Source organism: Camellia sinensis, chromosome 9 (assembly GCF_055761805.1).
Source record: "Camellia sinensis isolate YWXY chromosome 9, ASM5576180v1, whole genome shotgun sequence".
NCBI classification, from domain to species: Eukaryota; Viridiplantae; Streptophyta; class Magnoliopsida; order Ericales; family Theaceae; genus Camellia; species Camellia sinensis.
This window is the reverse complement of record NC_138969.1, coordinates 63,152,332-63,216,772: the sequence shown is the minus strand read 5'-3', so window position 1 is coordinate 63,216,772 and position 64,441 is coordinate 63,152,332. Positions and strand designations below refer to the sequence as shown.

The 64,441-nt window shown below is 35.5% G+C and overlaps 2 protein-coding genes across 5 annotated transcripts; one reads left to right on the top strand and one right to left on the bottom strand.

The window, feature by feature from the left end:
• Positions 1-11,236: 11,236 nt before the first annotated feature.
• Positions 11,237-24,075, top strand: LOC114283214 (derlin-2.2). Its single transcript, XM_028226044.2, has 6 exons — positions 11,237-11,886; positions 12,200-12,299; positions 17,652-17,866; positions 17,970-18,053; positions 22,583-22,636; positions 23,579-24,075. The coding sequence occupies exons 1-6, from the start codon at positions 11,788-11,790 to the stop codon at positions 23,762-23,764; spliced, it is 738 nt and encodes a 245-aa protein (XP_028081845.1). The 5' UTR covers positions 11,237-11,787; the 3' UTR covers positions 23,765-24,075.
• A 1,263-nt stretch (positions 24,076-25,338) lies between these two features.
• LOC114283213 (tobamovirus multiplication protein 1) lies at positions 25,339-34,217 on the bottom strand. 4 transcript variants are annotated; one of them, XM_028226040.2, is made up of 12 exons: positions 34,131-34,217; positions 33,815-34,003; positions 30,462-30,552; positions 30,332-30,384; positions 29,865-29,957; positions 29,640-29,711; positions 27,906-27,978; positions 27,713-27,758; positions 27,516-27,579; positions 26,874-26,927; positions 26,014-26,091; positions 25,339-25,928 (listed from the first exon to the last, which is right to left on the bottom strand). In XM_028226040.2, exons 2-12 carry the CDS (start codon positions 33,962-33,964, stop codon positions 25,836-25,838), a joined length of 867 nt encoding a protein of 288 aa, XP_028081841.1. In that variant the 5' UTR covers positions 33,965-34,003; positions 34,131-34,217; the 3' UTR covers positions 25,339-25,835. The 4 variants fall into 4 exon arrangements, with proteins under 4 accessions (XP_028081841.1, XP_028081840.1, XP_028081843.1 ...); XM_028226039.2 differs by having other exon boundaries at positions 33,815-34,028; positions 34,131-34,211; XM_028226042.2 differs by having other exon boundaries at positions 30,462-30,572; positions 34,131-34,208.
• Positions 34,218-64,441: the final 30,224 nt, after the last annotated feature.

Sequence of the window (64,441 nt, the reverse complement as noted above, 5' to 3'; positions counted from 1 at the left end):
AATTGACTTGAATTTTAATAGAATTGAAGAGCATTTGCAAAATTGAGCTTCCTTACTTGGAATTCAAGACCTAAGGTAGAGATTCCATCCTCTCATTTGTACATTTGAGTTGTTCTTGCATGGTTCATGGGATTATTGGAGGTTAGAGTCAAATTATGGTTTAAAGTGTTGAATTGAGGCTTAATCCATGCATGCATGTACATATTCTTGAATTTTGAGGTTGTTCTTCATGAATTTCCACATGCATGTCCATTTTCTAGTTGTAGTTCATGAATTCATCATGTTTTTTGAAGGATTGACTCATTTGATCATGTGTTTGAAGCTTTGAATTCAATTAAATACATGCATGTTAAATGTACATCTTGTTCTTGAAGTTTATTTGAAATTGGTGTTCAATTGACTCACCCTTGGGCTTTGATTTTACAAATTGATCTTCAAAACATGTTATATTGCTGGTTTCTAAGTGTTTTCTAGAAAATTGGCCTAAACAGTTGAGTTTTGAGGTGTTGAATGCTTGGTTTGAGCTTGGGAGGCAAATCTGGAAATTCCAGATTTTGGCTTCCACGCTCGAGTGAAAGATTCCACACTCAAGCGACCGTATTTTGTTCAGAGCTCCATTCAAGCGAAAGAATGCTCGCTCGAGCGTAGATTGCAAGCTCTCAGATTTTTGGTGCGCGCAGACGCACGCTCGAGTGAGCATCGAGCGGGGATTTTCAACATCCAGCACATTTTGCATTTTTACAGGCCGCTCGAGCGAGGAAGTCCACGCACGAGCGACCCCTTTGTTTTGGAAAGCTCGCTTGGGCGTAGAAAGCCACGCTCGAGCGAGACCCCTGTTTTCTGAAAATTCTGAAAAGTGTTTTAAAGTGCATCTTTACATCCTTATTCCATCCTAGGCATTCCTAGGCCTAGTTTAAGGCATCTTAATGAGGATATTGATATAGAACCACACCGAGTCATGATAGGGACTAAGTTGTTGATTTCCAAGTGTGTAACTTAGTGTGTGTTCGTTCTGTAACTATGTAGGGTTGGCATCCGAGGACGCTCATTAGCTGCTTATAACCCAGTGCTCTGTGAGTAACAATGTTGTAAAGATATGTTCAATGATGATTATTTCCTGAACAATTAACTGTACTGTTTTCTGAAGTGATACTGTTTACTGAATGAATGATGTCCTACTTATAAACTGTATTCGTGGCATCCATAGCAATTTACTGTACTGTTACTGTATTGCTATTGTCACAGAGATCTCTATCGGTTCCAATACTTGGAACCAATACTGTATGCTGTTATGATGGCCATCAACTGACTGCTTGGTCTGTTAAGACCTACTGTACTGTTTGTTATTGGATGTACCACATATGACTGATATGACTGCTTAATGACTGAAAGGACATTCATTATTAACCTCTTTACGCATTTGTTATTCACTGGGCTTTAGCTTACTGTTTATATTTATATGTAGGTGTTCAGGCACCGGATCGCTGCTAGGAGCGTCGGGTTAGCTCTCGTTTTGTCAAGCCAACCATTGTGCCTCACTGCGAGGTTCCAAGTCGTCTCAAGCTAAGGCTGTTTTGGGGTGTCCCAGTTTCACCCTTCTGTCTCTGTTTGTAATAAACGTTGTGGACTTGTACTGTACAGTTATGGTGAAGGGATTAGCTCCCTAACCTGAAGGTTTTTATGTATCTGATTGTATATATGTTTTCGATTATGAATGTGGCTTGTTTATGAAAGTCTTTTCGCATTCAGATTGTTACAGCTCATTGGACGTCTTTTATTTACTGTTTTGGCTTCCGCCAGCCGCTTACTCTGTATTTCTGTCATTACTGTTAAGCAGGCCTTTGGTAATCACGGATTACTGGCCGGTTGTGATGCTTAAACCCATAAGGGCGGGTTTGGGTCGTGACATTAACATAACCCAAGGTTACATTCACCCATATAACCATTTCTAAGATATCCATTTGAAAACCCCTCTTTGGAATTTAAACCCCAAACCCTAGGTTTGTTAAAACCACATCAACACCCAATGTTTTTCACACATCAAGGAATAGACAAGTTAAAACTCATAGAGAGTGAAGAAAATCCATACCTCAAGCTTAGATGACCAAGGCAACAATAGAGGAACTTCAAAGATTCTGAAACCAACTTCTACTCGGATCAAAACGGAGCTCTAGAAGGTAGGTTTTAGAGAGAAAAGGTCCTGATCTAGTGTTTTGAGAGACAAAGAGATAAAAAAGTGATATAAAAGGAGGTTACTACGAACTGATATACGCACAGTCCACTCGAGCGCAAGAGTTGACACTCAAGCATTAGACACAATAAGTTGTTCCGCTCGAGCGCAAGAAATGACGCTCGAGCTCAGAATGTACACTCCCAGTAGTTTTATAGACAACAGGCCAACGCTTGAGCGCAACAAAGGCCGCTCGAGCGCCTATCCGTTTGAGCGTAGAAAACGCCGCTCGAGCGTAGAAAACACTTTCCTAGTAGTTTTGCAGACCTGCAAAAATATTGAGAGTTTGCAAAGCCCGCTCGAGCACAAGAAGTGCCGCTTGAGCGGAAGACCAAAAATCTGGGCAATAAGAGTTTGGAAACTAAGCAACCAACCTGTCCTAAATGCAACAACAATAATCCAAAAGCCAAACTTAAAGAGGTACAAGGAAAACAAGATGTAAACAATAATATGAAACCATCAAATCCGAGTCCGGGATACAACAAGGGTCAGGTCAAAACCAGAATCACTATATTTAGTTTTGCTCTTCTTTGACACACGAACCTTTTAGAATAGAGAAGATGAATCGGTGGGTATGTACAAAAAGGTGAGAGCTCTGGACTGGAAGCAGTTTTGCTAAACATGAAACAGAAGTGTGTTTTGAAAATTGTGGTGGAATCAATTTTCTAACACGTTATCCAAACAGACGGTTCAGGTGAAGGAGTGGAATCAACTTTCGAAAGCTGCACCAAATAGAGCCTTAGCTCCAACCTACTTTACTTAAGAGGAGAATGATAATATGTTTAAACCTCTCAGTAACTCTGAGATTCTGGGAGATGTGAAAGGAATTGGGGCTTTTAAAGCTCCTGGTAAAGATGGCATTCAGGCTATCTTTTATGAAAATTATTGGAGTTCTGTGGGCCATTATGTGTGTGATTTTGTTAAAACTTGTTTCCTGAACAAAAGAGTTCCCCCTGAAGTTAAGGAAACCCTTATTGTTTTGATACCCAAAGTGGAGAACCTTGAAAATATTAAGCAATTAGACTCGTTAGCTTATGCAATGTTACTTATAAAATCATAACTAAGCTCATAGTGGGTAGAATTAGACCCCTCTTGGACAACCTGGTAAGCCCCAATCAAAGTAGTTTCATACCTAGGAGAAACACCACGGATAATATTATCATTACCCAAGAAGTTCTGCATACCTTAAGGTACAAAAAAGGCAAAAGAGATGGCATGATATTCAAGATTGATTTAGAGAAAGCTTATGATAGAATATCATAGGACTTTATTAGAGATACTCTCATTGAATTCAAGCTTAATGATAATTGGATTAAGTTAATCATGAGTTGTGTCTCCAATAGTCAATCTTTCATCATTTGGAATGGTGAAATTATTGATGGAATTTATAATAAGAGGGGCCTTAGACAAGGAGACCCTTTTTCACCCTACCTTTTTGAGCTTTGTATGGAAAGAATGTCCAACATGATCAATTTTAAAGTTCAAAAAGGAGATTGGAAAGATATCAAGGCCTCCAAAAATAGCCCTTTCTTATCTCACTTATTTTTTTGCTAATGACCTTACTTTGCACGTGCTGACCAACCCAACTGTGATACCATTATGGAGGTTCTCTCTTAGTTTTGTGAAGTCTTTGGCCAAAAAGTTGACCATACCAAGTCCAAACTTTTTGTCTCTCCCAATATCCCTAGAATTTTTGCTAAGTCTCTTAGCTTTCAATGTGATATTCCTCTAACCCAGGATCTTAGTAAGTATTTAGGCTCCCCTACTTCACCAAAGAGTAACTAAGAATATTTTCAATGAAATTCTTGCCAAGATGAAAACTAGATTGTCAGGTTAGTAAGCTAGGTCCTTCAATTTGGTTGGTAGAACTACTCCTATACAGTCAATCACCTCTGTCATCCCCACTTATAACATGTAATCCATGGAACTTCCTAGGAAAATCTGTGATGAAATTAATAAAATTAACCGCAATTTCCTTTGGGATGGTACTGTGACCCATAAGAAAGTCCATTTGGTCAATTGGGATAGTGTGTATAGAAGCAAAGCTAAGGGAGGGCTGGGCATTAGAAAGGCTAGAGACCAAAATGCTACTCTGCTAACCAAACTTGGGTGGAAATTTTTGAGTGATTAGAATAGACTTTGGCGTAGAGTGCTTCATTCCAAATACTTGAAACATAACAACTTCTATTCTTGGCCAATGAAGAAGAGGTCCTCACATATCTGGAGAAGCATGTGTACATATAGAGAAGTCCTCAGAAAGGGAGTCAAATGGACTGTGGGTAATGAGAAGGATATCTCTCTCTGAAAAGATTGATGGTGTGGTAACCATCCTCTTTACCAGGTTAATAACACCTATCCTATTAATGATTTTGATAAGGTCTAACTTAATTCTGGATGAAGATGTTAATTGGGATATAGATAAGATTCTCACCCTGGTTAACCAGCAAGATCTTCATGAAATTCTCAATATATATAAGCCTAGATTTGTAAATTGCACTGATACTCCTACCTAGATTGGTTCTTCTTGTGGTATCTTAACTACTGTCTCTGCTTATAACCTCATTACTAATTCTAATTCTCATATGGATGGCAAGAATTGGAAGTGGGTTTGGAAAATTAAAATTCCCCCAAAATTGAAATGCTTCCTTTGGCTTGTTTTAAAAGGGTCGAGTTTTTCTCATGTTCAAATCTTAATATGTGAAAACTTAAAGGGTTTGTAGATTCCATCAGGAGTTCCGTTTTAATGATTCAAACCATTCATTTTGTAGGTCCCTTAATATATATAATTCATAAAAAAATTATGTTTATCTGATAATCGTAACTTTTTTATTTTATTGTGTTTTAAAAAAAAAATAGATAATCTATTTTTAAAAATGTATTTGTTAATCATTTTTTGAGACAAATATAACAAAATGAAAATATTACAATTATTAAATCGCATTTCTTTTTATGAATGATATACACTAAAAATTTTACAAATTGAATGGTTTGAATTATAAAAGAGAGAAAGTGTCACAATCCCTCAAATTCTTTTACATGAAGATGAGAAAAAAGCAAAACCTTTAATAATGTTAAAAGTCTAACCACGTAGGGGTGACTTTTAGAGTAGACTTGTTAGGAATTAACTCTTCGTAAGCAGGATCAATGACACACAAAATAGCAAACAAGAAAGTAATTGAATCAAAGAAATCATATACACAAAAGCATAAAAATTTACGTGGTTCACTATAAAATAGGATTACATCTATGCGATAAATTATAAACTTACACTAGAGATGGCAATCTGAAACCGGCCCGACGGTGACCCGACCCCCCGACCCCGAATTCAGCGGTTATTCACCGAAAAATATCCCCTGTGGTCCGGGGATGGTATTCAAAAATTCACCCCCGAAGATATCCGGGCCGGGGACGGGGATATGTGTTTCAGAACCGGACCCGGCCCGGCCCCCCGGCCCCTGCCCCGGCCCCGCCCCGCATGGTCCCCGAGGTAAAATGACCCTTTGGTCCCTGGATATATATATATGCATCTGCTTGTTTTGTTAGGGTTTGACAGACACTCAATTTCAAAGGAAGCCTCTCACTCTCACACTCACACAACACACGCCGCTCCTCTCTCTCTCTCTCTCTCTCTCGTCTGTCCCTCTCTGTTTCGTTTGTCACCGCCGCGCCTCCCTCCGTCACCGGCGATTCTTCCTCCGTCACCGACGATCCTCCCTCCGTCACCACCGCGCCTCCCATCTCTGTTTAGGTATCTCTCTCTCTCTCTCTCTCTCTCTCTCTCTCTCTAGGGATTTCGATCTAGGTTTACATATATGTATATTATATATATATATATATATATATGTATCTGAGTGTTTAGATCTAAGTATAGATCTGTAAAAAATACAATATAGTTCTGTTTTTTTTTTTTGTCTCTAAATTTATTTGTTTTATATTGATAATCAGTTGTATTTTTTATGCAGATCTACCTCCAGACCCTGATAATCGGTGCTTGTGAATTATTGATAATCTGTTGATCATTATCTTTCACATCAGGTTTGATCTGTTGATAATCTGTCTATATTATTGATAATCTGTCTATTAAGATGATGATCTTATAATCTGTCTATTAATCTGTCTATAATCTGTCTATTTAAATAAAGCCTTTTGAAAGAAACATAGACTTTAGAACTTGTTAATTTTAATAGTAATATTAATTATAGATTCCTTCATGAGGTAAAGGAGGCTATGACTATGAGGAAGATTAAAGTAAGAAAAGCTATAGAACCAGATGGAATTGTCATTGAAGTTTGGGAGTGTTTGGGTGATGATGGAACATTTTGGTTGACCAATTTGCTTAATAAGATCTTGAATTCTAAGAAAATGGTTGATGAATGGATAAAAATACATTAGTTCCAACTGATAAGAACAAAGGTGATATTCAAAGTTGCATCAATTTTGTTGTATTAAATTTAGCAGAAGTAGAAATAGACAGGGATGAAAGTAGAGTATAACTTGATGAGCATGAAAGTAAAGTATAACTCTGAAGCACCAGTTAACTCTGAAGCACCCGTTAACATGACACCGAAATAATTCAAAATGAATAGGAGTAATGAGAAAAATCTGTAGGGATTTTGATGAAAAGAGTTTAATTTAGGGTTAACTTTGGCATTATAAAGGGTGTAATGAGAATTTTAATTTTTTCTTAATAGTGTAATAAGAAAATAAGTGTAAAGAGATAAAATTGTAATGTAAGTAGAAATTTTCAAGTATTAATTAGGTTGTTGATAGTAGCACTCATATATATCATTGCTCTAAATCATCTCTTTATTATTGAAACAAACATTAAAATGTTGCCGACTAATAATAAATAAAATTACGTAATATATTGCACCTAATATTTACTCTTAGAAATAACAACAAAACTTAGCAAACAAAATGCAAAATGAGAGTTGGGTGGAGTGATAGTGACTGATCTCAATATCCAACATAATTTTCAATCATGCTATAATATGCAAAAGGCCCTAACACATTGTAGGTATTGCCTAACTTTGTATTTTAATTCCTCTATTGTGTTGTTGTCAAATTAATCCTTTCAATCAATTTACTATATGCATGCTTTTGGTTTTTTTTATAAAAACTTTACATGAATTATTTTTATAAACTTCCTTTTGCAATCACCAAAGTTGATTTGGAATTCCTTATTATATCATAAATCTTCTGTAATGCATCTTCTAATTGTTTCAATCATGCAATAATTTTTTTAAAAGATCATGAGTACTTAATTTATTTATATTAATTCAATCCATATTATTTTTATAAAGGTTAAAAATGTCAGATGTTAACTCTGAAGCACCAGTTAACTCTGAAGCACCCGTTAACTCTCAAGTACCATTTGAAAGTGACGCGTCACAACATTCATCGCAAGCTACGAACACACCGTCTCCCCTCTCTAATCAACATGTTATTGATTTAGAAGAATCTAATACTACTTGTGGAGGAACTAAAAGAAAACCTAGTATTGTGTGGGAACATTTTAAAAAACAACAAGTCAATGGGGTGTGGAAGGCAATATGTAATTATTGTAATAAGCATCTTGGAGGTGATTCAAAAAATGGAACTAGGCATTTGCATGATCACCATAAGAGTTGTACTAGGAAAAAAGTGATGGACATGAGGCAAAAAGTGTTAACTAACAACTTTAGTAGAGAGATTCCAAAAATGAATTCTTATATCTTTGATCAAGATTTTGCTAGGAAAGAGTTGTCACATGCCATAATCTTGCATGAATATCCCCTCTCTATCGTAGACCATGTTGGTTTTAAACGATATTCAGCAGCACTTCAACCACTGTTTAAAGTGCCTTCTCGAAATATGATAAAGAGTGATATTTTAAAGATTTATGATTATGAGAGGGTGAAGACATTGAGTTTGGTGGAGCATAATAAAAGTAGGGTAGCAATCACAACTGATATGTGGACTGCTAGCAATCAAAAGAAAGGATTCATAGCTGTCACTGCACACTTTATTGATGATTCATGGACATTGCAAAGTCGCATTTTGAGGTATATTTTTGTAAATTTGCAAATCATTTAAAAATTCAATCTTATTCAGTTCAATTTGCATGTTATTAATACTTGTTTATGAATATCATATTTTAGGTTTATTTATGTTCCATGTCCACACACAAAAGACGTTCTTTGTGATACTTTGCTTGAGTGTATGATGGATTAGAATATTGATAGAAAAATCTCGACTGTTACTGTTGATAATTGCTCCACAAATGATGCCATGATTACCATGTTGATGGATAAGTTAAGTAATTCATCGCTTTTGTTGGGTGGTACTTTGTTTCATATGCGTTGCTGTGCGCATATTTTGAATTTGATAGTGAAAGATGGATTGGATGTCATACGAGTTGGTGTGGAGAAAATTCGAGAGAGTGTAGCTTATTGGACAGCAACACCAAAAAGAGTAGAAAAATTTGAAGAAACAGTCAACCAATTGCGTATTCCACATACCAAGAAATTAGGACTTGATTGTGCAACTAGGTGGAATTCAACGTACTTGATGCTTCAGACAGCCTTATTGTATAAGGATGTCTTTTCTAGGTTGAAAATTAGAGAGCCCCAATATAAGACTGTGCCAACTGAGCAAGAATGGGAGTTTGCTAGAGAGATTAGTGGGAGGTTTAAGATTTTTTTTTCTATTACTGAGTTATTTTCTGGTACAAAGTATCCCACAGCCAATGTTTGTTTCCCAGCTTTATGTGAGATTAGGATGACACTGTCTCAATGGCTCTCTTGTGAAATTGAAGTGATCAGAACAATGGCATCAAAAATGGTGGAAAATTTTGATAAATATTGGTTAGTGATACATGGTGTTATTGGGGTTGCAGTTGTACTTGATCCTAGGTATAAGATGAGTGTATTGGAGTTTTATTTTGAAAAACTTTATGGAGACAAAGCTGAAGATGAAGTTGATAGGGTTCGTCATATTTGTTATGATTTGTTGCAAGAGTATCAGCACCGAGTTGGTATGGAGACCGATGTTGGTGGTGACTCTTCTGCTCATCCAAAAATTGTTACAGAGACCCTTTCAGAATTTGATTTGTTTGTTAGTAGAAAGAGAAGTAAAAAAATGAAGAATGTAAGATCAGAGTTGGACTATTATCTAGAAGATGATGTTTTGCCAAGAACTTCAGGTTTTGATGTTTTGAATTGGTGGAAAGCTAGTGGACCAAAATATCCGACCTTACAGGCAATAGCTAGGGACATTTTAGCTATTCCTGTATCCAATGTTGCTTCTGAGTCAGCATTTAGTACTAGTGGAAGGTTGGTGAGTCCACATCGTAGTAGACTTCATCCAAACATATTAGAAGCATTAATGTGTGCACAAAGTTGGTTGTGGGGTGAAGAGATAAAATGTATTATTTCATCCAATTTACATATTATTATTTCACTTTTTATTATTTAAATTATCATGGAATAATTTCACTATTGAATTTATATTCTTTACTTTTTAGGAAATTCAACATTGGAATCGATGGGCTATGCAACTATATATGATGATGATGAGATCGATTCAAATCAGTCATGTGCCACTTTTATATTAGTTGTCATCTTTTTTGTTTTAATTAACATTTTTTACATTTTATTATTAATATTAATTATTTGTTTTTTTTTCTTTTGTTATTTAACAAGAATTCAAGTTGAAGGAGATGATGGAAGTTGTGTGGTTTGTATGGGTTTGAAGAAACAATGGATTTGCTTTTTTATGTTGTAATGGATATTTTTTTTTTTATTTTTAATTTCAATTTTTGGATAACCTATCCTTTGCGGGTTGTGCTTGAGATTAATTATTCTCTTTGCTACTTGTTGAATTTTCTTGTGTGTGGGTTGCTGGATAGATATTTTGTTTATGGGCTGTTGGATTTTTGCTACAGGATGTTCTCAATCAGTGATTAGGTAGTTGTGATTCACAGGATGTACACCCAATCTTTACATTTTTAGTTTACAATCAGTGATTAACTATTTTTGCTACAAGATGTTCTCAATTAGTTATGGATGTTCTCAATCTTTACAATCACAGGATGTTTTGCTACAGAATGTTTATCAATAATTATTCTCTTTCTTTTTTTTGTTTTGTTTTGTTGTGGCTGAGTTTTAATTAATTAAAAAAATGAAGCTATTAAGGGTTGATATTCCAACTGAAAAATTCCAAAATTTATACCTCCAGTAGTGAAGGGTGATTGAGAATGTTTATTAATGTTTACAGATTTTTACAAAAAAAAAAAAAAAAAACTGAGGATTTTCCGGGGCCGGGGATGGGGCCGGGCTATGGGTCCCCGTCGGGGAGCGGGGACGGGGACGAGGACGGGGGGTGTATTATTTTCGGGGAACGGGGACGGGGGGTAGTCCCTGGCCCCGCCCCGCCCCGTTGCCATTCGTAACTTACACGTATACAGAAATTCAAATCTACAATTCGTCAAGACTTAAAAAATTTGTCCTACCAATTATCTGTATTATTATCCAAATAATTAATCTCCAAATAAAACCTAACACTTCAAAATTTATACCTCAAGGCCCGTTTTTTGGGGGTGTAGAAGGTGGGATGAGATTAGTATGGAGGTGAGACCCATTTAGTATTGTGTTTATTTGTAGAGTTGAGGAAGTGATTGAGATGGAGAAGGGGATTAGGATGGAAGTTGGAAGGGGAATTGAAATGGAGGAAGTAGAGGTGGTATTAGAAAAATAGTCCGTCGGACTAGAAATTTTTTATTTTTTACATGTTAGGCTTTTTTTAAAAAATATTAGTGTTTAATTTTTTATATTTTTTTATTTATTTTATTATTTTATATAAAAATAATTTAATAATTCTTACACTAATAACTATTATTAAAATAAATACAATTTTATTTAATCTACTTACTATCACTCCCCTCACTATGAATCCCTATCGAAAAACAAACGGGCCGAGGCTTATCAAGTTTCCAACGTTATATAGTGTATTTGCAACAAAACGCGCAGGTTAATCCTTTGCTCTTCTCATGATTAGCTGACATCGATAATCCTCTTTCGTAGCAGATGATTGGTTATTTACTCGTCACTAAGATCATGTGATTGGTTCGTGTAAGCCACGCGATATTAATTCGCGTCTCTGCAGTAACATAATCTATTGTATTATTATTATAATCATCCTTTGACAACTTCCATAAACTCAGCTTATAAACGATAATGCTACGTAGTTCAAATTTTGTGGCTCAAAAGTGACTTAAATGACTAAAACGACGTCGTTTTGAGTACAGAACAATATAAAAATGGTCAAAACGACATCGTTTTGACCATTTAAACCACTTTTAAGTCACAAAATTTGAGTTACGAGACATTTTTCGCTTATAAAAATGTCTGCCTTTTAGTTTTACTTCTCTGACTTCACCTCTTTCCTGACCTATTCCAGTTCTCCCTCTCTCTCTCTCTCTCTCTCTCACTCACTCTACATAGCTATATATATCAATTCATCAAAGTTGTGTTTTTTAGGGTTTTTGCTTGAGGGTTTGATTCAGAAATTGAAGAGCAATGGCTCAAGCTGTTGAAGAATGGTACAAGCAGATGCCCATCATCACCCGTTCTTATCTCACTGCTGCCATTGTCACCACCATCGGTTGCTCTCTCGATGTATCCTCTCTCTCTCTCTCTCTCTCTCTCTCTCTCTCTCTCTCTCTCTATATATATATATATATATGTATATATTTGAATGTTTGTGTATAATTTGGGGCTATTGGCTAATACTTGGTAGTTCTTGTTATATGCAGTTTGGTATTATTGAATTAGGTTTATTTTCAACTGGATTTTTGTTTTGTTTTTTTTTTTTTTTGTGTTTTAATGCTATGATTGATGGGTTAATTGGGAGTTGATTGATAAGAAAGTATTGGTTTCACATTGTTCAATCAGTGGTGATAGTTTTAACTTGGGGAAATTTTGTTTGCAGATAATCTCTCCTCATAACTTGTACTTGCACCCTAAGCTCGTGATTAAGCATTACCAGTTTTGGCGCCTCGTCACCAATTTCCTTTACTTCCGGAAAATGGGTAAATTTGTTTAGCTATATGATCCATAGAGAATGAAATGACTTTTTTAACTGTTTATTCCGATTCGGTGACCTTAAAGTTTTATTATATGTGTTGGTTGAATCTTAATTTGACTAGTAGGGTTGTACTTAATAGAGATATGGTTTTTGTCGTAGTTTTATGCGCCTGTTATCATTATGACCTATAAGATTATTAAGTTTTATGAAATTTATAAGGAATAAAATGCTTGGAACTGAATGTGGCAAAAGAGAAAGATGTAGGTGTTTTTGAGTCTAATTACATGTCACTAGATGGTGTGCACACCCGATCGCTGTGGGTGTGCAATGAAAATCAACCATTTGAATGTACAAGCAGAAAGAAAAAAAATGAAAAGTTATCATAATTTGAAATTCAAAATCAAAATCTAAGATAGTTGTATTAAGGTAATTATTCCTGGGCAATTTGGGAATAGAGAAAAGTGGCTGTTTCTAGGATTGTTCACTGGTCAAATGGTTCGGGTTTACAGGTGAAACCGTGACTCAAACCGCCTCTTTCACAGTAGAGATTTCACCAACCGGCGTCGCTGAGGTTCTATTCACAGCCGACCGTCTCTTTCACTCAGTTGGCGGACATGTTTCGGATGGTTTCAAAATTGTTGGTTATTCTTTTCCCTTCTAATTTAAACCCTACCAAATACATACAACATTTTTAGCTATACATATAAATATACATATATATATACATATACATACATAGATCTGTGATGGAGGAGAATAGGGGGAAAAAAATAAGAGAGAAATTTATTTTTGAAAGCTACCGTAGTTGCCACTGAGACCCCTCGATCCATCTTACAACAATTGTTACCATTACCATATCCTTCTCCATCTTGCTGTAGCCACTGCGACGGTCGCGACCCCTCCTTTGCAACAACCTCGTTCTTTGCTTGAGTTAATCGCCATGGATTAGATTTGTGATCTCCGTCTGTGTGAGAATAGAGAGACGAAAAGAGTGATAGATTTAGGGTTTTGGAGTTTCGCAAATCGTGGTGGCCTGGATGTCTTTTAGGGTTTCTATGTGGGAAAGAGAGAAAATTTGAGTCTCTGATGTGTTATTTAATTACTGAGTTAAATGAGTTCTGTTGGTAAAGGTGAAGTCTCTGTAATTGGGAAGTGGTGCTTTAGGATTTCTAGAAGAGAGAGAGAGAAAAGATGAGTCGTATTGTTGGGAAAGCTTTGGAGTTTCTAGAAAAGAGAGAGAAGTTGAGTGGGTGATGTAATAATTACAAAGACAAAGGAGGTTGGGTCTCTGTATCAGGAAGATAAGAGGTTGGAATTGGATGCTAAATATAATATATATAATATTCGGTCGGATCAGGTTTATGGATTTTCTTATGGTCAAATCCACCACTCGACTGAAACATTGAAAAAATTCACAGATTCAAACTGCAGCCGACCATAGAGAAGATCAAAACTGTCTGTGATGAGTTCGGGTCGGGTATGTCGCGTATTTGGTTGTTTGAACACCCCTACTGCTTACACCAGCAGTGTTGTGTGCTTTATATAAAAGTATATATAAGTGTTCGAGTGCACTTTCTGAGATGGTTTCTCGTTCCACCTTATTTATGTTCAAAAATTGACAAAGAAAACATCATGGATCATTTATCCGAATATATGAGATCCTCAAATAAATTTACTTTCATATTCCACATTTCCACATATTCTCAAATTATTTAAGCAGTCTGGTGGAAAGGGATTTGAAAGGTTACCATATATTTATCAATCCATTTGTTTTGTTTGATAGTCGATTATGATTGCTTTTCAGATGCTGCAATTTTCACCTCTGAACTTTAATGAATTCTCCTTCATTTTCTAGATTTGACCTAAATCTAATTCAATTAATTTATATCTTGAAATTATGTAGCCTTTCTTGGATTGCATAATCATGAAGTACACTATTTTAAACAATATATCCACCTGAATTGTTTCCGGGAACTCTAGTATTGGATGGTTGCTCAAATTCCTTTACTTTTCCATTAAAAGACCCTTGATTGAATTGTTAAAATTATCCAAAGTTGATCATCCATCCAAAAATATATATATATATATATATATTTTAAATCTTTTGCCTCTCTTATTTAGTGCTTTTGTGAAAAATATTGTTGGATGTTGAATGGTTTTTCCTTCTCGTCTTAGTTCTTGTTATCGTTTATTATGACTTTTTTGTAAATGGATGATCTATTAATTTGTTTAATGTAATGGTTATGTTTATTCAATTAATGTTACTCTCCCGCGTCTCTCTCTTCCTTTGAAAACCGCGTTTGACACGCGGCCTTGCTTTTGCATCGGCTGGCCGACAAAAGCAGACCTCCTTGATTGCCGATTGCCTCGGCTCTCTTTCCTTCTTTGTCTTTTTCTCTTCTGCCTTCTTCTGAATCAGTATCTTCCATCTTCTACTTAATCACTCACTTCTCCTTCTTCTTCCTCATTCTCTTCCATCTCCTTTTTCTTCATCACTCTCTTCTCCTTCTTTTTCCTAGTCTGTTCTCTGCTATTTCTCTGTGACTCTTTTTCTTTCTTTTACATCTCTCACCTCTAACATATGGCCTCCTCATCTCGTCCCCTTACTCTGTTTCCGGACCTGAACGATCCCATAAGTTCTGCTGGACCGAGTATCCTTGCTCCTACTTTTACTCCTCTTAACTTTCCTATGCTATCAATCGAGCAAATAATGACAGCTCAATTTGACATTGAGGCCAACCATAATACGCTGAAGTCCTGCATGGAGACAATGATTGCGGTCTCCAAGTTGTCTCACCGGCTGCAAAATAGGACAAGTGAGGTACAACAGTTGAACTCCTAACTCTCTTTACTCCAATGCATGTACAAAGATGAGCGAGCGGGGATTTGCGCACTGAAGGCGGAGAACAAAGAGTTGAAACGGAAGGCCACCGTCATGGCCCGATTTGGAGCACTTTCGTACTTTGCTTTTGACGACCAATAGGGAGTCAACCCTCTGGGTGGTCCTGTAAGCACTAGGGCAGGGCCTTCAAGGGTTGACGACAAAAAAAGGAAGAGTTTGGCGGAAGAGTCGAGTAAGTGAAGTCGGCATGTAGCCATCACCGGAAACAAAACAAGAGATCTCTTTCTTTTTTTCTTTGTTTTTCTTTTGTTTTTCTGGGCTGCTTGTTTTCTTTTTTTCTTCTTTTTTTTTTTTGTATTTCTGGGTTTGTTGTTTTTTTTTTTTTTTTTTTTTTTGTCTCTGTATTCTGGGATGTCCTCCCTTGACTTCAATAAAATCAGTTTCTTTTTTGCTCATCAATGGCGTGACTGGCATATCACTTTGAGTTTGAAAACAATTTTGTTTGATTGAATTTGAGAATGATTGAATTTTGAACCCTGAATTGGACATTGATTCCATACTGACATGACTCAAAGAATAACTTAACGAAAGAAAAACGAAGCAAAATAATCTAAACACACTTATATACACTAACTGGTATGAATGTAATATGAATCTACATAACACATAAAAATATATAAAATAAATAAAATAAAATTCGCCATGTCCCCCGCTGTGTCCATGTCCCCATTTTTTGAAAATTGCCGTGTCCCGTGTCCGTGTCCGTGCTTCATAGCTCATTGCATCTTGAAATCTATCATTTCTCCTTGTTGGAAACTTGCCCAAATCTTTTACTCAATTGGTTCATCTCTTAGATTTTCAAGAATGTCTAGTTTCTTGTACTACCTCTTCAATTGTTGCTATTTACTTGCTCCTCCGCATTGTGTTGCAGCTGTGCTCATTTTCGTAGACTAGTTTTTTTTAATGCCCAAAATTAGATCTTATAAATTTTCTTCTTCAATTTTACAATTATACAAACTCTTAGAATTTTCAACATTATCCATTTCATTGTTTTTTTGGGGTAGGGGACCCCTTCGTCAGTTTGAGAGTAGATTGAAAATTTGTTGACTTGAGGTGAGTTTGCTCAATGGTTGCTAAAGTTTTGTGGTTTGCTCAGAAATATAAACAAGCCACCATGTCATATATGAGCTCTTACATGTATCCCAATATATTAAGCCAGTGCTAGGCAAAGTTGTGACTCATGTAGGTAACTGACAAAAGATTGGAGTGCATGCCTAATATGCCCCTTCAAATATGTTATCACTATGAAGTACAAAAGCCATTTCTTTTTTTCCCTACATTTTTCAGCCAAATGTTTTTTGACTTGTGCTATTGCATCCTTGGCTTCACTTTTTTACTCTTGATTTTACAAAGCCAAGAGTTTGTCTATATTCACTAGTTTTCCAATATGAGGCAAGGAATTGCATTATTAGTTTACATTTCCTCGAACATCATATATACTACATAGTTTTGATAATTGCCAACTTTGTGATATATGGTGTCAGATGTCAAGGCTGGGCTTAAAATAGTAAACGTTTATGAGTTGCAGCTGTTCAAAACCTTTTATCCCTTATATAGTTAATTTAACAGACATTTGTTTTTCACTTGGTTGGTTACAAGAATTCATTTCTCTTAAAACTTAAAGCCACGCTCGTTTGGGAAGTGGTTATTTTAGTTGGCTTTTTGGCTTTTTATGAATGATGTGCAGAAAAGTAGAGAGGGTGATGTGACAACTTATGGTGATTTTTTGGCTATATTAGCTTAATGCCAAACAACAGTTAAGTCTGAGGCAATCATGCCCTTTCTTATTGTCTCAATACATGTCTTCATTGGCCTTACCTTATTTTTTAGTACCCTCAGTGTGAATCAATCACTCATGGTAGGTCAATATTTATTGGGCATGACTATAAGTTTCACATGGATACATATGGGAGAGCTTTTGAACCTAACAATGCCAATGATATAAAGTAGCCACATAAGCAGGGTAGCGTGGGGTAGGCTCCTCCTAGTTTTGACCCCGGCCTGAATGCCAGTGTGTTTGAATATTTTCCCCAAGTCTGCCATTACCCCTTTTGATTGCTCAAGAAACATGTCCTGTTGAGGCTGGGGCTAATCGTGTAATTTCATCCCTTCCGCCCCCTCATTTCTTATTTATTATAAAAGGCAACTAAAACATGCAGTACAAAAAATAAATGTTTCTATATTCTATAGCTCAATGACAAATTATTTTACGGTTCTATTGGTCAAACAGTTCATCTATGGGTCATAAATAAGTAGTTAGTCAATGAATTCCAATTTTTGTATTTGTTGAAGTTCTTGCTTTAACTAAGTCTATTCTTCTTGTTGAAAACTTTGCATGTTTATTCAGAGATGCATGCACATATGTTTATTCTTGCTGATATGTGGAAATCTAATCTAAATTTGTCTGCACTGGATGGTATTTGTCCTAACATTGTCGGATCTTGAAAATGCCAGACTTGGACTTCCTGTTCCACATGTTCTTTCTTGCTCGATACTGCAAGCTTCTTGAAGAAAATTCTTTCAGGGGAAGGACGGCAGATTTCTTCTATATGCTCTTATTTGGTGCGACTCTTTTGACTGGGATCGTTCTTATTGGGGGGATGATACCTTATGTGTCAGAGTCACTTGCAAAGATAATATTTCTGAGCAATTCATTGACATTCATGATGGTTAGTGTTCCTCTGTTTATGTGAAAAATATATCTGGTTCATACCTTGTTATGCAACAACTGTTTTGGAAGGCTTAATACCTATTCCCTCCCACATTTTGCAGGTTTATGTGTGGAGCAAGCAAAATCCTTATATCCACATGAGTTTCTTGGGTCTATTTACTTTTACAGCAGCTTACCTTCCATGGGTGAGTGATTTTAGTGTGTTCTTGTTATGCTTTATTGAAGTATTAGTTCAGTAGATGACTAAAATCTTTCTGTTCGTAGTACTTCTTATTTTTATCTGCTAGTGCTCTTTAAGTCCTTTAAATATACTACTTAAGTGATCATCTGAAAGTAGTATAATTTTTGGCCCTTTTGTTTCTTAATTTTCGATTCTACATTTTGGTTTCTTCTTAGCTCTACCAACTCTGTTAAATATCCTACTTTTACTGTACTTCTTTAAAACCCTTACTCTGATAGTGTTTCTCTAGAACATTACTTTGGAAAATGCAGCCATCAAATTTGCATTTAGAAGATTTTGTTCTGGTTTTTGATCTAGTGGTGTTAACAACCAACTTTTCTAAAAACTGAAGCTATTTGAGACATGTAACTTTAATTGTTTATATACACAAGAAGGCCCCTAATGTTAGGCAAGGCTCCCATTATAAGCAGGCCAAACATGTGCAAATATTGTAATTATTGTGTAGGATATTTGCCTATTCTGGCAACATGTTAAAAATCAATTTTTTTAAAAGCTTAATCTATATTAGAGAGGGTATAATTTAATTATTTATAACCTCAACAAATGGAGTCTTCTCTGTTCATTTCTAGTAGGTCAATTTTTTGTTGCTAGTTGAGGCTTTTTAGATTGTGAGGATACAGATGCTTGTATGCTATGAATAATGAAGCACAAATACAGACGAGGACACGGATACAGACATGGATACGGGACATGGCGATTTCAAAAAAATGGGGACAAGCACACGGCGGGGGACACAGCAAATTTTAAAAAAATATATTTGTATTTACAATGTAAATTAATATTATGTTACCAAACAATCAGAATTAATAAAACTAATATTAATTCAATGCATATATAAAAGTCACTACATTTAAATAAATAAATAGAAAAAAAGAAATAGATTTAAAGAGAAATATATAATATATTTATCATAGATAGACAGATGATATATACTTATTATAGATAGGCGGCAAATGATAGAAACGAGAGAGAGAGAGAGAGAGAGAGAGAGAGAGAGAGAGAGAGAGAGAGAGAGAGAGAGAGAGAGAGAGAGAGAGAGAGAGAGAGAGAGAGAGAGAGAGAGAGGGAGAGAGAGAGAGAGGGAGGGAGGGAGGGAGGGAGGGAGGGAGGGAGGGAGACTTACCAGACTGCAGATGAAGCTAGATGGAGATAGAGCATGATGGAGAAATCAATCGAATGGGGCACATTTTGATGATTTGGATGCTCTGTTTTTGTTACTATGTCAACAATTGAACTTTGGTTGGCTCCATTATTTGTGTTTTCATCTATGGCAAGTTTGTCAAACTTACCTACCTACCCTCAAAATTTTTATCCTTTCTAGTACAATTTTCAGTTATCATTGAGCTAGCTGATACTACAGGGAAAGTTTTTGGTTTCACTTTCCACTGTCATTTTTTAGTGGGCAATGATAATGCAAAAGAACATATATTTTTTTTTAGAGATTTGAAAGGTAAAGAAAGAGAGCTGTGGAAGCATAAAAAATCAACTGGGGTACGATTGGACTTTTCAACAAATTTCTCCAATTTTGAAGCATCTGAATGTGTTACTTTTGGGACATCAGATGAATTTAGAACATTCAAAGTAATACTTTCTTTCATAATAAATTCTGGAATTCTAGGCTATCGATTGTGAATAGAAACCAAGATGAGATTTATGGTTATGGTCATCAAGTTTCTCGGGTCGTCTTCCTCTTGGTTTCTTAGCTATTGGTTGCGAATGAACAACACTTGAAGAAGATTGATTGCTGTGACATGTTATGATAGGATAGCTCTACTCTAACTAGAATTTCAAATTTAATTCAAATATTTGATATAACCAGAAAATATTTGGTGCTTCAATAAGGTTGCCTTGTATTACTTAAAATAATGAATTGTAGCTAATTACAATCAATGAATATCATATATGGAAACCCACATTAATCATCCGAATCAGGAATGTCTTTAAAAAAAATTGGTAAATTAGCATAATCTAATGCTATTTCAAGGATGTTATGAGGAATAGGTCCTGGAATCTCAAACAAGCATGATTGACTTGAACGATTTTCTAATGCAAGAAGGGGATTTAATTCTTCGCTTCCTTTTCTGTCTTTCCTTTTCCTTTTGTCGTTCCAACAAGGAAATTTTCCTAATTTTTCGTTGTCTGAAGGCAAAGGCATTGCGTCAGGGACATCGAATGAACTTGGGACATTCAACACCATCTTAGTTTTGGGTTTCTGAGTTATCGATTGCGAATGAAACCTAGATGAGGTGTTTAATGGTTATGGTCGATAGGTTTCTTCGATGGTCTTCCTCTCGGTTTCTTAGCTATTGGTTGCGAAATGACACTTGAAAGAGATTCGTTGCTAGGGTTGTCCAGCTTCTTCGGTGGTCTTCCTCGACCACAATGCATGATTGATCCACTCTAACTACAACTTGAATGGTATAACTAACTAGAAAGGGTTTGAGGCTGAGAGAGAGAGAGAGAGAGAGAGAGAGAGAGAGAGACAGAGAGAGGACTTTCAAAGAAGAGAGTAAGAATTCAAAATTCTACATGGAATCGATTTCCTTTCTTTCTAGTCAAACAAGACTTTGAAATCCATATAATCCTGGGATTTCCAAAAAAGAGAGACATAAATTAAACCGACACTTGAAGCAATTTGACTTCCAAATTTGATGATGTGTTGTGTAGTCGTCAGTGGATTGCAAATGAACAGAGCCGTTCTTGAACATATTGGAGCTTGGCTCGGTAAGGGCTCGTTCGAATTCGGATCATTAAATTTTTATTGTGTTCGAGCTCGAGCTCGTTAAAATTTTAATAAACATGCCCAAACATACTAAAGCTCAGCTCACTAGTTCGGCTTGTTAGCTAGCTCCTTCAACATTTATTTAAATAATAGAATAAATATATTATTTATATATTAAATAATGTAAAAATATGTGTAAAAAATAGGATAAATATGTGATTTATATATTTAAATAATATAAATGTAAATAATAGCTAAATTTATTTATATGTAAATAATAACTAACTATAGATAATACATTTATATAATAGTAGTGGTAGATATTATTATTTTGGTAAGATATTCATTTTTTTTTAGTATGTTTATATATATTGTATATATAATTGTATAATCAAAGTTTCAATTGTAACTAGTCTCATATGCAAGTATAAATTTATAATTTCTTTGGTCTGTTAAGGCTCGTGAATAGGCTCGAGCTCGAGTCAAGTCTAAGCCAACTTGGCTCGAGCTCGGTTTGTTAAATTTTTATTGAATTTGGGCTCAAGTTCGAGCTCATTAAAATCTTAATAAACAAACCCAAACATAATAAAGCTCGGCTCGGCTCGGCTCAGCTTGTCTACAGCCCTAGTTTGTCAGGGTTGTTTGGGGCTTATATTTTTTATAGTTTTTTTGTTACATTATTTTTTATTTAGTAAATTTTTTTCCTTGACAGGTTCTTTGTTTCTCTTCTCTCTTTTTTTCTTTTGATTTTGGATTAGGTCTCTTCTTCTCTTTCTTTGAATTAGGGATTCGATTTAGGGCTTTCCGTGTCCCCTCCTGTGCCCCGCCGTGTCCCTTGTTGTGTCCCATACCCAAAAAAAAAAAATGGAACACGCCATACATGTCCATAGCGTGTCCCTGTGTCTGATATCGCTACGGCACAAGTTCTGCCGTGTCCGTGCTTCATAGCTTGTATAGCATCTTATCACCAACCATCTGTGCTCTCAACATAATTTTGTTGATACTTTGGAGTTCATTATTTTTTAGTTTTGAATAGGGCAAATTACATCGTCAGTTTTTATTTTTTGCCCTTTATGTCATTTTGGTCTCTGCAACTCCATTTGACTCGGTTTTGACCCTAAAATTGGATTTTGTGTTAATTTGGTACAACAAAAAATGGGCCGTTAGTAATTTTAACAGAAAATAGGCATGTGGACTCCTAAATGGTGCCATCTTCGTTCCCCTACCCCAACCCCTAATGCCATCCCTCCCCCAACCTTGCTCAACCCTGCTTTATTATGGAACTGAATAGGAAAGCTTGGCATTATTTTGGGAAAATTACAAAAAAACTTTAAGGTTTGAACTTTGTAACAAAATAAACTCTGAATTTTTAATTTATCAATTTAAACCCTAATTTTTTGATTTGTTATCAATCTAAATCATATGCCTATTTTTGTTAAGTAAAATTGACAAAAAAATGGTATTTTAGTCATTGAACTCACTGTAGATGTATGAAAAATGTCTAAAATGCCCATCTCCATTGAGTTTAATAACTAAAATAAATCAAAAAGTTAGGATTTAAATTGACGAAATTAAAAACTCAAAGTTGTTACAAGGCTCAAACCTTGGACCTTTTTTCTTTTTGTGTGTGTGTGTGTGTGTGTGCGTGTGTATAATTTCCCCTGTTATTTTTGTTTGTTTTAAATAGTTTTGCCATCATTTGTGTGGTGTTAGTTCTATATCACTCACTATAGCAACTATGTCTCCTGCAGGTTCTTTTGGGATTCTCTGTCCTTGTTGGAGCTAGCGCCTGGGTGGATCTACTGGTGCGTTTAAAGTTTAATTTCCCCTTCTAGTCATCTGACTTGAGTATTCTTGCATGGTGAATATGGTCTGCATTCTTGAGCTTTATGAGTGTTAAATTTCACATTGGGAAGAATGTAGAAAATAGTTTGGCGCTTGTCCTTAGCACTGGTTTATTATTTTGTGCGGTATAAGTCAGAGGGAGATTACAATGTTTTGGTGAATGGTAAATGGCCTGGAAGGAACCTCCCTGCAGAACATAATTTCCCAAGTTCCTTGTTGAAAAGGTCATAAAAACCTAAGCACACTTCACTGCATTCTGTTGTCTAGCTAGCACAACATGAAAAATGTCACAATCTTCGAATGGGTGGATCAAGAGGGATTCCTCTTTCCAAATGCTCTTTTAACATTCTCAATCTGAATCTAAAGCAACCTTATGATCCTTTTTTTCTTTTTCATTTTTCAAAAAATCTCAAATATGGAGGTTGGGGGCTAAATTTGGGATGAAGCAAGATATTTTAGGTCAAGAGACCATTGATGTAAAACTTGTTTTTGTACGAGTTGCCTTTGTTTAATGAGATGCCACTCCTGAGTGAGAGTGAATAATTTATATGCATTTTTATGCGAGACAGTAGGTGTGCATTTAGACATGTAACATGAATATGCATCCTACAAACATATGGACTTTGGGGCAAATCTTGCTCCTGGTCATTGCCTGAACTTCCTACTATGGATTTGCAATGGGGAACACATGGTTCTTGAAGACTCCATATCCTTTAGCTCAGACAATGATCACATGGCTCTTCAACACTTTTTCTTCCAGCTCAGAAAGCAATCAGTAGCATGTTGAGTTTACAATTGACCAGTCTCTTCGTTTTAGCACCCCCTTTGTTCACTCATTTTGTTGGTTGCTTTTCTATGATATTTTTTCCTTCTCAAACCTAAATTATATTTTGTGAATTCAGGGAATGATAGCTGGTCATGCCTACTATTTTCTTGAAGATGTGTATCCGCGGATGACAGGCCGTAGACCCCTTAAAACTCCATCATTTATTAGATCACTGTTTGCAGAGGAACCAGTAGTGGTGGCACGACCTGCAAATGTGAGATTTGCTCCCCCACCTGTGGAGGAAGAAGCTCAACAGAATTAATAAGCTCTTGGGGAAGACTGGACAAATGTTGCTGGACTTGACAGTGTTAATCTGCTTGTAGAATTAGTCAGAAGGGCATAAGGGAAGTATGATCGGTCCTTAATTTATGACAACGCTTTTGAATGACATGGTAATTATGGTCATTTTGTCATAATTCCTTATATCAGGTGGTTTAACGCTTGTATGTTGTTCATGTTCAGTCTGGAATTTCATACTTACTAGTTGGTATATATAGAGCACTCCTTGTTCTGTGTTATAACTGAAACTTTTTGCCAGAATACAAAAGAAGTATTTTGTCCGAGTTCAAGATATTTATCATCTCATTTCATGGTTAGTGATTTGGTTTATGAACTTTTTTTATTTATGTGTGCGCATGTGTTTTTGTTCTTTCCCTTGTTGAGTTTTGACTGATGGAAATAGATGTTATCATTAGCGACAATCAGGCCACATTGTATTTTTGAAACATTTGGGTCAATAAGTTCAAATTTTAATCTTTTGGGACCGAAAGGAGATATATTTGTACAAGAGAACATTTTTCTAGTCAAAAAATATCCTTATCACCAATTTTTTTTTAGTCCTTGAACCTAATGTCGTATTCTCCATAAAAATGGACTTTTCACCAATAAATTCATTGTTATTTTATAGGTAGAATTTAAGCAGTGTTTATCCTTTATTTTATAGGTAGAATGTAAGGAGAGTTACCATTTAGTTGTATTTTCAGAGGTAGAGTTTAGGGTGAATTATCATTCGGTGGTATTTTCAAAAAAATATTAAAGATTCGTGAAAAAATTTAAGACTTTAATTATTAATATTTACAAAGTTTACCATTGATTTGTAAATTTAAAAAAAAAAAAAAATAAACTTACAATGAACTGTTAATTTTCCTAGAATTTATTGATGCAATATCCCTTCTATTAACCCGTCGGGGGTCATCGGATTCAGCACACAAGTACAGTTGCCCAAGTCGGATATGGCTATAGTTGGCCATAAACTAGGGACTCTTTGTCAAAGTGTACAGTTTGAAGCATAGTTTGCTTCTTCACATATAGCAAATTGGAAAGCTCTAGAATTTTTTTTTTTTTTTTAAAGAAAATTCTAAACATACAAAAAAATTGACAAGAATAATCAGATAATATCATGATTGTAAATAAATTTATTTTTAATTATATTTTGTTTTCAAGTGAAATTCACAATGAGCCAATTATTATGTATGAAAATTATATAAGTTTTTTGTTTATATTAGCGTTACTTTGTGTTTTTTTTTTTCCCCTTTATTTTCCTTTCTCAGGAAAATGGGAATAGGAGGTTTCTTTTCCTTTTTTTAGGAAAATGGAAATATAAGGTGGCTTAGGACAAAGGGAAAATAATTAGATAAATGGAAATGAAAAAAGGTAATTACAAATTAATTGAGTAATAGTGAGACATGCGACTACAAGTGAGCACATTTGTAAACATCTTGTATAAGTAAATTGAAAAATAAAAATAAAAGAAAAGAAAAGAACTTTGCCTACCATACCATCAGTCTGGCACAAGTTTTAGGAGTACAGTTTTGTTCTCAACATTAAACTATAAAATGGTAACAACCAAATTGAACAAATTACCATTGATTTTGAGTACGGTACAATGACCTATAAAATATTTACTAAGATGTGAAACAAATAAATAGTACAATACACATGAATATAATGTTAAAAACCCTAACGAAAACGATGCACTACCAAAAAAAAAAAAAAAAAGAAGACTAAGAAGCAGCACTCTATCAAGTTTTAAAAAAAATTTCCTCTCAGCAAACCAACCCAAGAAAGCTGCATGAAACGCATACAACACCCAAACTTCCAAGCCACAGAATCCATGAAATAAATTGACTACATCTGCAACAGCTTGTTACAGAGAGCTCCGCGTATTATCCATGGGGAAAAAGAATGCTGACATCAAGAGCCATACCAGGATAATACATCTGGATTGATTTTCTGGCTCGGATTCTCTTCCTTGACTCCACTAGCATCTAATGCCGCAACTAATTTTCAAGGAGAAAATAAATACTAATGCTGATACAGATTATGCACCGTTGCTATCGTATGGGATGATATTGAGCTGATATTCTCTTTGGCGGCAACTTACGCAAGATGTAGAGGACAAGAGCCGAAGGTAGGATCTCAACCAACTGTTTTTTGGGAGCAATTGAAGGTCAGAAAACATGCTCGAAGAAAATGCATGAATCACCTAAAATTACAAGGTTAATATTGTACCATGTAATAGATCAAGTTTAAAACTGGATGGTACAATACGTCGAGTGATGCATCTGAATCAAAAGCAGACAGAACAACCTGCATTTGGAGAATTGGGTTAGAAGGTAGGAAATTGAATTTAAATTTGAGAAAACAACAATAACCAAGAAAACAAATGAAGAAAGCAGCACTTTTAACTAACTAGAAGTCTTTTTAGTTCAAATATTGAGTTCGGTCTGAATATTGAAAATATTAGCAAATGCAAAACCTTTCATGTCAGATACAGAGGATAGGCTCTGAAGAAAGAGGCAAAGAAACTACTACGAGTTACAAATGTTCCAAACAACAAGGTGCCAAACAGATGTTCTCTTGGCTGAAGTATCAAGTATCTCAATTACAGTTGAAATTTAAATATAGTCGAACAGCTTTGGGAAATCTTCAATTTTGATTGTACTTTCCACCTACAAAACTTATTTGAATTTTCATTTTCATTTTTGTTTTATTTTATTTTATTTTTATATCCTTTATCAAAACTCAAGCTCGATAAAAGACTCCATGATTCTCTCAGACTAACCAACTGAATAATGACTAAATTCCAACTATAAGGAGGTTAATGGTTATCTCATCTATATAATGTTTCACTTCTTTTACAATTTCCTCCTTTTGGGGTTTTTGTTTGTTTGTTTGTTTTTTTTGTTTTAAAGTCTCTTTCTTTTTGCTTGTCACAGAGATTAGCCTGCATGAAACAATTCTTCAAAGCCGCATCCTAAAAATATTACTCTAGGGAGTAGTCAAGAAAACACTACTTGAAATAACTAGTTCATAGAATAGTCTGAACCTTTATTTTTTATTATGATAAGTAAGAAAAGTGTGAACCTTACCACAAAGCATCGTATAAGAAAGCAGGTGAAGCATATGGCAGTCACAGATCCAACCTGCAACAATTAGCACGTGTTACCACCAAGTTACTTGGACCAAATTAACCTACTATTTCTGTGAAATAGTTTTTAGAAAAAGAAAAGGATATTTGTCACCAGATGAATTTCACATCCTATGTTGATCCACACAACAAACGCCGTACACATGTAAAACCCACCATATCCAGAAAATGGAGGGTGAAAAAAAACAGTGAAAGAGGTGAAAGAAAAGGTGAACTATTTAACAACCCCGTTCAGATGAGTTTCCACCAAATAGGCGGCGTGCATACTCAAGCAAGTTTCAAAAAGCAGTTACAAGGAAGACTTCACAGTGCATCCCAACCATAAATTTGAGAAACTATTTATACGAAGAAAGAGCAACATCAATGTGTATTAATAGAAATTGCTCTCAGATCCACTGGCATCAAAGACAATTCAGATCATCTATGCAATTACCAATAACCCTAGATTTCCAAATGTATTACAACTGTAAAGCACAATAAACCAAAAAACATTATTCAAAATTTCAGGAAAAATGCTCCACAACAAATTCTAGCAATTATGGTTTGTAATCCAGTAAACAAATAGTCATTGGAAAGCACAAACCTCATGAAGCTTCTTCCTTCTCCCTTTAGATTCAATAGGGAAACGTCTCAGCATGAAAAATAATCTGGAGCATTAGATACAGCATCGCATTGGAAAATGATTAAGATAACAAACATCAAGTCTATGGATTGTCAGAACAAAGATTGCTTCAGATGCGTAATTAACATAAGCCAATAGATGTGACTCAGAAGATTTACCTTCCGCCATACAGCAAGAAACCTAATGCGGCTAGAAATGATACAGCTGGGAAATAAAAAAATAAAAAAATAAAATTAAGCATGCTACAAAGAAATACTTGTATCAGATTGTAGGGAATACTAATACACAAGAATTTTCAATCTACACAAATGAAGCTCATGAAACACAGAATGGTTAGATAAGATGCCTAACCTGCAATGAATATTTTTCCAACGAATTCCACAACACTGCTGTCATCTATCCAGAGGGATATCCAGATACAAACCTGAGACAAAAATCTAAACTTTTAAAATGGATTACTTAAAAGGGCAAAGAAACATCGGAACTATCTATTTTTTTGCTTGCACCAAAGTGCTTGCTCAAGGCTGTTTATGCTACCAAGTTGAAGCATTGAATTACACCCTAGCAACTACATTTTCCACAAACTGTGGCAAGGAGTGGAATAAAACCTCTTGCTTCCCCACACAGAAGGGGAACTCATGCTCGCTTCATAAGTTCGTGAATTTAGAGCTGTGTACTAGTCAAACTAAACACTCCACAACAAAAATTGCTAATTAATTGTATTAATCAGAAGTAAGTTTTGATGTGTACTAGTCGAACTAAAACACTCCACACCAAAAATTGCAAATTAATTGTATTAATGTAAGTTTTGCAAAGCAAGATGGTTAAAGTGAGTCAAGCCTTAGTTGCATGATGTGGGAGCGGGAGTGGGGAATATAGAAGTGTCTAAGGTTGGAAACGCCTAGGAGAGGTCAACGTATTTTTATATTAGTATATGGTAAGAAATATTTTGTTGCCTATTAAATGTTTTCATTACATTACTACCTAAACTGGTAAAGATAAGCATAGTAAATTCCCATTACAAAAATAACAATTCATCTCCAATAACATATATTTTTACTCCTCAATCCTTACAGGTCACAAATTGAGAGATCCATAAAATTATCGTCATCCTTAGATTGCTAAGAGAAAAGCCAAAATCTAGGATAAATATTTGTTCTCTACATTTTATTGCATTGCCAGTTTTTCTTTTATTTCTTTCGGGCATATGTTTGAGTGGTCCCATCCCAGTTGAAATCGCAATTCAATCTTGACAGAAACGTGGTTAACAAGATTCATACTCTGAACCACCAAATTGCAGTTTTAGAGTGGAAACGTCACACCCAGTAGGAAATTCCTGCAACTAAGAACTAAGCTATGCTAGCCAAAAAGCACAATGAAAGCTGTCAGTTAAATAGTTGGCTAAATTGAAAATTATATCAAGTAGAATACACTGTGAAAACATTCATTTCAAACAAGCAACTGGACACCAAAATACATTAAGGATTTGCCTCCTATTTAATGTGGCCCGGCATGTGCAAAAATCGGCTATGAAATCCACCTACAGATAGCTCCAACATTAAAAGTTTAGCATTTAAACTCTCTTTCCTGTACTTTTCTTTGGGTTCAAACCCCATGAAAAATCAGGCACAGATTGCTGAATCAAGAATTATCAACGCAAGGAGATAAAGAATCTGTCATGGTATCTTCATTCTTTAAGAGAAAGGAGACCCAGGGTGCCCATGGATATCATATTATATCCAGAAGAAGGAATAAGAGGTATTTGTTCAATCCTTACAGTGCATAAAGAATCTGTCATGGTATCTTCATTCTTTAGAGAAATCCAACAGTGTTAGAGAAGGTCCACAAATTGAAACAAATAATAGTCGTCACTGGGTTCCTAAAAATAGATAATTAAATTACAAATGATGCAGAAGCCACCAATATTTGAAGCAAATGTCTAAATGCTACAGGATCAAACAATCTGTGCGCATTTGTGTGATTATTGTTAATGCTGGAGATCCCTTACAATGCACCAGCCAACAATGACATCTTATATACTGCATACTGGTGGTGCAGTACAAACAAAAGAGAGATAGATCATACCTGTATAAAGTAAATCCCACCATTTACTGAGAGATAGATAATCCTGAGCTTATCTGTTGGTAGACTTCTTGCCTGCCCATTGATAAGCATGAAAAAAATCAAAAGCATGCCCATATTATATAGACAAACTGCAATTGATAGCACAAATCCCCACTTAGTGAGGGATTAGCCTTAGAATCATAGATCACTACTTCGGGTGCAAAATAATATAGAACTTCAACTTGCCTGATGATATATCTCTGCCCAAAAGAGGACAAGAAGCGTGAAAGTTGAGAAAAAGAGAAGTCCAGGCAGATCCAATAGTACCAAAATTAGTACCTGGTCCAAGACACAACCAGCCAATGTCAGCATAAAGCCGTTGAGCGTTATTGCTTAATATTGGAATGTGTAAAAAGTGTTTTGGAAAAGAAAAAAAGGTTAAAAAAGTTTTGAAAACAATGAAAAGTGTTTTGAAATAAGTGAAAAATGCCTTGTATTCTTCACTCTTTTTTTTTGTCTATTTCTTGTGCCTTAGATTAGATGCACTTGCCAATCTTGTCCTTCGAACTGACATATAGTCTAATAAAAGGGCAAGGTAAAAAAAATCTACCCCAAAAAAAAAAAAAAAATGAATGCCAAAACATGTAATACACACAGAAGGTATGTATGTCTAAATCCAAGATAAACAAATTCTGGAACAACAAAAAACTTACCTTGGGATTCAAATAAAACACTTGCTTGTGAAATCCAAACACAATTGCTCGTACTGAAATAAATAGAATACAGTTAAGCCCATAAATAACATACAAATGACAAAACAATAACCAAAACTCTAATCGCTACCTCCATTTACAATGAAGTTCATCAGATGGAAAACCTTTTGCGTTGTCCAACCATACTCTGGCACTCTCAGTTCAATCCTTATCAATTGAATCTGCATACGACCATCATCATCTATACAAAGTTCAAAAATATAACTTCCCAACTAAAAATTTCTTGATTAGTTTTAGACCAACACCTTACAAGTAGGAGTTCAAAGCATGGGTAGATGTGTGCATAGACACATTATGATGATGGAAATTTAACAGCAAACCATTTTAGTTAAAAAATAATGCCTCAAAGTAAAAATTGATGAATGGCATCAAAATAATTCAAAATTTGGGAATATTTAGATTATTAAGTCAAAAGTAACTACAAGAAAACCTAAGAATGAGTTTGAGAATTCTAAATCATGTAGAATAAGATAACATAAAGGCTGTGTCGATCCATTGTTATGTAGAACAATCTAGGATTTCCCAAAAATCCAAGAATTATTTCTAGAATACAAGTTCAAGTTAATCATTCACTGTGCTGTGCCAGTATCCATTATGATGTCAGGTACATAAAATACAAGGAAAAAAAAAATACCACCAATTTAAATATAAAGAATCCAATTATTGTTTCTTTATTCAAAGAATATATGGGCTAAGGGTCAGCTCATTTGGTTGTCCCAAAATCTGCATTGGCCATTTCTAGAATTAACCTATTTACAAATTTTAGTACGATTGCCATAGCTTCTGCTGATTGGAAGTCCTTAGGAAGGACTATGCAAGAAGTCCTTCATGAGAATGAATACTAACAAAAGATGTTTGGCAAAGGGCAATGAATTAAAACAAAATAATACTAGATAATAAACAAAAAAACAAATACATGAAATAGACAGTTGTGTAATAGTGAACTTTTTAACAATATGAAGTCCTTATTGAAGCTTAGAATTTAAGGCGAATTATATTAACAGTCCCTATAATTTGAGACTTGTGTTACTTTGATCCTTAACCTTTCAATTGTACTACATTTGATTCTGAATTTTGAATATCATTTCAAATAAGGACAATTGAAGACATTATTTCCTATGCAAAAGGAAAATGCTTCATTTCAAGAGCAAAGTCGTTAATTTAATAAAATATAAACTAATTTGACAAAAATAAATGTCAAAAAATTATTTTTGAATTTTTAAAAATTATTTATACCCACTAAAGATAAAATTATATAAAAATGATAAATTTTTTACATTTTTATTTTATTTTATTTTTTTACCAAATTAATTTTTAATATATGTTTAGATGATGATCATGTAATGGAAGGTTGTTTTTGGATGGTTATCATCAACGGATGGTTGTTTTTGTTGTTAACATATATTTTTGGATGGTTATTATGTAATGGGTTATTAGGCTTTTAATATGTAATCGATATATTTAATATATGAAATGTTTTTAGTTTTAAATTTTTTGATCTCATGGATTTGTTTAATAATGACATCAAAGTTGTCGCCATGTTTGACTTTTGAAAAAATAAAAACTAATTTAACGAAAATAAATATAAAAAAAATTAATTTTAAAAAATTATTTCTACCCTTTCAAAAGGTAAAATTATATAAAAATAATGTGTTTTAAATTTTTTTTCACCAATTTAATTTTTAATTTTTTAGAAATTTTTTTTGAAAATAGATTCTGAAAACCAAACCAAACAAAATTTTATAACCGAGAAAGTGCCAACATTATTTATTAAAAAAAAGGCCATTACATTTCAAATAACATACAAGTTAACCAATACAAAATAAGTTATATGACGACTTTGCCCTTGAGATGGTCCGTTTGCAAAGGAAGCATCTTTGATTGTCCTTATTTGAAATAAGATTCAAAATTCAAAGTTAAATGTATCCCAATTAAAAAGTCAAGAACCAAAGTGACACAAACCCCAAACTATAGGGACGGTTAGTGTAATTCGCCCTAGAATTTAGAAATCAATTAATAAAAAAAACAAATACAATGAGATAGAAGAAACCTAACCATAAAAGATCAAGAAATCCAGGCAAAAGATGAGTTGGTTTAGAATCTGCAGCTTAAAAGATAACATGGCAGATTGCAAAAACTTATTTTTGTATATCATAGATGCAATGGGTTGATATTGTTGATAATAACAGATACAATGCCATTGCCAAATATATATATATATATATAATGGTTTGGTTTGAAAATATGATATAGGCCCAATTTCAAGGTATGCAGAGACAAAATTGAGCTCTGACGTTTTGTCACTAAAGTAGTCAAGAAGCACGGAAATAGACATGTGACACAATACGGACACGACACAGACATGCAAACAAGCAAATCTTCAAAAATGTAGGACATGATATGTTGGGGACACGCGCAAAGCATATAATTTTATATAATTAATATATATCATATTTTTTAATATTATATATTTATTCTACGTTAAATATTTATTCTCATCAAATTCATTAACTTTGGTATGCTATTTTGGTATAAAAAAAAAAATTAAAAAAGGTCGTGTCCCTAGTGTGTCCGACATGTGTCTATGTCCGTGCCTAACACATGTAGGACACCAGTACGTGACCTTTGGAGAGGTGTCCGTACTTCATTGTAAGTTGGCTTTGTGAGAAGCTGCTATGAAAAGCTAACCCAGGTAGTTTCACCATGATAAACTTTTATGAGATGGGCTTCCTCCAAAATCCCAAAGTCCCGAGCAAGTCCATTTGGGCATTCTAGGAAGCCCCTTCAAAATGCTACCTAGATAATTAGATGTTTCTTACAGTAAAAATTGGAACCACCAAAAAATTCTAGAAATTTTACTTTCTATATAAAAATGTAGAATTGGCCTTTCTTTCAAAACATAGATTAAGATATTAAGAAACCATTCTGTTGGAACAACTAAAATATCTAGTAATTTTACTTTCCATATTCTTTTCAAATATAGAATTAGCTAACCTAAAATTGACAGATTTAGAACCCATTAAGCATATAATTAAATTAACTCAAAATTAGTTAATTGTAAATGGAACAATTCAATCAGAACAACCAAATAAGCCCTTAAAGTATCAAAGAAGTAAATTGACCATAATCCACCGAAAACCACAAAAAAACTAGCATCAGTCAAATCCTCTAATCCACGTTTGGTTAGTCAGAAAACTGAATAAAACAAAGTGTTCTTAAACATTAAATCTTATGATTCAAGTTATTGAACAATCACCTAAACTAGGGCATATGATTGGACTTCCCACGGTTAAGCTCGGAAGCTTCTAGTTAAATTGAAGAAATCTCAGATTCAAAAAAAAGAAAAAGGAAGAAATTTCAGATTATTTTCTCAGGAACCAAACAGGTAAGAATGTAGGGATTGAAATAGGGACAAGATCATACCAGGGCAACAGAGGAAACTAGGGCATAGGCGGCACAGAGAGTGTAGAAGATTCCATCTTGCCATTGAACCGAGTCGTTGATCTCGTCCCACCAGCTTGAAGACAGACCTCCAAAATCTATTGACGACAACTTCAGTGGCATTCTCATCATTTTTCTTAATCTGCCACAGCTTCTATAGTATGAAGCTCTCTGCGAACTCAAAAAAACTTCACAACTTCACAAGAAAACAGAGAGAGAGCGAGAGAGAGAGAGAGAGAGAGAAGCTGAGAAGCGTGTTGGATTCACATGAGAGAGAGAGAGAGAGAGAGTTGTGTACCTGACGGTCTCAGACTCAGACAGGGGCTGCCGATTAGGCTTTGGTCGCTCGCACCTAAGCTTCTCCCACCTTTTTTTTTTTTCCCCCTTCAAATTATATATATATATATATATATATTAATGAAAAAAATTAAAAATAAATAAATTCATAAAGGGTGTGGGTTGATTTTTTTGACTTTATGATTATTTTAGCCTGAGATTAAAAAGTCTCGTTTAGAATGGATTTTTCGGCTTTTTGAATTTTTGTGAGAGAAAAAATAAAATAATTATAGTTTGGATGTGATATTTTATTTTATTAATTTTTAGCCGATTTTATCTTTTTATAACTATTTTAGTCCAAATGTGGTATGCCAAACAAGCGCATAGTGGGTTGATTTTTTTAACTTTTTGACTATCTTAATTCGGGGCTAAAAAGTTTCGTTTGAAATAAGTTTTTTGACTTTTTGATTTTTATGAGAGAAAAAATTTAAATGTGACATTTTGTCTTATTAGACTAAAAAAATTATTTTATTTTTTTGTAATTATTTTAGCAAAAAAAAACTCCCGTTTAACTTATACCAAATGAGGCCATAATAAAATTAGACACAATCTTTTCAAGTTCAGATTAACTAAAGTTAAAAATCTCAATTTCACTTATTTTCACAGTTAAGGTTAGTGCATTATGAGATTAATTTATATTTATGCCAAAGATTTGAATCATTCATTCCCTTTGACAGTAAAAATAAATATTTATGTAAAATATTAGGTTGATTAGATATACGTAATTATATGATAAAATTATATATATTATAACAAATAAACGGTCTAGTCTTAAAAATATATAGGTCATATAGATAAAAATTATCTAATAGTATAATAATTGATGTCAGATGAATATGATTTTTTGCATAGATAATTTTCTTATTTAGCTGTATAAATAGATAATTTAGATTATTAAGTGAGCCCAAGTTAATCCGATAGTGAAAAACTTTACTGTGAAGTTGAGATATTCAATTTTACAAATCTAGACTCAATTCTTTCCTACCTTATTTGATTCTAATTTTCTGAAAATTGAGTATTTTGTTTCACTTTTTTTTTAAAAAAAATTTGGTGAATTTTTTTAATATTTTAAGCATCTTTTTTTTACTTTTTAAATGCATCTAAGCTAAATATATCTAAAAAGTAAAATATTTGTAAAAAATATTTAAAAAATCAATAAATATACAAAAATACGAAAATGTATTGAGGCTTCATTTGGGATGTGGGTTGGCTTTTTAGTTTTTTTGACTATTTTAGCTTAAGGCTAAAAAATCTCATTTGGGATAAACCTTTTATTTTTTTTTACTTTTGTGAGAAAAAAATGAAATGATTATGAGTTAAATGTAACATTTTATCATATTTAACTAAAATAACTAATTTTGTCTTATATGGCCATTTTAGCCCAAAGTGGTATCCCAAACATAGCCTGAATATTTATTTATTTTTTTATATTTTTAATATTTAGTGAATTTTTTAAAGATTTTTTCACAAATATTATAATTTTAATTGTATTTATATTAAGTGTATCTAAAAAGTAAAAAATTTACTTAAAATATTAAAAAAATCATTAAAAATAAAAAAATGAAAAATAAAAAACTCATTTTCAGAAAATTAGAACCAAACAAGGTTAGAATTCACAAAATCATACATATATATATATATATATATATTCATGTTGATTTGAGAAGTGACTTTTTAATTTTTTAACTAAAATGTGAAAAAAAATTAAAATGTTTGGAAATAAGTTTTTTTACCCAAAAAATGTGAAAAAAGAAAAAGAAGAAAGAATAATAATGATTTTTGACTTTTTTTATATGACTTCTTGACTTGGGGGGGCGAGTCCGAGTCCTCTCCAGCTCTTTTCTCCCGTCAAAATTTAGCCACGTCACTCATAGCAAAATCTAGGGCTCAGGTTAAGGCTTGGTTTGAGAAGATTATAAGTTCACACTTTTTATCTTTTTATCTTTTTGGATCACATCAATCAACATTTTCTTTTTATTTTTTTACATTTTTTTTTTATAAAAATTTAAAAGATACACTTATTTAAAACATTCTAAACAATCCTTTAACCTAAAAAAAAAAAAAATTAAATTTCATTCAACACAATAGCACACAGCACATCTCACACACTGACCCACGTCACTCCCCCCCCCCCTCTCTCTCTCTCCTAATAAAAAATTTTAAAAATTATTTTAATCTTTTTAATTTATTTTCATAATATATATAATTTTTAATATAAAATTTTAATTTTATAAAATTAATATCATTGAATATGTACCTTTAGAATGACACTAATATATTAAATTATTATTTTTTAAATATAAAAATTAATTTGATGAAATACACACACAAAAATCATATATTTTTGAAATTCTCAAAAGCAATCTTCATTTAAAAAAAAAAATCATATGAAAAAAATCATATGAATTTTTAATATAAAATTCATTTGTGTGTTTATTTCATCAAATTAATTTTTATATGATTTTAAAAAAAATATATTTTCATATGATTTTTTTAAACCATACGTTTATTTTCATATGATTTTTTTATTTTCATAATTTTTTTTTTATTTTCATGAATGAAGATTATTTTTGAGAATTTAAAAAACATATGATTTTTGTGTGTTTATTTCATCAAATTAATTTTTATATTTAAAAAATAATAATTTCAAAACATAACTAAACATAGTAATTACTTTTTATTTATTTTAATTTTTTATTCAATATATTTAATTAGTCTCATTTTAAAGGTATGTTTTCAATGATATTATTTTATAAAATTAAAATTTTATATTAAAAATGATATATATTATGAAAATAAAATTAAAAAGTTTAAAATAGTTTTTTTAATTTTTTATTGAAAATTGTTTGAGGGCTCGAAATCGTTGGCTCGAATCCCAAAGTGACGTCGTTTTGGGTTTCATTTTTTTTTTCTTCATTTTCTTGCTTTTTTGCCCTTTTCTTCCTTTTCCTATTTTTGAATAGAGACATAGAGGCGAGAGAGAGAAAGGAGAAAAGAAGGAGAAAAGATAGGGAGAAGGAGGAGGAAGAGAAGAAGATGGTGATGGCGGAGGAGGAAGATCAACGGTGATGGCAGTGATCGGAGCTAGAGTTGAAGTTTTTTTTTTTTTTTTCTAGTTGATGATGTATTGATGAAGATGTTATTGATTCTTCTTCTTCTTCTGCTTTTGCTTGTTCTTCATCATCTTCAAAACAGTGAGAAAGAAAAAAGAAAAGAAAAAAATATATATATATTTCCAAAACGACGTCGTTTTGGATTCAGGACAAATTCGAACTCGAACAATTCGAGCTGCGTATCACAGTTGTTTTTTATTAGGGGAGAGAGAGAGAGAGAGAGAGAGAGAGAGTGGTGGACTTGATGTGGCACAGTGTGTCAGATGTGCTATGTTGAATGAATTCATTTTTTTTTTTTTTTTAAGTTAATCTGAGTCATTGGTTTTGTTATGGATGACACAGACGAATCTTGTCCGTTGACTGGAGGGAGAGCTAGAGAGGAGGGCTGGAGAGGATCCAGACTCGGGGGGGAGGGGGGTAAATTTTCTTATTGCCAAATGACCTCTCTTGTATGATACAAGTTTTGACTATGTGATTCATTGTGTAAATACAAAAAGAAAACGATTATATATCACTATTTTTTGGTAGATGTTATTTGTTTTAGTTATTTTTTAATAATTATTTTTAAGAAAAATAATTAATTATGAATATTCATGCAGTGATATAAAATAGTGATAAATACGCATTTCTAATAAAAAAAATTGTTTTTAATATGGTGATTGTATAATTTTGCGGTGTTTTGAAAAATTAGTAAAAAGTTAATTTTTAACTTTTTTAATCTATTTTATCTTTTTATAAATAAAAAATATGAGAGATAATGTGATCTAAAATAAGTAAAAACTTAAAAACTGATTTTTTATTTGGTTGCAAAGGACCCTTTATATATTTATGTCATACTTGTGCTGTGTTGGAGTAGGAGTAGGACAAGAGGATTAAAGAAGTTGGTGGCCCGTGATGGGTCAGGTGGGTGTGATATCTGTTCTTGTATTAAACAGACATTCAAAAAAATTCGAAAGATCTCACAACACTAGAAATTAGTGGGCAATAAGTTGCCTTATTTGGACGAGTTTTTTTTTTAAATTTAAATTTATTACCTTTTATATATTTTTTGAAATTCTTAAAATTTTTAAATAATCTATTGATTTTTTTTTAAAAAAAATTAAAATATTAAAAAATGGCTTAAATAAGCTTTGCAAATAAGTATCAAATAATAAAAAGAATGACACTGATCCAGAGTAATAAGACAACTTAAAAAGAAATGGTAAATTATTTTATATAATTTAAGTGAGTGACACAATTATGAACTGTAATTATTCACATTTTTCATATTTGTCATCTGAGGATGTATTTTCTGAATACCAACACATGGCAAGGTGACGCCGACGTGTCAGCCAAGGTGCCACGTGTCCTGGTTGTGACGCCGAGGTTATCTCGTCAAGGTCGAGGTTATCTCCGAAGATATCGGAATCCGAGATAAGCGGATAAGAGATAAGGGACAAGAGTCCTAGAGTGAAGAGAGAACTTTGCTAAGATAAGGATAAAACTTTTAAGGAGTTTATCTTTATCTCTTGTGAAATCCAAAGTAAGCACTGAATGGGAGTCCACAGAAGTCAGGCTTCTAGTGGATCAGGATTGAGATGGCTATAAAAGAGAGGCACCCCATGGGTCTAAGGTATGCTTTTTATGCTTAAGCTTGTGAGTTTAGCACTTGATTATCTTTGAGAAATATACTAACTTGATCGTCGGAGTGCCCCGGGTGGTTGAACTACCGCCGGAGACTTCTCTTTCTGTTGTAGGTTAGCTAGAGGCTATCTATTCTGCCAGTGCTTTTCCAGCTGATTACTAGGCAGGCAGTGTGGTAAAAAAATCACTCACACATCAACTATTTCTAATAATCAATGAATTAATTTTCTTAATTCATTAACAACGAACAATTTATTTTATTGATACTACTGTTTAAAAAAATGGTTAATGTGATTATATATAGAAAAAAAAATGTTATTTATTATCAAATTATATCTTATTGAACCATTTGGTGGAATTTAATATTAATTATCTCTTACTAAATGCTCATGTATATTCATACAATAAAATTTGAAATTATGATCCTATTAGGGTTGAAATGGAGGGGGGTTCATTATATAATCAATAACTATGAAAGAGGTGTTTTAATAAATTTTTATTTTGAATTTAAAAATAATTTGTGAGAAATTTTAAATTTATATAATAATTATAAACCTTTTGATTTTTAATTTTAATGTCTGTGATAATTTCATATAATGAGATAAATATTTTATTATTTTAATCGTGTGATGGAGAGGATATATATGAGTCATCTATATTTAAAATATGAACACTTAAAAAAGACCAAACCACCATTTTAACTCCTCATATTTTGTTTATCATTTTCTGTGTCACTATGATACATAAAAATGATATAAAAATATAATTATGTTAATATTATTTTTTAGAAGAATATATAGGAACAATAATAGGGGTTCAAACCCTTCCCTCAACTTTTTATTTATTTAAAATCACAATTTATATATAATAGAAAAAATATAAAAAATCTTCAGGTGGGTTCAACTGACGCCATTGGACGGTGAGTTGGCGCCGCTCTTTAAGATATGAAAAAAAGAACACGACATGTATTGCAACAAATGGACTCTGAATGTCTTTGAATTTTTTCAAGTTGATGATTTTAATTTAAAAGACGATTTGTGTTTAATATGTTTATTTTGAAATTGTTGATCTGAATCGTTTAGGTTTCGTTGGGGATGTGAATTAATTTTTTAACTTTTTGACTATTTTAGTCTGTGGTTAAAAAATCTCATTTAGAATAATTTTTTTGATTTTTTTGACTTTTGTGAGAGAAAAAATAAAATGATTATGAGTTGGATATGACATTTTGTCCCATTTGACTAAAATAGTCAATTTTGTCTTATATGACTTATTAACATATATTGAGTAGAATATTCATATAAAATATTAATAAATCAGATATAAATAACTGTACGAGGAGGAAATAATTCTCCTCGTATAATCCTGTTGACCAAGTCCACGCTCCTCTGTACGACGTCGCTTTACCACCTGAAAACACAAACGTGAGCTAGCCGGCGGGTGTGTGCCGGAAACCTCTCCGATGCCTAAGTCAGTAAGCTTGACAAATAGACCAAGTTTTATGTTCTCAGAAAGAATTGTGTTCAATTACCTCCTCCAAGGTGATGTTTGTGAGCTTTTATAAGTTTCCTGTGGCACAATCCTAGTAGGACTTTTATTCCTCCATGCAGAGTCCTTCTAGGATTCATACTCCTAAGGATAATATTTATCCTTTTACACCTTCCCCCACTGCTTAAACCAAGTGGGATGGTTTTTACTTTGGCCGAACTACCATATGACCGAAATAAGTTTGGTTACGTAGAGCCACAGAGAAGGCCGAACTGTCCTTAGCTCGGTCTTCTCCTCCAACTCCTTATCTCGGCTTCCCCCTGTTCAACCATGGTATGTTTAGATCAAACTTCCAAGTAGCAAGTTCTGACCGACCTAACCATAATATGTCACGACCGGACTCACTTCAAACTGTCACCGGACCGGAGTTGCTTTACACATTCTTGAACCGGAGTAACCACACCTCTCCTGGGTCGGAATATCTTCACTTCTCCCGGGCCGGAGTATCTATACCTCTACTGGGCCGAAATAACATTACGGCTTCTTACCGATTCCTTCACACTTTGGGCCGCAGGGCCCAACTCACAGCTCGGCCCAATTCTTTCCCAAAAATTACCCTCTCAATTGCCCCTTAATTTCATCTGCATAGCATGATTGAGATTACAAATCCTTCAACCGAGCTGAAGTTCTACAAGCCTTTCCAACCGAGAAAAAAACCCTTCAGTGTATCCAGCCGAGCTAGTTTTACTCCGAACTCTGCTTTATCCGGTCAAAACGTCTCTTCAATCACGACTGTAACGCTTCCCTTTCCCTTGCCACGTGGCGGGCTCTGATAGGCCGTGAGCTGTTATCACGCCGCCTTCGTACTTCGAACTTTTTGAACAGTCCCGCCCTTTTTTGCCGCTTTTTTCTCTCTCCTCTTTCACAAAATAACCTTTTTTTCTCTTGAATCATTCACCTTTCATTCTTCATCTTCTCTCTGTGTTCTTGCTGTTCGTGTTCTTCCTTCACTTTTGAGAACTGCTTTTGCTGCCACTTTCCCATCATCAGATCCCTCTTCTTCCACCTGGTAAGTAGACTCACTTTGCTTCCTTTATTTTGCTTTCAAATCTGTATAGTTTTGTTTTGTATGTTTTTTGCAAACATTTTCTTTCATTTTTGACGCTTCGCTTCTGTACTTTCACGAAAAAATAATAGCAGAGCTTATATATGTATGAACTCCTGTAAAAACTTGCCTTAGATCCAAAATTAGGTAACAACCGAACTAGGATCCTGTTTGCCCTAAATAGGTAGATCACTGTAGTCCATAACCGAACTAGAACTTGAAAGTAAAGAGTCACCAGCGCCTCACTCACTTTAGCTGAAATAAGATCACCGAGTTTTGAACATATTACATTAGGAACCTCGGATTTCAACCGAACTAAGCTTTTGGGGCAAAGCCAGCTTTCTTAATTCCTAAACCGAACTCAGAAAGCTGCCCCTAGAGGCTTAACCGAAGTAATTTTATTCACACTACAACCGATTTAGGCCTTGGGGCTAAACCAGCTTTCTTAGTTTTTTAGACCGAACTCAGAAAGCTGCCCCTAGACGATAAACCGGCCTACCAAACCTCTTGATGAACCGAGATAGAACCAGTTTTTTTTTTTTTTTTTTTTTTTTTTTGAGGCCGAAGTAGGGCTCTTATACCTTGCTTTTAAATTGTAGCATGGTCCAATGATCAGTGCTTTAACCCCCTCTGTTTTCTACTTTGCAGACTTAGGTTACACAGGCACTCCTGCGTGCGCTCAACCGAGCTACTGAGCACGATTTTTGCACCGATATAAATTATAAGTAAATTATACATCAGATGGGTAAGTATAGGTATCTAGTTGAGACCCCTGGTGGTATGGCCGAATTTAGGAAAGATTACCATATTCCTGATGATGTCCATCTGACGTTGGCCAAAAAAGATGTTATTCCTTGGGAAAAAGAAGGCTACATCCCTTTTACCCTTCAATCCATAATAGAAACCGGACTACGGTTTCCTGTCCAACCGTTGATCTGTGAATTTCTTAGGCAGACTAGATTATGCCCCACCCAACTGTCCACCAATACATATCGCATTATAATGGGAATAGCCGCACTGAACCACCAAACCGGACTAAACCTCGGCCTGGCCGAAATTTTCCATCAGTACTCCATCGGCTCAAAAGATGCTGGGTGGGTCTATTACCTTAGGATTCGCCGCCGCCGCCGAGAGAAGATAGTTAAACACACACCGGACAAAGATCTTAACGACGATGATTTTTTCTAGGTCTCTGGGAACTTTGAGGATTTTCAAGCCCAAATTCCTGGCCGACCTATAAATTGGAAAAGGGAGAGCCCGGTAATTTAACTTCGGTCTTCTTCCTTGTATGTTATTTCGGTTTTTTTAGTCTATTAACCGAACTAACACTTCTCTTTTTGCAGATTTCGCCCACCTCCGTTCCCTATATAGCTATCCCAACCTTGCGATTTTGCGAGCCGCACTACGGTGTAAAGAAAGGAGTTGGGCCAAGCTTCTAAACTTTGAACCGACCTACCGATATAGCGATCGTCGAAAGGCCCCAGTGACCGATTTCCTTCTAGAGGAAGCAACTGAACCGGACCCAAACTTGCCCGAAATACGACTTGTCCCATTAACAGCTGAAGAAGAGATGGCGAAGAAAAGCAGAGTGAGGGCCCTTCTGACCGCAACAACCAGGGCCGAAGTGCAACCATCCTTAGAAACGCAGCCTGCCGTTGTGGCCCTCCCTTCTCAGCAGCCTTCTTCATCTCGTCCTTTCAAACGTGCCCGATCTACATCGACCGAGCAGCAACTTGTCGATGAGGTTGAATCCATCCCCCAAAGTCCTCAACCTGCCCTCCAACCGGAGCAAACTGACCGAGCTGAATCTCCGAAATGGGCTCCGCCGCTGACCTTCAACGACCGAGACATCAAAGCTACTGACTCGGTTGTGGTTGAAAAAGATCACCAATTGGCCTTTAACCTGGCCAAAAGTGTGTGCCTCCCCAAGGACATGGAGCACCACTTAAAGCAATTAAACACCGAAATGAAGTCAATCCGGTCCATATCGAAGTCCATGATCTTGGTAAGTAGCTTTGTCCGTTTCTTTTGTCTAATTTCCAACTTTTACTTCGGCTTAAGAGAAGTCTTTGTTTTGTCAGGCCTTACAGAAGAACAACATTACTTACAAGAAAGTCCAAGAACTCAGAAAAGCCACAAGGCAGGCAATGGCTGAAGCCGAAGCAAAAGCAGCCGAGCTAGAAGAAGCCGAAAAGAAAATGGCCGAGCTACAAGCGGAGAACGGCCGTCTTGCCGATCTGGTTAGTTCGGCGGAGGCAGAAAGGCAGAAAGCGGCCATTGCTATGAAGGACAAACACCTGCGTGAGCTGGTAAAACTTGAAAAGAGAAAAGATACCGAAATAAGCCAACTAAAAAAGAGCGTGGAGGGGGCCGAAAAGCAGGGTTACAAGCAGGGTTACAAGAAGGCAGAGGAAGCTTATGTGAAACAGTGCGATGCTGCCAAGGAGTTGTTCTTCAAGTGCGGCTGGAGGGCGGCCGTTGAGAAGCTCGGTCTCGATCCACAGACCGAGGTTTTCAACCCTCCAGCCTATTTTATACCGAGCTCTCTTGCGGACTACGCCAATACTCTGCAACAAGAGTTTCTGGAAGAGTCAGAATCCGATGACTCCTCTTCTGAAGATACTCCGGTCGATAATGTGGACCAGCCAGTTCGGTCGGTGCCCACTGTGGAAGACCTAACAGTTGATCTTCCCAGTGAAACCGTGATTCCAGCCGAAGTGACTCTCCCCATTGTGAATGAGCTCCCTCAAGAAACCGGTCTTCAAGTTGATGGTGATGCAGCTTTTGATGCTGATATTGAAGAACTTTTTTTCTGATTTTTTCTCCTTTTTTGTTACCTTTTCTTTGTAACCGGGCTGCGGCCCTTTCTTTGTGCTTATTTTGAACTTTAACGAAATGGGAATTTTGTTGACTCTTATTCCGGTTTCTGATTCATATGCTTGTATGTGTAATGCCTTTTATTACTCCAACTTCTATTTTGGTTTTGGCTTGTTAAACTATGCTTACCAGCCAACCACTCCTTAGCCGATATAATCACTTCGGCTGAGGAGTACAAAGTTTTTGATCCAGTCAATCCAATTTCAGCCATACCCTTACTATGGCTGAAGAGTAACAAGTGTCGGTTTATTCCAGCCAACCACTCTTCAGCCTTGCACTTACTTCGGCTGAAGAGTAACAGGTGTTGGTTTATTCCAGCCAACCACTCTCCAGCCTTGCACTTACCTCGGCTGAAGAGTAACAAGTGTTGGTTTATTCCAGCCAACCACTCTTCAGCCTTGCACTTACTTCGGCTGAAGAGTAACGGATGTTGGTTTATTCCAGCCAACCACTCGTCAGCCTTGCACTTACTTCGGCTGAAGAGTAACAGGTGTTAGTTTATTCCAGCCAACCACTCTTCAGCCTTGCACTTACTTCGGCTGAAGAGTAACGGATGTTGGTTTATTCCAGCCAACCACTCTCCAGCCTTGCACTTACTTCGGCTGAAGAGTAACAAGTGTTGGTTTATTCCAGCCAACCACTCTTCAGCCTTGCACTTACTTCGGCTGAAGAGCAACGGATGTTGGTTTATTCCAGCCAACCACTCGTCAGCCTTGCACTTACTTCGGCTGAAGAGTAACAGGTGTTGGTTTATTCCAGCCAACCACTGAAGTTAGTTTTTTCAGCTAACTTATAGTATTTGGTTATTCCGACCAAGTGTCCTGCAGCCTGGATCCTTATCCTGGGCTTAGGAAGGGTGTTGGTTTATTCCAGCCAACCTCTAAGTTAGTTTTTCTAGCTAACTTAGAATAAAATGCTTGCAATGCGCCTAATCTTTACTAAAGCTAACTTTTACAAGGAACAACTTGTGCTAAAAAGAATTTCTCATTTTATTGAAGGAAGAAAAAAATTACATATGTTTGAAAAAAGAAAAGCTAAAAGTAAAATAACTTGAGATTGGCCGTATTCCATGGCCTAGGGATTGCCTTGCCATCCTTGTCTTCTAGGTGGTATGCCCCTTTGCCTGCTAACCCAACCACCTTATAAGGACCTTCCCAATTTGGGCCTAACTTGCCGTCTCCTGGGATCAAGGTGTTTCCCATTACTTTGCGTAGTACCCAATCCCCAATCTTGAATTGTCTTGGATGCACCTTTTTGCTGTATTTTCTGATTAACTCTCGTTGGTATGAGGCGATGTGGACTAGTTCTCTTTCTCTTCTTTCTTCTGCAAGGTCGAGTTCTAAGGCTATGGCTTCTCTATTTAAGTCTGGATCAAAATTTTCGCTTCGAATTGTGGGGAGGCCAACTTCTAGTGGGATCACTGCTTCCATTCCATAGGCTAAGGAGAATGGTGTTTCTCCAGTTGATCGCCGAGGCGTGGTGCGGTAAGCCCATAAGACGTGAGGAAGTTCATCTGCCCACTTGCCTTTTGCTTTCTCTAGCCTTTTCTTTAGTCCATCCAAGACGACTTTATTTGATGCTTCAGCTTGCCCATTTGCTTGAGGATATGCCGGTGTAGAATTGTAGAACTCTATCTTGTATTCTTCACAAAAGCTTCTAAAGATTCTGCCGTCGAATTGAGTACCATTGTCTGAGATCAGTGCTTTTGGTATACCAAACCGAGTGATGATATTCTGCCAAACAAACTTCTTCACGTCTTTTTCTTTGATTGACGCCAATGCTTCTGCTTCCACCCACTTTGTGAAGTAGTCTGTTGCTGCGAGAAAGAATTTTCTGCCCCCGGGCGCTGTTGGAAGTGGTCCTACTATGTCCAAGCCCCACATTGCGAAAGGCCATGGGCTAGTTAATGGTAGGAGTTCTCTTGCTGGTTGATGTATTTGGTGCGCGAATTTTTGGCATTTCTCACACTTCTTCACATATTTTTCTGAGTCTGCTTGCATATATGGCCACCAATATCCTTGCGAAATAGCCCTGTAAGCGAGCGACCTTCCCCCTTGATGACTTCCACACACCCCTTCGTGTATTTCGAACAAGAATGCTTCTACTTTGCTGGGATGAACGCACTTGAGGTAAGGCCCAGAGAATGACTTCTTGTATAATGCCAAAGATGGAGATAGCCAAAATCGCTGCGACTTTGCCCTTATTTTGTTGGCTTCTTTTTTCTCTTCTGGTAGGATGCCGTCTTTCAGGAATAGGATGATGGGATCCATCCAAGAAGGGCCTAATTCTGCGCAACATACTTCTTCTGCTTCGGGGTCTTCTATGCATGGTCTTGGTAAGAAGTCGATGAGTAATGGATGAGGGATTGATGTATCTGCCATTGAGGCCAGGCCTGCTAGTTCGTCCGCTCGGCAGTTTTCCTCCCTGCCAATTTGTTCTATCCTTACTACATCAAACTTCTTGATCTCTGTTCTGACTAACTCTTGGTACTTGGCCATTCTGTCGTCCTTTGCTTCGTATTCGCCAGAAATTTGGTTTACCACCAGCAGAGAGTCACTGTATACCATTAGTTCGGTGGCCTTCATGTAGTATGCTGACTTAAGTCCTGCGAGAAGCGCCTCATACTCCGCTTCATTGTTGGATGCTGGAAAGCCAAGGTTGATTGCTTGCTCTACAACCAGGCCGTCTGGAGAGATGAGGACTATGCCAAGCCCTGCACCATGTCGGTTGGATGCTCCATCCACAAAGAGCTTCCACATTTCTCCAACGAATAATTTCCAGCAAGTGGAAGGATCAGATGATGTCGCGGGGTCAAGAATGGTGTTTTCCTCAAGGTCCATGTTGGCTGTCTGCTCTTTGTCCTTGTTGTCCTTAGTATGGTCTGCCTTGGTGCTTGATTGACTACCTTCCACAAGGGGTTGCGTTATTCCGGCGTCAACTTCCGTCCTTAGTTCGGTTGTGTCAGTTAGGTCGACTGGGTAGATATGATGACTTCCAGGAGTAAACTCTGCGACGAAGTCTGCCAAAGATTGGGCTTTTATTGCGGTCTTGGGTTGGAACTTGATGTCGAATTGTCCCAACTCTACTGCCCACTTCAATATTCGCCCACTAAAGTTCGTCCTTTCAAACAGAGCTTTTAGTGGAAAGGCTGTGAGGACGACTATGGTGTGGGCGTGAAAGTAGTGCGCCAATTTTCTAGATGCCATCATTAATGCTAATGCTAGTTTCTCCAAGGGTAAGTACCTTGTTTCGGCTCCCAACAATGTCTTACTGACATAAAAGATGGGCAAGTGTTGTATTCCTTCTGCACGAACCAACACTGCGCTAACTGCGTGCTGAGAGACTGCCAGGTACAAAAAGAGTTCTTCACCAGGTACTGGAGTAACAAGTAGTGGTGGGGAAGACATGTACTCCTTCAAGCTTTCCAGAGCTCGGTCGCATTCTTCATCCCACTCAAACTTGGCCTTTAAAGCTTGGAAGAATGGTCGTAGTCTGTCTGATGACCTGCTTATGAACCGGTTGATCGCAACTGCCATACCAGTGAGATGCTGGACTTCTTTGACCGAGTTTGGTCTCTCCAACTCCTGGATTGCTTTAATCTGAGATGGGTCTGCTTCTATACCTCGGTTGGTCACCAGGAAGCCCAAGAATTTGCCAGATCCAACTCCGAATGCGCATTTGGACGCATTGAGACGCAACTTGTGTTTCTTCAGGATCTGGAACATCTCGTCTAGATCTTTAAGATGGTCATTCTCATCCTTGCTTTTGACCACCATGTCGTCGATGTAAGCCTCAATTGTTCTGCCTAACAATGGTTCAAACATCTTGGTGACCATCCATTGGAATGTCGCCCCTGCGTTCTTTAGGCCAAAGGGCATGACCCTGTAGCAATATAATCCCCTTGGTGTCGTGAAGGATGTGACCTCCTGGTCTGGTTCATGCATGGCGATCTGGTGGTAGCCTCTGTATGCATCCAGAAAGCTGAGTCGGTTGTGCCCTGCCGTCAGGTCTACCAGTTGATCGATCCTTGGTAGAGGAAAGCTATCTTTTGGGCAGGCCTTGTTGACTGTTTTGTAGTCGACGCATACTCGCCATTTGCCATTTTTCTGTGGCACTACAACTGTGTTGGAGATCCATCTTGGGTAGTGCACTTCTCTAATTGCTCCTGCCTCCAGCAGGTTGCCCACTTCTTCCGCCACTATTTCGGCGTGGTGGAGTGCCGATCTGCGTGTGCGTTGGATGACTGGTCTGGCGGATGGGTGGACATTGAGTTGGTGACTGATGAAGTTTGGGTCAATACCTGGCATGTCGTAGGGCGTCCAGGCAAACACTTCGATATTAGAGGTCAAGAATTCCAAGACCTCTAATCTCTCAGTGCTGGACAACGATGAGCCAAGCAAGAAGAACTTATCCGGGTTCTTCTCATCTATTTTTACCTCCACCAAGTCCTCCACCGCTTTCTGATCAGCCTCTTTGCCGACGTCCGCGAATAGTTCATTACTTTCTGGTTCTTCCACCGAATGAACATATCCTTTGGCAGCGCGGCTGCCATTCACCATGGCGAAGCATTGTTTTGACATGATCTGATCTCCATAGACTTCTTCAATTATACCGGTGTCGTTGGGGAACCTCATTACCTGATGGTATGATGACGCTACCGAACGCATGGCATGCAGCCATGTTCTGCCCAAGATGATGTTGTAGGTGGAGGGGACCTTCAATACCCAGAACTCCACTTGTTTCGTTACGCTCCCTGCTCTGACTGGAAGAATTATTTTGCCGACAGGCCACTCTGGCATGGAGTTGAATCCAATCAAGGGAGAAACTGCAGGCGCCAAGTCTTTGTCTTGCAGCTTCAGTTGTTTAAATGTGTCGTAGTACATGATCTCACATGAACTACCCTGGTCGATCAGAATCCGCTTGACGTCAAAATTTTTGACTCGGAGAGTGACAACCAGAGCATCATTGTGAGGACAGTATATTCGATCCAGGTCTTTATCCGAAAAAGACATGACGTTTGTTGCCTCCGTCCTCCCTTTCTTGGTGGTAGGTTGGGCACCTAGCACTTCTCTAAAGTGCTCAGCCTTTTTGATTGACCCTCTGAGCTCGCATACGCGCTCAGGTTCAAAAACTCCATGTATGACATTGATAATACCTTGAGGCGGTGCATCGATTGGCATTCTGTTGGGATGGTCATTATGATCTTGGGGGGCCGGTTGCGTCCCTCTTTCAATGTATTTGTCCAAGTGGCCTGCTGCCACCAATTCTTCCAAGTGCTGTCTCAGTGGCGTGCAATTCTCAGTTCGGTGCCCCTTTTCTTTGTGAAAGGTGCACCGTGATCTGTCGTCGTAATTTTTCTGAGCTTCCCCTAGCTTGGCTGGCCACTTGACAAAAGGCTCATCTTTTATTTCGCTCAGAATCCGATATATTGGTTTTTTGAACACCGTTGTTATGGCAGTGCGGATTCTCAACCATCTTTTGTCTGGGTCTTCTCCGTTATCTCGTCTGCCACGCCCGTTTTTATTCTACCGATCTACTGTATTGACCTTTGCTGAGGTCTTCTTTTCTGGTACTGCGGTTGCACTAGATTTTGCTTTTGCACGTGCGCCATCCTCTTCTACCCTGATGTGCTGATGCACTCTTTCCATCAGGGCCTCCATGGTGAGGGGTGGCGTCATGGTAATCGAATCCCTTAGTCTGTTCCCTACTGGTAGGCCTCTTTTATATTGTGCAATGGCTAGATTGGTGGGGCAGTCTCCAATCTGGTTGAATGTCTCCCAGTAGCGACTGTTGTAAGATCTGAGGGTCTCTTTTTCACCCATGTCGATGGAGAGTAATTGGTCTATCTCCACCGGTGTTTTAGTGTTTGTTCGAAACCTCGTTACGAACGCTTCTGCCAATTGGGCCCAGGAGGCTATGCTGCCCTCTGGGAGCTTTTCGAACCAAGTCAAGCCTAGGTCGCCAAGACTTGACGGGAAGAGTATGCACATTAAGGCCTCGTTTCGCCTGTACACAGCCATGACTTGGCGAAAGTGGCTCAGGTGTGAATACGGGTCCGTCTTCCCTTCATAGGTAGTGAATTTCGGCTGAAGGAAGCCTGATGGTAGGGGCGCGTTTTCGATTGCTGGAACAAACGGCGAAGTCTGTAGTCTTGCCAATGCTTTGTCCGTTGGTTCGTAGGCCGGTTGCGGTATTGGCATTCCAACCTCGACGCTTCCATGCGTCCGAGGAGCCAACCGTTGTAAGGCCGAGACTCGGTGTGGATCCCTTGCCTTGGCATCCTCCTTGCATCGTGCTCTTTCTTCGAGCACGGTTCGTAAGTCGGATGACCTGGGCAGCTCTGTTTGTCTAGATCTGGTTTGGTGTGAATGTGAAGGCCAATACGTGCTTCCTTCAGTGTATGATCTTTCGGATCTCATCCTCTCAGACCTGGAGTGACGAGTCCTGGAAGATAAGGAATGAGTGTCGCCTGTCCTGAGGCTTCTGCTCCCTCCTTGGGAGGGTGTAGTATTCCTACTACGATTCTCTGAGTGGCGAGGGGGCGTCTTGTGCTTGTGCCCCTCTCCTGTCGCCACATCTTTAGTCTTCATCTGGCGTTTCAAAGCCTCCATGTCCGCCGCCATCTTCCGAATTAGTTCATCTTGCTCCTTCACGCGATCTTCCAGGGCTTGAGGATCAATCCTTCTCCTTTGCCTGTCAGGACTTTGAGAGTGACGAGGGCTGTTATTCCGCCTTCCCCTGCCACTTCTCCTGGAGTTATGTTGTTGGGGCTCCAGATCTGCCATGGGCGGGACAGAGGGTAATCCTTCTCGCCTTGCGCCCCCATCTGGAGTTAGCCCGTCAACGGCGGACTGCGGTAGTTCTTCAATGTGTGCCATTGATTGAAAAAAGGAGAAGCTTAGTCAAGAGGTTTTTGTTCTTGTCTGTTTGTTCCCACAGACGGCGCCAATTGTACGGGGAGGAAATAATTCTCCTCATATAATCCTGTTGACCAAGTCCACGCTCCTCTGTACGACGTCGCTTTACCACCTGAAAACACAAACGTGAGCTAGCCGGCGGGTGTGTGCCGGAAACCTCTCCGATGCCTAAGTCAGTAAGCTTGACAAATAGACCAAGTTTTATGTTCTCAGAAAGAATTGTGTTCAATTACCTCCTCCAAGGTGATGTTTGTGAGCTTTTATAAGTTTCCTGTGGCACAATCCTAGTAGGACTTTTATTCCTCCATGCAGAGTCCTCCTAGGATTCATACTCCTAAGGATAATATTTATCCTTTTACACCTTCCCCCACTGCTTAAACCAAGTGGGATGGTTTTTACTTTGGCCGAACTACCATATGACCGAAATAAGTTTGGTTACGTAGAGCCACAGAGAAGGCCGAACTGTCCTTAGCTCGGTCTTCTCCTCCAACTCCTTATCTCGGCTTCCCCCTGTTCAACCATGGTATGTTTAGATCAAACTTCCAAGTAGCAAGTTCTGACCGACCTAACCATAATATGTCACGACCGGACTCACTTCAAACTGCCACCGGACCGGAGTTGCTTTACACATTCTTGAACCGGAGTAACCACATCTCTCCTGGGCCGGAATAACTTCACTTCTCCTGGGCCGGAGTATCTATACCTCTACTGGGCCGAAATAACATTACGGCTTCTTACCGATTCCTTCACACTTTGGGCCGCAGGGCCCAACTCACAGCTCGGCCCAATTCTTTCCCAAAAATTACCCTCTCAATAACTATGTGTTTGAATTATATTTATATTATAAGCAAATAAATAGTTACTCTTGAAATTATAATTGTCGTCTATTTTTTTAAAACAAATATAATTTAAATATATAACTACTAATATTTGATCATTTTAATTTTTTATATGAGTATTATATACTCAATGAATCTTAAAAAGTGAACGATGTATATCATAGAAATTAGCTCTAAAATGAGCTTACCAAATCTAAGTTCTCTCTTAAATTAGATGAACAACTTGTGATAATCTAATCGTGTTATGAATAGATAAGTATCAGTAAGGGACATTTATTCATAAATCTTTTCTTTATCCACTTATATTACACTTAATTCAAATTATTTTTTTTATGTTACAATAAGTCATATGAGTAATATAATTACTAAAATACTCTTAACGATAATATTCACATTAACAGTATGAATGTTCTGTAATATGAATATTTACACTGTTAATATGAATATTCATACGTCAATATGAATATACTCACTGTAAAATATGAATATCCATATCACTAAATTGCTAGGCCTTAAAAAAATATTTATAAAATATCTTAAATATGATAGGTAAGAATATTTTATAGACTAAAGTCTCGTTTGAAAATATCATTTTTTAGCTTAAAAATTAAAGTTATTAAAAAAAGTTAAAAAATCAATAAAAAAAAAAATCAAAGATTTTCTTTTATTTATTACTTTTTACACGTATTTTCATAAAAAATTTTAAAAAAAATCTAAAACATACTAATTTTTTTATTTCACATTTTAACCAAAAATTAAAAAATTATTAAAATTGCTTAATTCTCAAATTTGAAAATAAAATTCCAAATAAATCCTTGAAATAGATAAATAAAACATTCAAAAATATTTAGGCGCTGAATTTCCAACCGAAGAACAGTCAACCTGCCGAATATAAAAGTGCTTTGCTTCTAACAACGTTAAAAGAATATTCGAATCAATTGACGCTAATCAATATTTGGTGACAAGTTTTGGAATGTCACTTTCCCCCTATTAGTCTCGTTTTTATTGAAAAAATAAAAAATAAAAAAATTTCGGTGGCAAGATGTTAGGAACTTGAATTTTAAAGAAAGTTTTTTTGAGAAAATTGTGAATAAGTGAAATGATAGAGAAATTATTCCACTATAAATAGAATTTTTTATGGTGTAATTCTGACACATATAGTGAGAATTTGCACCATATATATGGAGAATTTATACCGTGCATATAGTAACGTTGTACCACCATAAAAATATAAATAATCTTTCACTATCCCATTAATATGTAATTTTTTCAAGTTTTGTCATGCGTATCCAATAAAAAAAATTGCATATGCACTTTTAATTTTAATTGTTAGATTTAAAAAAATAAATATGATATGCATATCTTATTTAAATAGAAAGACAGTCGTAACTAGCCTAGCCCAAAAAAATAAGATTTCGTAGAGTGTTGGAACTTTATTTCCACCATGGCCAATAAGAATGCATTTTTAGGTGAGCTAGAGTTTAAAATACAACTCTGGTGTCATGAAGGATCGCGAGACGCCTTTCTTTACCCAACATATCTATCTTCTTTGTAGGGTAAGTAGTCTAGCTGACTGTAGTCATCTCCCCCTTTCTCGTTCTCTTGCATAGTCCTTACCAAACAGTTTTCATTATATGTTTTTTACAGTGACTAGGGAGGTTAGAAGTGAATTAAGCCAATGCATACAAATTGACAAACCAAGAGGATTCGATTGACATAGTTCAATTAAAAAAAAATGCATAGTTAATCATTGATGAACAAGTGTCTTGCTTGATTACAAAAATAAATAAATAAAAAATAAAAATAAGAGCAAAAAACATGGCTTGATGGCTTATTGGTTAGCTTGCTTGAGGAATAGTGGTAAGTCCCTAAGCCTCTCTTTGGGAAGTTAGTTTTGAGGATTTTTTTGGCTAAAATAGCCACAAAAAATAAAATAGATTTTTTAGCTCAATAAGACAAAACATTACATCCAATCCATAATCATTATTTCATTTTTCTCACAAAAAAGTCAAAAAAGTCAAAAGTCTTTCACAAAAAAACTTTTTAACCCTAGGCTAAAATGTCCAAAAAAGCCAACTCACGTTCCTTTGGAAAGTGGGTTATTTTTGACTTTTTGGCTATTTTAGCCTGAGGCTAAAAAGCCCAGTTTGGAAAAGACTTTTGACTTTTTTGTGAGAGAAATAATGTAATGATTATGGATTGGATGTGATTTTTGTCTTATAAAAAGTCTATTTTATTTTTTGTAGCTATTTTAGCAAAAAAAATCCCCAAACCCAACTTCCCAAACAATAAGCTCCCAACTACATTTGTTAAGTCTCACTATAACAAAATTGAGTTTTTACAACTTGTAATTCATGCCATAAAAACTTTGATCACGGCATCCAGACAAATGTCATTATATGACATTCTATGAAAAATTGATCGTCATTTACAGCATGCAGGTAAAGATGTAAAAAGTACTAAATTAAACATTAATGACAAACATTGTTTGTTGTATACAATTTTTTACGATATTTTTTTGCATGTCATAATCATTATACTTTTCACGGCCTAATTTTACATGCCGTAAAACGTTATTTTTAATATATTTATGACATACTTTGCATGCCGTATATAGTTTTTTACGATATTTTTTTATATGTCATAAATCATTATACTTTTCACGGCCTAATTTTGCATGTTATATATATATATATATATTCATGTTGATTTTAGAAGTGACATTTTAATTCTTTAACTAAATTTTGAAAAAAATTGAAATGTTTAGAAATAATTTTTCAGAAAAAAAATGTGAAAAGAAGAAGACAAAGAAAGAATAATAATGAATTTTTGACTTTTTTATATGACTTGTGGTTATTTTTTTGGGAGGTGGCTAAAGTTGCTTATTACTAAATGATCTCTCTTGTATGATACGAGTTTCGATTATGCCATTCATTTCTGTGTGAATAAAAAAAGCAAACGATTATATATATCACTATTTTTTGGTAGATGTTATTTGTTTTAGTTATTTTTTAATAATTATTTTTAAGTAAAATAATTAATTATGAATATTCATATAGTGATAAATATACATTTCTAATAATTTTTTTTTGTTTACTATGATGATTGTATAATTTTATATAGGGTAAATTACATTTACACCTCCTAAGGTTTGACGTTTAAAAAATTACACTAACCCTCTATCATTATAATTATTTAGACGGAATGAAAATATTGAACTCATACACTCTCTCTTTTCTTATTTTACTTTATTTCTTTTGTTTTTTTTCTTTTCCTTTGCTTTATTTTTTTTTTAATTTAATTTTTAAAGAATTTGTAAAATAATATTATTAATCATAAAAATAAAATATAATTTTTAAAACGTTAAAAAAATAAAATATAATTAAACCAAATTACAGAAGCGTCAATGTAATTTGTCCTTTTATATATTTATGTCATACTTGTGTTAGTGTTGGAGTAAGCGTAGCAGCAGGAGTCAATAGGACCATAGGATTAAGAAGTTGGTGGCCCATGATGGGTCACGTGGGTGTGATATTTGTTCTTGTATTAGACTGACATACAAAAATTTTTGAAACTCCACCTAATGATTGAGAATGGGACTATTAATTACAATTGAGAGAATGGGACTATTAATTACAATTGATATGATCCATGTACTAATTGATAGATCTTATAATTGATATGATCCATAGATCTTATAACACTAGAAATAAGTGTGCGTTTGATTGGAAGATTAAAAATTATTTACTATTTGAATGGTAATTTAGAAGAAATTTTTTATTTAATATTTATTTTTTTAGTCCGTCAAATATGGAGATCGGTCAGACTTCTTATTGCCCATATGAGGAACTATTATATCCTAGGAAGGACGTGAAACAATTTCTATCGGACTATTTACTGTTAGATTAGGTGGTAAAATCATCATTTTGACCCTCTATTATTTAATTATGTATTATATTTAGTAAAATTCAATAAAATTTAATGTCTCAATTTTAAAATAAAATAATTTTATTTAAATTTTTAATTGATGCTTTATTTATTTAATTTTTTAAAATAATTTTTATAGATATATTATTGATGTTTTATTTTAAAATTTTGTTTATATTTTATTTAATTTCATTATTTAAATTTTAATAGATGTTTTATTTAATTATTATTATTTTTCAAAATAAATTTATTTAAAATTTTAATTAAGAAAATAACATATATTTTTATTGATATTTTATTTCTTTTATTTATTTAATTTTAAAAAATAAATTTATTTAATTATGTAAAAAATAAAATAAAATAAATTTTTATTTAATTTATCTAAAAATAATTAAAATATTAAAGATATGTTTAATATTGTTATTATTTAGTAAACAATTGACAAGGGGTAAAATAATCTTTTACTCATTTATCCTATCCAGTCTGTCTAACCAAACATTAGATTTACTAAAAATAGTCATTTTCAGACATTTAATCCCATGAAAAAACAAACACGGATACATATTCAATCCAAACAAATAGTCCCGGGGATTCACAATCCCAGGATTCAAGTCCGATGGATTCTAATCCCCCCTTATCTAGAGTTACCTCATTTGGAAGAGTTTTTTTTTTTTTAATTTAAATTTATTACCTTTTATATATTTTTTGAAATTCTTAACAATATTAAATAATCTATTGAATTTTTTTTTTAAAAAAATGTAAACATTAAAAAAAATGGCTTAAATAAACTTTGCAAATAAGTATCAAATAATAAAAAGAATGATGCTGATCCAGAATAATAAGACATTTACTTAAAAAGAAATGATAAATTATTTTATATAATTAAATAAGTGAGTGACACAATTATTCACCGTAATTATTCACATTTTTCATATTCGTCTACTATTTCTAATAAATCAATGAATTAATTTTCTTAATTCATTAACAACGAACAATTTATTTGATTGATACTATTATTTAAAAAAAATGGTTAATGTGATTATATATAGAAAAAAATGTTATTTATCGTCAAAGTATATCTTACTGGACCATTTGGTGGAATTTAATATTAATTATCTCTTACTGAATGCTCATGTATATTCATACATTAAAATTTGAAATTATGATCCTCTTGGGGTTGAAATGGAGCGGGGTTCATTATATAATCAATAACTATGAAATAGGCGTATTAATAAATTTTTATTTTGAATTTAAAAATAACTTATTAGAAATTTTAAATTTATATAATAATTATAAACCTTTTGATTTTTAATTTTAATGCCTGTGCTAATTTCATATAATGAAATAGATATTTTATTATTTTAATCATGTGATGGAGAGGATATATATGAGTCATCTATATTTAAAATATGAACACTTAAAAAAGACCAAACCACCATTTTAACTCCTCATACTTTGTTTATTATTTTGTGCGTCACTATGATACATAAAAATGATATAAAAATATATTTATGTTAATATTATTTTTGTAGAAGAATATATAGGAAGAATAACAGGGGTTCGAACCCTTCCCTCAACTTTTGATTTATTTAAAATCACAATTTATATGTAATAATAATAAAAAAAAAATCTTCCGGTGGGTTCAACTGACACCATTGGACGCTGAGTAGCGCCGCTCTTGGTCAAGATATCAAAAAGAACACGACGTGTAATGCAACAAATGGATCGTGAATGTCTTTGAATTTTTTCAAGTTGATGATTGTAATTTAAAAAACGGTTTGTGTTTAATATGTTTATTTTGAAATTGATGATCTGAATCGTTTAGTTTTCGTTTGGGAGGTGGGTTAGATTTTTGAATTTTTGATTATTTTAGTCTGGGGTCAAAAAGTCGCATTTGGAATAAGTTTTTGATTTTTTTTACTTTTGTAAGAGAAAAAATGAAATGATTATGGATTGAATGAAACATTTTATCTTATTTGGCTAAAACAATTAATTTTGTCTGATATGGCTTATTAACATATATTGAGTATAATGTGAATATTTACACTGTTAATATGAATGTTCATACGTCAATATAAATATGCATATTGTAAAATATGAATATGAATATCACTAAATTACTAGGCCTTCAAAAAATATTTATAAAGATAAAATTATTTATAAAATATCTTAAATATGGTAGGTAAGAATATATTATAGACTAAGATTTTGTTTGGAAATATTTCTTTTTAACCTAAAAGTCAAAATGTCATTAAAAAAAGTTAAAAAGCCAACTAATTATATAAAAAAAATTAAAAAATTTATTTTCTTTCTATTTTTTGCACATTTTTTCATAAAAAATAAAAAAATCATTTAAAACATGCTAATTTTTTTATTTCATATTTTAGCCAAAAATCAGAAAATTATTAAAATAATTAATTCTCAAATTTGAAAATAAAATTCCTAATAAATCCTTGAAATAGATAAATAAAATATTCAAAAACATTAAGGCGCTGAATTTCCAACCGAAGAACAGTCAACCTGCCGAATATAGAATTGTTTTGCTTCTCACAACGTTAAAAGAATATTCGAATCAATTGACGCAAATCAATTTTTGGTGTTAAGCTTTGGAAAGTCACTTTCCCTCTATTACTCTCATTTTTATTGAAAAAAATAAAAATAAAAAAAATTCGGCGGCAAGATGTTAGGGACTTGAATTTTAAAGAAAGTTTTATGGGAAAATTGTAAATTAGTGGAATGATAGAGAAATTATTGTACTATAACTGTAACGCCCCAATTTCTTATATCCAAATGATAATATAATCATCATGACTCCTTAAAAAAAGATAGAAATAATTCTCCACACTTGCATTACACGATACAATTAATTCCTCAATGTGATTATATGTTTAATCTAAAACCAAATAAATAAACAAATAGATATCCTTAAGAGTTTACAAGTTTCTAAAGCTTAGGCCCGGTTACACAAAACGATTATTCAAACTCACACAAATACAACATTTGGCTTACAAAACAGAGTCACGCAAAATGAGAGCATTGTACTCCTAACACACACACTTCCACGCCCTTAATTGGGTGGGATCACTACATCTTTTTCTGCACAAAAATTCCCTAGGGCGGGCATAAAGTCCAGTAAGAAATTCTTAATAAAGTATATACATTTTATACAAGTCTCAAGAGATGAAATGCACATGCCATGTTTTGCCCTTTTTGAAGATAAATCACATTTTCATCTTTTGAAAACCATCATGCTCAATAATGTCATGCAATTTCAATTGTTCAAAACTTAACAATTTATTTCAAGGGCAGTAAATACGACTCTGGTAATCCCTAAGTCGGTGTCTACAAGTAGACTATACAAGTACTACCAAATTGTCATTTTTACCGGTATTAACCGGAAGGCTTGACACCTATTCGTGCGGATTTTTGGTCTTTCATCCCAGACTCTTCGGCCAACTTATTCAATATCATCTACACCACCTATCAAGACTTACCAACGTATTTACCCCAAAAACCATTCGATGAAAATTTGTTTCTCAACATTCTTTTCTCAATGCAAGTTTTCAAATTAACTTTCAAAGTTTAATGCAATCAAATGAATTGATATGTCAATTTCACAAGATGAATATAAATAATTTTATTCCAATTCATCATCCAAGGAATAACATAATTCTTTCTTCTCAAGTATCCTCAACAAATAGTCATTTCAAGACTATTTCAACGTTTGGAACAATAATTTTCAAAATGAACAACAATTCTCATATTCCATGAAATTCATCATTTATATAAATAAAAATAAGAAATTTTCCAAACATCCATTTATTTTGACACACAAAATAAATATGACAATATCATTTATGGATTTTCAATCTCTTTTAAAAAATTTCAATTTCTAGGTTTTCTTACCAAAACTATACAATTCAAATCTTTTGAAAGAAAACTTTCCAAAATCATATTTTCTTCAATCAACAAAGATCAAGACCTATAAGATCATTTTAAAAGAACAAGAGACAAACCCACTTTCAAAATCGCTCAACTTTTTAAATCAACAATCAATTTTCAAAAGCTATCAAATGATGATTTTGAAAATCATCTAGATCTTGCAAATATATATATATATATATATATATATATATAAAACTCAAAGAAAATCCCTACCTCAAGTTTGAAGAAGAATAGAGATGAAACCCCAAAATCAGCGATGCCTAAACTCGATCTTCTCCGCACACAGCGAAGCCCTCGAGATGATAACTCACTTTGATAAAGAAGCAATGGCAAAACTCAAATGGATCTTGAGAAATCAAGGTTTTTGACATAGTTTGGATAGAGAAATGTAGAGAGAAGGGGGATGAAATATTTTTAGAGAGAGAGAGAGATATACAAAAGTGATCTGAAATATCACATTCACGAACTGATATAACATGGTTCGCTTGAGCGTGGAAAGCCCCACTCTAGTGTCGAATGCACCTTCCCAGTAATTTTGCAGACAGGTCAAACTTCTAGAACCAAACATTCTCCGCTCAAGTACATAAACGGTCGCTCGAGCGGACAAGAAACTTATAATGCATTTTGCATTTTGGCTTTAGGGGCGCTGCCCCTCGACCCCGCTAGGGCGCTACCCTCAGACTCGCTAAGGGGTGCTGCCCTCTGGACCCCCGCAAGCTGACGGGGCAGCTCTATCCCCGACATAGTCAGCAAAGTGGAAAAACATGAAAGATACGCTACAACTTGATAAAAACATGAGACATTACCTGTTCCAAACACACTACTACAACCCGATAACCAAAATAAATGGAATACAGGGAACTAAGATACGTAACACCGTTCAAAATCATATCAACCTGAGCCCAGAACACCACAAAGAGACGTGTCAAAACTGGGATCGCTACAATAACTAGAATTTTTTGTAGTGCAACTCTGACACACAGTGAGAACTTTCACCATATATATGGAGAATTTATACTATGTATATAGTAACGTCGTACCACCATGAAAATATAAATAATCTTTCGCTGTCCCACTAATTTGTAATTTTTTCAAGTTTTGTTATGTGTATCCAATAAAAAAATTGCATATGCACTTTTAATTTTATTTGTTAGATTTAAGAAAATAAATAGGATATGCATATCTAATTTAAATAGAAAAGACAGTTGTAACTAGCCTAGCCCAAAAAATAAAATTTCGTAGAGCGTTGGAATTTTATTTTCAGTATGGCCAATAAGAATGCATTTTTAGGTGAGCTAGAGTTTAAAATACAACTCTGGTGTCATGAAGGACCGCGAGACGCCTTTCTTTGCCCCTCATATCTATATTCTTTGTAAGGTAAGTAGTCTAGCTAGTTGTAGTCATCTACCCCTTTCTTGTTCTCTTGTATAGCCCTTACTAGGTAGTTTTCATTATATGTTCTTTGCAATGACGAGGGAGGTTAGAAGTGAATTAAGTCAATGCGTACAAATTGACAAACCAAGAGGATCCAATTGACATAGTTCAATTAAAAAAAATGCATAGTTAATCATAGATGAACAAGTGTTTTTCCTGATTACAAAACAAAAAAATAAATAAATAACAAGAGCAAAAAACATGGCTTGATGGCTTATTGGTCGGCTTGCTTGAGGGATAGTGGTAGGTCCCTAAATGTACACATTTAGGCTCCCAACTATGTTTGTTAAGTCTCACTATAACAAAATTGAGTTTTTATAACTTGTAATTCATGTCATAAAAACTTTAATCACGACATGCACACAAATGTCGTTATATGACATGCTGTGAAAAGTTAATCGTCATTTACAACATGCAGGTAAAGTTGTGAAAAGTAATAAATTAAACATTAATGACAAACATTGTATATTGTATATAATTTTTTACAATATTTTTTGCATGTCATAATCATTATACTTTTTACGACCTAATTTTGCATGCCGTAAAAGGTTATTTTTAATATATTTATGATATACGTTGCATGACGTATATAATTTTTTGTGATATTTTTTTATATGTCATAAATTATTATACTTTTCACGGCCTAATTTTGCATATCGTATATATATATATATATATTCATGTTGATTTGAGAAGTGACATTTTAATTCTTTAACTAAAATTTGAAAAAAATTTGAAATGTTTAGTGTGCGGGGAGCAAATATTCAGGCAAGCCCGTACTCCTTTCTTCCAAGCTCCTGTCTGTCCGACCGACCTGCGAGCACAACGGTGGTGAGCTACCCGGCGGTGTGTGGCCGGAAAACCCCTCCGACGATCAAGTTAGACACACACGAGGATAGAGAGAGAGAGGATTGAGTTGTATTTAGTGTTTATCTTACCAAAATGTCATCTGCCTCAGCATGGGGGGCGCAGACTTACTTATATACCTTCTGCGCGCCAAATCCACTCCCATTCGTCTCTCGACACGTGGTGCTACTATTCCAATTGTCAGCACAAATCTTGCTGAATCATCACCTAACCCGACTGCCAGCCCACTCTACTGGGAGCTCGGCAACCGGGCTGCATCATCTCGGCTGTAGATGGCCGTGTTGTATAGCTGGCCAGGGTGCCCCGCTCGCTGCGCTCCGCTTCGACCGAGCTCGGGCACATCCCGGCATCGCCGAGCTCGGGACAGCTACGCTTGTTTGCCGTGGGCCTTACTGCCGAGCAAACACATGTAGCTCGATCCAAACTTGTCTTTCCAGGCGCCGGACAACCCATTTGATAGGCTTCGATAACAAGAAGCTATGTAGCTCGGTCAAACCACACCTTGCATTAACCGAGCAGGATCTTTCAAGACAGGGCCGTATTACCTCGGCCCAACCCTTGTTCGGCCCAAACCCGTCCGGCCCAATTCCAGATCATAAATCTCCCTCTCAATTGCCCCTTAATTCCATCCGCGCAAGCGTGACTGGGATTACCCGTTCTGACCGGGGTTACCTCTCCCCACTCCTCGGTTCACCAGTCGATGACCGGGCTAGCTGACATGCCTGTCTTCAACATGCTATCTCTTGACTTGCTCGGTCGACGCCTCATCTGACCTTCCTGTCTGTTCAACTCTGACGCTGCCATTAATGGGGACACGTGTCAATCTCTCATTGGTCCTCGAGCGGCCAACCCAGCCATCTGTTGGCGTTCAAATTTTTGGCAGTTTTTTCTTCCTTATCTGCATGCCTAGCTTCCTTCATTTCATTCCTCTTGCTTATCATTTCTCTTCGACGACCCAGAGCTTGTGTCATTCCTCCATTGCCATTCCTCAGCTAGTGTTCAAAGAAGCAGCCACTACCCTTCAAAGGTATGTCCCCCAACTCCTCTTTTGCTGTTATTTTACTTAGAATTTCACACATTAGGGCACTAAACACGTAGTTTTTAGGACATAAGTACCCAAAATCGTCCCAAATCCTTAACTGTTCATGGTGTTCTTCACTTTCTCTGATGAACATTGAAGATCTGGGACGGACCGGGCTCCAGGTCTTCTTTTGATCCGAAAAATCACTCCGACCGAACAAATAGCTTGTTTGCCTCAACCTTCATAGAACCGGGGTAGCAAAAGGACTTGGCCGCTCGACCGGGCCATTCTCTGGTCCGTTTGAGCGACCGAGCTCCTTAGCTAGCTTTTACGACCGAGGTGGTTTGGCACAATCCATCGCCGAGCTCAAGTCCAGCTCGTTTTGCGCGACCGCGCTCCCACTTACAATTACCCTCCGTTTTCCTGCAGAGTCCAAGGAGACCAAAGACCAATTCCAAGGCTCTCAAAGACCGAGCAGCCATTAATTCCCAGCCCGTGCCAAATCGCCCCAGCCGAGCTAAATTAGTCGGCCACACATGGGGAAATTCCGCTTCCTTGTGGACACACCTGCTGCCTTGGCGGCCTTCAGGGAAGAGTACGGTATCCCGGCAGACGTCCATTTAGAGCTTGCCGAGATGGAAATAACCTCCTGGGGCATGCTTGACCAATGCCCCTTCACCGTGCTGTCAGTAATTGAAGGAGGCCTCCACTTCCCGATCAACCCTTTGATGACCAAATTCCTATGCCACACCGGGCTAGCACCCACCCAAGTCTCGACTAATACTTACCAAATAATCAACGGTGTGCACGAGCTAAACAACCGGCTAGGAACAAACTTAGGTTTAGCCGAGATACTACGACAATACACACTTGGGCACACCGGCGATGGCCTGGCCTACTATTTAAAAATAAGACCGGGCAAAGAGAAAATAGTGACCGGCACCCCAGACAAGGACTTACATGATGACGATTTCTTCTGGGTGTCTGGCAATTATGAAACAGTCGACGTACCGGGCTGGTTTATCAGCAAGAACTTCGGTTCCACATGTAAGCCACGCTAATTTGCTTGGTTAATACCCTGCCTTCAACATTCTGTACTTAACAATTTTTCCTGTTTCTT

What these genes read in the sequence shown, in the direction of transcription:
- LOC114283214 (XM_028226044.2), top strand. Translation starts at nt 11,788, where the DNA reads ATGGCTCAAGCTGTTGAAGAATGGTACAAGCAGATGCCCATCATCACC. An exon ending in CCTTTACTTCCGGAAAATGG is followed by an intron (nt 12,300 to 17,651) that starts GTAAATTTGTTT and finishes TGAAAATGCCAG; the next exon opens with ACTTGGACTTCCTGTTCCAC. An exon ending in CAGCAGCTTACCTTCCATGG is followed by an intron (nt 18,054 to 22,582) that starts GTGAGTGATTTT and finishes TGTCTCCTGCAG; the next exon opens with GTTCTTTTGGGATTCTCTGT.
- LOC114283213 (XM_028226040.2), bottom strand. Translation starts at nt 33,964, where the DNA reads ATGATGAGAATGCCACTGAAGTTGTCGTCAATAGATTTTGGAGGTCTG. An exon ending in GAACTTCATTGTAAATGGAG is followed by an intron (nt 30,385 to 30,461) that starts GTAGCGATTAGA and finishes TATTTATTTCAG; the next exon opens with TACGAGCAATTGTGTTTGGA. An exon ending in GGGCAGAGATATATCATCAG is followed by an intron (nt 29,712 to 29,864) that starts GCAAGTTGAAGT and finishes ATCAATGGGCAG; the next exon opens with GCAAGAAGTCTACCAACAGA.